The sequence below is a fragment of the Haemaphysalis longicornis genome, unplaced genomic scaffold, assembly GCF_048455015.1.
Source record: "Haemaphysalis longicornis isolate Haplotype H1 unplaced genomic scaffold, Haemaphysalis longicornis Haplotype H1 scaffold_10, whole genome shotgun sequence".
NCBI classification, from domain to species: Eukaryota; Metazoa; Arthropoda; class Arachnida; order Ixodida; family Ixodidae; genus Haemaphysalis; species Haemaphysalis longicornis.
This window is the reverse complement of record NW_027526204.1, coordinates 43,576,085-43,647,919: the sequence shown is the minus strand read 5'-3', so window position 1 is coordinate 43,647,919 and position 71,835 is coordinate 43,576,085. Positions and strand designations below refer to the sequence as shown.

The 71,835-nt window shown below is 46.9% G+C and overlaps 2 protein-coding genes across 2 annotated transcripts; one reads left to right on the top strand and one right to left on the bottom strand.

Moving 5' to 3' along the window:
• Positions 1-13,095: 13,095 nt before the first annotated feature.
• On the bottom strand, positions 13,096-55,631 carry LOC144158413 (putative lysosomal cobalamin transporter). Its single transcript, XM_077689286.1, has 13 exons — positions 55,384-55,631; positions 51,544-51,784; positions 49,571-49,671; positions 47,239-47,306; positions 40,422-40,510; positions 39,309-39,382; positions 35,390-35,671; positions 27,335-27,399; positions 22,970-23,183; positions 19,875-20,018; positions 17,427-17,475; positions 16,702-16,805; positions 13,096-15,026 (listed from the first exon to the last, which is right to left on the bottom strand). The coding sequence occupies exons 1-13, from the start codon at positions 55,441-55,443 to the stop codon at positions 14,913-14,915; spliced, it is 1,605 nt and encodes a 534-aa protein (XP_077545412.1). The 5' UTR covers positions 55,444-55,631; the 3' UTR covers positions 13,096-14,912.
• Positions 55,632-55,895: 264 nt separating this feature from the next.
• Positions 55,896-67,005, top strand: Fkbp12 (peptidyl-prolyl cis-trans isomerase Fkbp12). The gene is made up of 5 exons (XM_077689287.1): positions 55,896-56,055; positions 61,516-61,563; positions 63,860-63,972; positions 64,870-64,944; positions 66,249-67,005. Exons 1-5 carry the CDS (start codon positions 56,019-56,021, stop codon positions 66,300-66,302), a joined length of 327 nt encoding a protein of 108 aa, XP_077545413.1. The 5' UTR covers positions 55,896-56,018; the 3' UTR covers positions 66,303-67,005.
• Positions 67,006-71,835: the final 4,830 nt, after the last annotated feature.

The following is a 71,835-nucleotide window of genomic DNA, read 5'->3' as shown; positions in this document are numbered from 1 at the left end:
TAGGCAAACGTCAAGGCTGTCATGGGGCGAATTTAACAAAAAGAAATGGTGAAAAAGATCCCAATTTCAAACTACATTGATGTTATATGTACATGCACTATAAACACAGTCATCAGTACGTTAACTGTACGTAAACACTCAAGTGATATGATCAAACGGAACCAGAGGCCCCACTGCAATCGCCCAGTTATGTTTCTTTGCAGTGGAATAGGTCGGTATCTGTTAGTCGCAAAAATAAGGTTCTGTGACGGCATGGAGAAATAGCTGGGAAGTGGCTATGGAGCTCCGGCTGCTTTACACATTTTCTGTAATACCAATTATTTGTTTGCAGTTTGCAATAAAATTGATGTCATTTGTTAGTCTTTTTAATGAACGAAACTTTTCGTGGCCACAAAACAGTGGTCGATAAACAAATGCTCACTTTCTTTGGTGGCTTGTAACGATTCACTAGAATTTCCCATGGCCAACCCAAGGAATCCATGGCTCGTACACTGCAAGGTAGTGCTAGTCTCCAAAAACATTTGACAGGACGACTGGAAACTAGCGCGGCCCACACGCTCCATAGGTGGAAACCAGTAGTCCACCCACACACTGCTATAAAACAGCTAATGAATGGAGTGAGTCTCTGCTAAATATTAAGCAGGTTCAAAGGGTAGGTTCGCATTGATAGATTTTATGCCATGGTTCACTGTGCATAGATTAGCTATTTAATGGGCACAGTAGTCATTTTTGTTATTTCGGACAGTTCTTGAAAGGTTGCCTAAATGTTCTTTAACAAAACAAAAAGTGAAAGCTCTCAGTTAGGGATATTAAAAACATTGTTTAGCCTCTCCAGCAATTCTCCAAGCCTGAAGGAACTCGGCTGACAGTTGGTGCCGACTGTCATCCTCGCTTGCTAGCTGCCTGACCAAGCACATGAATGCAGTGACTAAGAAAGATGGTGACCAAAGTGAGAAGAGAAGGTGGATCCCGTACAACAGCCCTTGATCATCTAAACACCAGAAAAAAGCGCCGACGACTCACAGGCCACGACTAGGGCATTAAAATACTTTTTGACATACATTTACAGGGCATTTACAACCTTTTATCAAGAAAATCTTATGATTACACACAGTCCCTCCATGGAAGGGGTTTGTTTCTGACAAGGTCATTGAAATTTGTTATTAGTAACAACATAAACTCATCATTGGTCCCTTTCATTCAGCACACTTACGGGCTTCGTTTTAAAAACCCTGCTGTTTCTATTTCACGTATAAATGAACTGCTTATGCAATATTCTCTTATTTACCTATGTTCGAAGTAAATTGTGTTATACCATGAAATGTGATGTGCCGAGTGAATGAAGGTATGACATTCTTCAATGGGACATGCAGAACATGAAGCTCAGTGCTGATAAACTTAAATCAGGGAAAATAAAGCTTCCCATGTTGCTTCTTTATTTTTGTAACTATTCTCTCTACCAAATACCTTGGTGGTAACTCAACTAAGCTCACCTTTTCCCTAGGCCTTTATAATTGTTTTGCTCTGCAATTATACATTCTCAGCTGGAGCATGCCTGCTGAATTCAGGCCCGAACCACGCTTTGCTATTTCACAATTGCAGCTGTATGAAATGTTGCTCTTTAGGTTTTGCCAATGATTTCCAACAGGCCACTTAACTAGTGTCAAAACCATTTTATACCTTTAAGTGCTATTTATAGCAAACAGTATTATATCATTTTTCATCACATTTTGTTGTAACCTCACTCAATGATTTTGTTACCCCGCCAACCTGGTTCATAAATCTTTGCGTGAACATAAATGCCTTATTGCAATACATTCACATGCCCGTCTTGCAGCAAATCTGCAGTAACGGACACCACACATTTTGGCTTTCCAGCGTAGCATTGGTGTCCGCAAAAAGGAACCTTTATCTTGGCTTCTCTGCAGCGCTTTGTAGAAAAAGATCACTTGCTGGTTTGGCTTTCCCGCAGGACTCTAGTGTAGTGCAAGAAAGTATCACTTGCGTATTCCTTTTTTGTTGAGGTTTTAATGCTGTGCATCTTCCAGAAGAACCCCGGTATTTTGTTTAGAAATGGAGCTTCACAGCACAAACAGTGCACAGAAAGTAGAGCTACTCACTTTTTGCATAGACACGGAAGTTTGGCAGATCACTTGTCATTGACCAGCAAGTGTTTGGTTTCTGGCTTAAGGTGCAACGCTGGGATAGTTTACTAGTGGGGAAAAAATACAGCGCTGATAAACGGTACTGAAGTACTAGGAAAGGTGCCGTGATCAACACGGTTTACATGTATTGGCAGCTTTTTTGTCCAGTGTTTTTCATGAATATTTGCCAGGGGGCCTTAACATGACCTGCTTTTGTGTAGCAAAAATGTCAACAGAGAAGCACTTATCAATGCTCACATGCTGCTCATTGATACCAGAGCAAAAGTACGTTCAGCAGTCATTTTATTGTTAAAGCCACCCATGATCCATACACATTCCAGCTGTACCGCAACTTTCACAAACACCGACAGACATTCACATCCACGCACGTGGCCTTGGCTCCAGTTCTTGCACAAGGTACTATTAAGAAGTACTCTCGGGAATGGGCAATGTCACGCTCGACACCAACCATTACCCCGAAGTTGTACTTGATAAACTATTTTTTAAACCTGTTGGCTTAAAGGATTGTTTAAGTGCCCATTTTGTGGAAGAAAAAGAAACAGCTAATGGGCACACAACACACAACCCGTGAATGTGTTTTCTAGCAGCTGGCTTCTGACGAGACTTGCATCATTGTGAACGAAATGTGGGACATTTTATAATGCCCCTTACCACTAAGAAAATTCGCTTGAGCACTTTTCCAAAACAGTTTACCCAGTGCGGAGTTAAAAAGCAATAGAATGTGAAACGTCCCCTCACAATTGGAAACTCTTCCTGTTCACTACCCCAAAGGCTTGAACAGTAGACGCTTAATTTTAAGCACGCTTTACCAGTTGCGAATACAAGCATTAGTGTCAAGTTGAACTCCGCACAGTGCTTGGGATGGGCATATAGATGTCACAGCCACTTGGAATTTGTGCATAGACTGCAAGCCTCTGAGATAAGCTCTCATAAGAGCTTGAACACAACCATGGTTATGTTCAATTCCAACCAAGCCAAACACAAGAGTAAAGAAGGAACGAGCCTATCAAAATACATACTCAAAGCAGATGCAGGAGGAAGTTTTGTTGGGCTTCACCCACGGAAGTGCAGCTGCGCTCCCTGCACGGATTTTGCAGCGCCGCGTGCACAGATCGTTTCGGCGGAATAGTCAGAATACATTTCTCGGCGATAGTACTACTGCCCCGGGGGAAAATTGCAGAAGCTACATGCGAGGTCTGATTGCGTTCGATGATGCCGTGCGCTACCTGACGACACTCGATTCGTGCACACGCTGACACTACGTCGCTCGCGTTGGCATGTCATCAAAGATAGCTACCTCGTTAGCCACGGCGCGACGCGATGGAAAATACTGATCCCCACGTTTTATAATTGAGCCACCACTCCAGAATCAGAACACAAGGCTTGGCATGGAAGAAGCGAGGCACAAGTAGACAACAAATGCAGGCGCGTAAAGCCGATAGCACGCGAACTGCAAGACAGCGTGAAGCTCACAAAACATTAAATGACAACACTACAGTTCTAGGAGCATGTAAAAAGCGGGGCGAAGCAGCGTGCAGAAAACAATGCGTTAGGCTTACCAAGACGTGCAACAGCAAGTTCACAAAAAACACCGAATCTAAATAATTACAAGCACACCTCCCAACAAAAAAAAAAGCTCCGCGAGGCAGCTGCTGTACAGGTAGATAAGGACGTAGCGATTAAAGGTAGCGCAAACCATTGTACAAAAAGGAGAGGAGAATCTCCTCTCCGCCGTTTACGTCTCTCCTCACCCCGTCGCCTTTTTCTGTTCCCCTGTTGGAGCAAGCTCGACACGTGACCAATGACCTCCGACGACCCTCCGCGAGTTTCCCTTTCATCGGGTAGGGACGCCATTAGGGAGCGTAGGACGACGGGCGCGCATGTGAGCTGCACGTGAGGACGGACACAGGTACATCTTTCTCAAGGCAGTCTCGCTGCATCGCGATACCGATTTGCTGTGTCCTTGGCCGCTCCGTAGCATTGCAAAAAGCCATCAGCTGTTGTTCCAGGAGAGAAAAATTACAGTAACCGGCGAGCGATATGGCTGCGCTACACCGGGAGAAAAAGCTTTGATTGTCACCGAGGAAGGATTCCCGAGTTAAGCAACCACTACTAAACTCCTTCATGTATACTTGCCTCTGGAAGTTTTTTAGACGAATGTGAGGCTGATACTTACTTTCGGGTTAAATGAACCGAGCAAAAAAAGGACAGCGTAACGTTTCCATTGACGCTTTCTCACACTATTTAGTAACAATGACAGCACGATCGTGTCTAACTCGCTCGCATTTTGTCATGTGCTCGAAAATGCCCACGCTAATTAATGCAAAATCTTTCACACTCGCGATTTTTTCCAGTTTCAAAAATTTGCAGCGGAAGAAAATATGTTTCACCAGTCAGCTCCTTTATAATATATTCTATTCGCTTCAACTCTGTAGGGGTCGCGGTCTTTGTGTTGTGAGATTGTATTTTAATTTACCCCACTTTTGTGCACTTTCATGACGAATGTGGTGCATACGTGTGTACTTATTATAAAAGAGTGTAATGTTTCATAGTTGTTTATTTGTGGGGTGCTTGCTGTAAACGTACATGTCAGTGGTGAACACTGGAGTGGGGGGTTCATTGACGAGTTTACCATAAGACATTATTGTAAAGATAACGTTTCAACCGTTCCTTTCGAAACAGGGTCCTCAGTAGACGTGAGCGATGCAGCATACAAAATAGCTGTGATCCAAAAAATAATTCCGAGGCATTGATAACAGGGAATACCACCGGCATAGAAAATATTAGCCATTGAGCAATGATAAAGTCCCTGTGTATGCTCTGCCGGGAACAAAATGCCCTATTTTTACAAGAATGACAGCATTATTTGCCATAAAATAAGTACGTTGGATAAGTCGTCAGCAAAAGCGCGATGCAGAATGCGCGCACACACGGGAACAAAAACATTTTTTTAAAACTGAATGGGAAATGGGACCACGCCGGTGCATTTTGTGACTTTAAAAAAATAAAGCTGGGCGTATGTAGGCAACAAAATTTCCTGCCGTGTAGTGGGCATAGATTGATGCAGTTTTTTTTTTCTTTTCAAAATACGTCCACTAAACAGAATACCTTGCTTTTTAATATACGCGGGGCAGTAACAAAAACTGTTAGGAGTGCGTTTGTTACAGCTCTACGCGGTGCCGATTCTGCTTAGAATGGAACATTTGCGTATGCAATAAAAGTACCACGGCCGCTGGATGAAAGGCGCACCTTGCGTGCGCTCTCATCCAGCGGCCGTGAAAGTACTTTCATCTCACTGAACGGTTTCAGTATTTTTTTAGCAAATTGTACACACACGACCAGGGCCGTAGCCAGGAATTTTTTCTGGAGGGTTTAAAGGGTATTGGAAGGGAGGAGTTTTGACGAAAGGAGCACTAGGTCTTGTTTACGCGCTGCCTGGAAAAAATTTCGGAGCAAGTCCTAACCCCCCCTCCCTCCTCCTGGCTACGTCCCTGCACACAACCCATTCTGAAAGTAGGCGTGCATGTTCCAACTTTTTGTACGGTTCTGGGGTTAAACTCTGCTGGCGCTCATTTTAACTTTTTGACGTTCCCTTCCGCACATATGTGAACTGAACAAAAATGTATAAATTCCAGGTTTTTGGTCTCCTAAAACGGTCCCAGATCAAATCTCCCGTGAGATACCAGGAAAGGAGATTGAAATAGGCCGGCACGAGCGCGCAGTTTGTTACCCTCAAAAGGCGGGATAATAGCTAAGACACTGACCAATCACAAACTGTTCTTCCTACACATTATCTACGAACACCGTTGTGAGTTTACGTGCGCGTTTTAAGCAAGCACTTCAACGCGCCGCGCATACGAAACGAAACGGTCCGGCGGCGCGCTCTGTGGGAGTCGCTCACTAATGGCGGTCGAGAGAGACGGCCGAGGAGAAAACGGCGCGGGGAAGAGAGTTTGCGCTACCTTTGAAAAATACAGGGATCTTAGTAGCGATGCGTCAGGTCTGCCATTCGAACCACGGGCGGAGAACATCGGGACACAAGACGTGAACACCCTGCTGCCGTCGTCGCTAACACAAAAAAGCGACATGATCAAATGACGTAAATATGACGTTTGTTTTGTGACGTCACAGGAAGTCACGTGATTACTTTAGTTTGACGTCACTTCTGCGTGGCAGCAGCCGTTGCGGGGGGGGGGGGGGGGGGGGGCGTGGCTCGTGCCACGCGCGTGGCAGGAGACATACCCTAATAAAAACTCCACCGACCACCGAATGGCCCCCGAGTGACGCAAAATGCAATGTTTTCATTACGCAACGCGCCGGAACGAGTTTATTGCTGCGAGGTGAGAACAGGAAAACCAGTAAGTGGGCGCTGCTGTCACAGTGTGGGGCATCAAGACGCGGCTGCCGAGCGCGTTTTTTTTCATATGTCTTGTGAGTACATTCTGTGCATTTAGTGAGAGTTTCTTCCCCACCAATAATGAACTCACGCTTGCCGATATCGCTAATATCATCAAGTCCGCGGCAATAACGTAGCCATGTCCGCTTTGAAAGAGGAGGAAACTAAGGTAAGCACGACCATCGTCATCAAACGTGACACACACACGGCATATGGCTGCGGCAAGTTCAGGGTGCGATCATTGCGCGGGAAATAAAAAAAGTCGTATTTTGACGACGAACTTCAGGGGTGGTGCAATCATTACGCGAGTGCGATCATTATGCGAGTAAATACGGTAACTGAATAAACTTTATTGAAGGAAGGACTAGGGAAAGGGGCGGGGGAGAAAAAGATGGGAGAGCCACAGTTGGAACCCTTTGTCCAGTGCTCCAGCGGCTTCTGCTCCCGTCTTCACCCGGCAGATTAGGTCCTTTTGGATCTCTACTACCGGTGCTACACGGTAAGGCCGTTGAACCTATTGTCTAGTGCCCCATTGTAAATACATAGGGAGAAGTTGTGATACATAGGGAGCAGTTGTGATGGAAAGTCCAATTGTCAATTGCAAGTTATCTCATTTTTCTTGTGAAGTGAGTGGCGGTTGATTTTGATGTTCCGTTCGGCCACTGCCCAGAAATGGGGTCAAGCCCACGTGGCGTGGAAGGGTATCGGTCCCTACTTCAATTCAATTCAGTTCAGTTTATTCAGCATTATTTTTACATTCATAAAAACAATGCCAGGACAGAAACAAAAAGCCACAAAAAGTAGCTTGACGGGGTTTCTGCCCCACAATTGTCATCGGAAACAACGAGAGGAAAACTCATCATACACTTTCATAACATACGCTTAACAAAGATTTAAAACATGATACATTTTGGTTTGTCCTAAAACACACTTGATGTGCGGGTATGCAAGAACAAGAATACAATCGAAAATAAAACGGTGGATACATACAAACACATCTGCGACAACAATGAGCAAAATGAACAGTACATACACGTCGGCATATTAAAAATGTACGAGTGTCGGCAATTTAGGACACAGTCAATGGGAAGTTGATAAAATATTCTTTCCACTTACGCTTAGAACGAGTATTTATATTAACGTTCGTGTTTTCTAGGTAGTTTAAAAAACTAGGCATGCATACTCTATTCGGTGCATGCCGTGGTTTGTTCTGCAAAAGGGTACAGGCCAATTCTCTTTTTGTCTTATATCATAACGGACTTGTGCGGGTGTCCGGAGATTGCATAATTTGAAGAAGCAATTGTTGTTAAGATTTAGGTATTTGTTGTATTTTGTAATTAACTGGTACTTATAGACTGCATGCAGACTTCTGCATACTCTCAAGGTGACGTTTGTCAAAAATCTTCGCCCAGCGAGATTTATTGGTCCGCAAGTTTTGCGCTATCTCTGGGCGGGTCACTGCTGTGGAGCCCGTCTCGTGCGGCACTCGGCCTCCATCCTCATGCTTCCGCTGCAGCATCTTCCCTCGAGGGGACGCCGCCGTGCCTTATTGTACGAACCGACAGCTGGCACTGGATGCGTTCTACGCAAGATGACGCAATTACATCAAACTACAAAGGGATATCTTACGCGCAGCCTACCGAGGGTAGCCGAGATATTCTGCACCGCCAGAACTCCATCTGTTAAGGAAATGGCACCATATCCAAACGCCCCCGTATTGCCATTACTGCCGTCATAACGTATCACGGAACTCCGATCACCACGTCACGTGGCTGTGCAATGATTTTGCGCTCCGACAGGAAATGTTCCATCAAGTGCCTCCAAATACCGGCCTTCTACACCCTGCAATTCAAGACATTGATTTTCTGGAAGCACTGGCAAATTATAGTATATGGAGTGGCCTTGCGAGGTTATTAGTGCCGTCCGGGGGTGAGTACCCATTCCGAGAACAGCCTTAACAGCATAGACATGACGAAAAAAGAGTGCTCACACACACATTCAGCTGTTTGACGAAGAATTCAGACTAATTAGAGTGCCCGGAGTACAACCATCAAGGGAACCACCTCGCAAAGAAGATCGAGTGCCTCAACAACGGACTTTTATCATTGAAAGCTCTTCTTGGACCATGGTCATATGCATCATTCCAGCGAAAAGTGTTAGATGCACTGTTTGATTATTTACACGACATCGGCGTCGCAGAAACAATGTACAACTACATGCGTCGTCATCCTGTGAGACCACCTGGACTTTTACATGACCCACGGAACACTCCATGTTACATTATTTTTTACCTCTTCCTTTTTTCCCTCTCTTTCGCCCTGCTTCCTTTAGGGCCTTTACTCCCTCCACCCGCAGAGTAGCATGAAGGCGAATACATGCCTGCACACCTCTCTGATTTCTTCTTATAAAGAGCCCCCCCCTTTCTCTCTCTCTCTCCATCCCTTTTCATTTCAGTACCCATGTACAACTTACGGGCCTCCCCCCTTTCCCCCTCCGCCAATAACTCGGTTCCCGCAACGGCGCATATGTGCAGCAGCTCGACACGGGCGCCATCTTGAAAGTCGGTTTACAGTGGACAGCTGGGGATGAGGAATATGAGGGACAAGGGACAGCCTCCGCGGTCCTCGCGAGCCCGCGCCATTGTCGAGTGCCTGGTCAACCAGCTCTTCTTGAAGCCCCGGCACCTAGCTGGTCAACGCTGGCTACCTTTGCTCAGTGGCAATTTTTTTTCATAGCGATCTGCGCATGCGCGGGCTGCCAGTGCGCCATTCTTGGCAGGCGCCTCCAGCAAAATAAACAAAAGGCGCCCCTCAGCTTCCTGCTTGGGGAGCGGCTATGCTTTCTAGCACTGAACATTTTCATTTTTTCTCTTTGGACAGCTAGTGGTGGGTTCGTACGTGCACACAAAAGAGGGGTTTCTAAGGAAAGGGGCAAAGACGTTTGAGGCTGACCACGCTGCGAGCACATGGCTGGCAGCCAGTGAGGGAGTAACGAAAATGGGGAAAAAAAAATAATCCCGGGCCATCTCTACTAACGTGAAACCTGGGGAGGGGGGGGGGGGGCGAAGCATGCAGTGTATAAGAGTATTGAACAATTGTCTGTCTTGCCACACGCCGGACGCTGATTGGGCACCAGAGAAGCGCCGCCGGTGCGACCCGCCGGTGACTCAGCGGCTAAGTTGTGCTGCTGAGCACGAGGACGCGGGTTCGATTTCCGGCCGCGGCGGACGGTTTTCTGATGGAGGCGAAAAGCAAAAACACCCGTGTGTACGAGATTTCGGCGCACATTAAAGATCTCCAGGTGCTCAAAATTAATCCGGAGCCCTCCACTACGGCGCGCCTCAACGCTTGCGTCGGCGTGTTCAACCTTACAATCAATCAATCAATCAATCAATCAATCAATCAATCAATCAATCAATCAATCAATCAATCAATCAATCAATCAATCAAATCGCCGGTGGGGGGAGCAATCGCGTGCTTTCCGAGGCGTTGACGCCCTCCCCGTAAGTTGTCTTCGTGTCTCACGCCGCAGCATGCTGAGAAGTATGCTTTACAGAAGAAAACCTGGCGTTTGAATTCAAGTTCAAGACGGAATTTAACAAATTTATTTTATTAATGCAATTAAATCCTGGCTATTCCCGTATTTTAAGTTAGTTTATATCATGTTAGTTTATTTTTAACTGGTTTTATTCTTTAGAACCTTGTTTTTTGATCATCGTTTGACAACTTGATTTACCGTGACGAAAGGAGACGACTACAACAGGAGACAGTACGAGCCCCTGAGGTGCTTCGCCCCTAAAAAAGTAAAGAAAACGGGTGCTTCGACCACTGCAGTTCATTAATTAGTCATGGGAACGCGCGCCTGCTACCGTGGCATTCACGCAAAAGGTACGGGTGACGGGTGGGTGCGGGAGGGACTGCAGGAACAGGATAGTTTGGGCACGAGTCCTCCGAAAACGGGACTTTTTCGGGGGCATTTCTTTTGTAGTTTGCCGTGACCGCCGTAGGAGGACCTGTGTTGTAAAAAAGTTCATTGGAGGGAAGATGTATGGGGAAGCAGAGATGGAGAGAGAATGAGAGAAAGATGCGGAAGAATAGTGCTACATACCGATATGTGCCGGGCTCAGTGGACGCGCGCTCACGTAGCCCGGGGTTCACGCACTCACGGCCCTGGTGTGAGAGCGGGCTACTTGTTCCGACGCCATGTTTTATCCGCAGCCAGCGGCTGGACTCTGGCTCGCTTCCGAAACAAACGGCATTGAGACAGTTGACAAATATGAATAAACGAGGGAAGTGGGGGACAGGGCAGAGAAGCACGAAGTGGAAACAAGAGAATAGGGCCAGAGAGGAGGGCTAACATCTGATAGGAGTCAAAGAAGATGAAAATGCGGGAGGGAAGTGGAGGAGCGCACGGGTAGAACTTATTTTCAGGGGTCGAAAAGAGCACGAGGGGAGGTGAGTGGGAGGCGAAGGATACAATGGTTCACAGGGGCGTCCCGGGGTAGGTGCGGCCCAAACGCTGCCAAGCAAGCAGGTATGCATGCCAATTATACGTGTTCAGGAAAAACCTCACCCAACTGACATTCCTATCTTGCAATGCCTGCACTTTAAATGAGGCCCGTTTGGTTCCACTGAAGCTTCAGCCAACCAAAAATACTTCTGATATTCCCAACCCCCAACCAAGAGAAGAATGAACCACTCCATGCAGAAGTAAAATGTTTTCTGCCAAAAATAATAGGATATGGAGGACAAAATGAGTCTTAAAACAACAACTTTGTTTTCGAGCAATCTCTATGAAACTTATTGGTCTTGCCATGTTGTCCTGCTGGTTTCAAATGTGCCGTTATTTTTGGAGTCAGCCAATTAGTTCCCAAGATAATTGGAGATAATAAGCCATATTTGGACTAACAATAGACAAAGCAGTGTTAGTCACAAAACTGTAATCTTTATATTTTTCCAATATTATGAACCCTGGTGAGCGCAATAAAAGAATTGGTTTTTTGGTGCACCGCTTGGAGCTAATTTTACAGCTCTTTAAACCTTAGTGGCACCAGTGGCAAGGAACCATTTCAAATGCCAATTTCAAACAGAAAAGTTTAATGAGCTGTAAAATTACTTCCAAGCGATCCATAAAAAAACCGCTTCTCTTATAGCTTTTATTATTCTCTTATTGGCAGGGTTCATAGTATTGGAAAATATAAAGGTTACAGTTTTGTCAGTAACACTGTTATGTCAGTTGCTTGCCCAAACATGGCTAATTACCTTAAACTAATTGATCAACTAAAAAATTAATGACATATTTGAGATCAGTGGGGAAAAAGCAGCAAGACCGACAAGTTTCACAGAGTTTATGTAACGATTAAAAAAAATTGTTTTGAGATTCATTTAAGGAAGCACTTAAACTTGAGCTTTTTTTTCTGACCGGGACTAATTAACAGCCTTGGTTTTAGTGCTGTGGAAAGCACCATTCAGCATTGCTTACCTTTACAGTGTTGCCGTTGCTTCACTGAAGTCCGCGAAGGCACAGCGCTGCCCACGTTAGTGAAAGAACGAACATTTGTTTGATCTGATGAGGTTACGGGGCTTGACACACCGAAGCTGCAACTGGGCGATGAGGCGCGCCGTAGTGGAGGGCTCCGGATTAAGTTTAACCACCTTGGGAACTTCAACGTGTGCTGGAATGCTGACACACGGGTATTTTCCCCATTCGCCTCTATCAGAAAACCAGCTATCGTGGTCGGGATAAAACTGCACAATGCCTTCGCCATGGCCACGGCAGTGGGTCACTTTATTTTTCTATGCCAATGCAACTAAATGCCTTGTGGTGGATAGAACTCGACCCTTAGTAGTGCCCAATTAGTGGGGATGTATGGGTAAATTATCGCAATTTTTTTTATATGATCAGCAAAGCAGGATCAGTATATCCGGTTTTCTATTAGGTTCCATCAGTGCTCTTACTGTGCGACATGCTGCGAAATGAAAGCATGGCTGCAGTGATACTAGTTAGGTTACGTCACAAACTGGTCGCTTCCTACAGCATTTACTCATTATATGCCATGCGACTTTTATAACCGCTCCGGATAGACAGTGTTAGCAAGCACCAAAGGCCACACGACTCAACACCTCGCTTTACGGCACTTGTTGGGAGCACATCAGGAGATCACGTGGCCAATGCTCCTTCCTCAGCTGCGTTTCTTTCACAGGTGCAAGAAAGAAAGATGTCCACACTCTCCGGCTTTGGCGCTGACTGTTTCATTGCAGGAGGACGGTATATTCGCGGCTGACGTAGCAAACGTGGCATGAAATACAAGCTGGGATGTCTACCATGCCAAATTCTATGCTACTAGTTTTGCAAAGAGGGCACGTTTTCTTTCTGGCTAAAGATGAAAGCAAAAAAACAAACAAGGACAGCAAAAATGAACAGCAAAAAATTCAGCACCTTTTGACACCTGCATTTAAGAGCAGGTGAATACAAATAGTGTACTAAGCACGACACCACAAATAACTGCACACAAGGCCACACAGCACAGGGATCCACACTTGATAAACTTTTTTATTACCTGTACACAACACTTACAGCAATGAACGAAAGAGAGAAAACAAAAATAATTAGCGAAAAAAACCATTGGTTGATTGTTAGGAATGCATTAGGAGTGCATTTCTATCGCTCTAAAATTTCAAGATTCACTCACCGCGCATGTTTTGCACCGACCTTAGTGGCAGCTGATGCCACCTCAGCTCGACGTCACCCTTGTCCGCACATGGCTGATTGGGGGTCTGTCAGTGTTCTTAGATTAAGGCCGAAAATTTCTGCTCAAATGGCCTACCTATACTTATAACGCTATAAGAGAGAAGTTTTTCATAGTCGAGTTTACGGTTCATCTGCTGCTGTTTGTAAAAAAGTTCCCACCTACATTACAAGCACGGATTGCACTACAGAAATTTTAAATCACCGCAGCCTCTCAATGCATCCTTGTTTTTCAAGCAACTACACACGAGTCCGTGCAACTATCACAGCAAAATCTCAACCACAATACACACCACACAAGCACCCTAAAAAAAATGCAGCTAGGCCCGAACAAAAGGCCGGGGATGCAGAAAATATGAAGAACACACAAGCTTTGAAGTGTTCCAGACACCTTTGGTAAATAGACTCCGAAACGACCCTTGGAACATGCGGCGAGGGATTACAAAAATTTGCCCATCTGAAAAGCTCATTCAGATAAACCACAACCACAACTCAGCCTAAGTTCTGCAAGTGAACACTACAACATTTGAATGCACTCAATGTACATCAGAAGATGTCGATATATATTTGTTTTGTGCTTGGTCTAAGAAGATACTTTATTGACGAAGGACTAACCGACATCTTGAAGGCTTTTCAAGGAGGATGAAACCACAGGCAAGAGGGAGTACTACACTAGATGATTCGGTGCCACAACAAACTTGCACTGGTGTAACTACACTTTGCAAACAAAATCCAGCGCAGAGAGCCAACACCAACGCACCTGCCAAGCCTATTTACAGTGAGAGAAGGTCTGTAGACCCAGTGAGGTGCCAGTGAATAGTCTTAGCAAGTCTGGTTGGCAACCGTGCATGTAACAACACATCGCACACCGATGAGTCCTTCAAGCAAGGGCTCACAAAATAATTTCACGCTTTGAGTGTGCACTAGGTTGGTGTCAACCGAGACACCGAATAAAAAGTCAGGAGGCAAGAGATCACGGTGTCTAGGAGCACTACTGCTACCTGAAACGTCGACACGAGACCTACAGCACTTGATAGACAGATCTGAACGAGAGATGTGCGGAATACTAAACAGATATCCAAATTTATCGCTTCAGTGTTCCACCACATTCAAAGCCTCAGAAACAATTCTTATTAAGTTATTAGTCAATAGTTTGGCTTCTCATATTGCACTTTTGGCCTCCTTTTCAAGATTGGCTTCTTTGTCGACTAGCCAGGGGCAAGTCTAGCCTCTGTACAAATAGAAATGTTCTGTCTCTTTTTTTTTTTTCGTTTTCTCCTTGTTTTCCTTTTTCTCTTTTGTTTCTCCTCGAGGGTATGTATTTCATCACGGTGAAATAAAATCTTTGCTCGTGACAAGCACCCAGTCTTGTCAAGCACACGGGCTTGTCACACTTCCCTGCCAGGTTCGAGCGTTTTAACGTCCAGACAGCAGAAGTTTTGGCGCTGTTAGGGCCTGAATAGTTGCAATGGAAATGACTGAACCTACATCTCTCCAGCCTGTGAATGCACTACCAGAGTTGCAAGCGGCCAGTTCGTAGGCCCACGGTGAGACAGGGGTTGCGTCTTGCGACGACTTTGGATTCGGATTGGGCTGGACAGCTCTCAGGCGCGGACCAGTGCCACATCGTCGGAGTCGTCGTCCAGGTCGTCCGAGTCCACCTCCACGGATGACTGCCGGCCGCGCATAATTATGATGAAGAGAGACAGCAACGTGCTCTGCGAAAACCACGCAGTCAGACCGTTAGGTCTCCACGAACACCGACCGGTGATGATGCAGCGGTGACGAGGTTATAATTGGAGAACAGAACAGAAAAACAATGCGAAAAACGGAGACTACTGGTTGAGAGAATATGCCTACGAGCGCTTGCAAGCAGTTGAGCGTATCTGTTGCAGTACAGAAATAAGTACGTCTTTTTCACAAACAAAAACATAAAAACCCCGAAACGTAGATAGTAAAATGGAAGCAACGACACTGCGCAGTCGCTGCGCAGTTTTGTTTTGTTTTAATTTGTGAAAAAAAAAAAAAAAAGTTCATTTGTGCGCCCCAATAAATTTGTTGAGCTGTTAGCGCTCGTATGTCTATCCTCTTAACCGGTAGCCGTCGTTTTTCACACCGTTTTCTCGTTCAGTCTGAACCAATCGGCCACACTTTAGACGATAATTCCGTGTAATTGGAGGACATTGGTAATGTGTTTCTCGAAAGGCTAAAAGAAAAGAAAAACAGTATACCACTTTGATATACAGTAGAACCTCGTTGATACGTTAAACAAAAAAAACGCAAGGGAGAAACATACAGTCCGGAAAAACATACTATGGGGAACAGTCAACAGTTAACTGTATTAACAGTGTTAAGAGTTGAGAGTGTAGTGACCGGGAAATTGTATGAACAGAGAACATATTAATGGTGTTCTACTATATATGGAATTTGCCTGAAGTCAATGAATGGGCACCGTATCACACTTTACGTGGAAGGGCTAATTAAAAAAAGAATGGAAGCATTTCACATAAATAACAAGAAATAGCCCACTTTTTAAGATTAAGCAGGCGGGCAGACAGAACTAGTTAAAATGTTCGCCAAACAGATTGTGTAAACATATCACTGGTCACCAGACGATGCTGGTATTATAATTTCCTAAGAGTGCGTCAATATTTTTTACTATCAAATACATAATCTAACCGCACTACCTAAAAACTTTGAACCCATCAAAAGTATTTTGAAGATAAAAAATGCAGACGGTCTTTTGTTTTGATGAATACAGATACAGAATGAAGATACACCGTGTTGAGAATGAAAATGCACCACTAAAAACATGAAAAATGTATTCACTAGAACGTTTTTGAACTATGGTAAACCACCGTTATAACAAAACCGCTTTACTGAAAATACTGCTTTATTTCACAGCTCCACTTCAGTGAATTCACCGCAAATCATCTCCACTTCTTTTAACGAAGTACCTTGTCATAATGAGAGTTTGGTCCTGATGAATCACACTTTGAGTACACACCGTGGCTTTTTTGAGTAACCAGCTGGCTCGACTAGATACCTAGACAAGCATGCGATTAGCCGTATATTAAAACTCCAGAGCCTTTTCATTACACAGCAAGCCAGAAGTACTGACCTGATCCTAACCCCATTTCACTTCAATACGTGGTGCGTGCATGACTGTCTGTACAAATCTGTTACAAAAATCTGTTTGCACACGTGTATGTACCGACTCGTGACCCCCAAAACATTATCATTAAATTAGCAGTCCTTGAGATTTCCTCCAAAAGGTTGGTAGCGTCATAGAAAAACTACTGAAAAAGAAGAAGGAAAAAAAAAAAAAAAAAAAAAAAAAAACAAACAGAAGCAACCAGTCTAGCTTGCCGCCAAGGCGGCCGCCCCACTCACCACAAGGAACAGCCAAGTGGCCCAGAAGTAGATGGCCCCAAAGACCCACGCCTTGAAGAAGAAGCGCGCCAGGAAGGCGCTCGCTCGGCTCATCACGCACTCGTCTGCATCAACAAGGGGGGGGGGGGACAGGTGGGGTCCCTGCGGCACCACTCTCTACCCCACAAGTACATTGAGCACTCAAGACGTTTGTTTACCCCTAAGAAGGATGCGCACCACAACTGACCTTCTTTACAGAATTAGCGCCTCCCTCTACACCCCCCAGACAAATTCTGGCCTCCTAGAGAAAACAGGAAGAAAGAAAACGAGTGTGTCTGCCGTTCTGCCCACTGCTTCAAGGATCATGCCAGTTTTCCGTACCCATCTCTAATCCCACTCTTACATAAGTGGATTTGCTCCTGCGAATTCGCTGATACAATAAATGTTGCGCGAATCGCCCAACACTGAATAGTAGGCACTGCATTTGGTCACCGCTGTGCGACTGCCAAAACTTTACCGTGCTTTCTTCCATAAACCCGAGGACTGAAAGACGCTGTTGCAAGACAAGCTGCGTTTTTTTTTTATTATTATTATTTTTTCAACCTAGTTTCCTCCTTGTAACAAAGTGAGCTCCACACTGGCAAACCTCTACGCTGGCTCCCGGTACGTGACCCTCCGAAGAAGTCCGCTACGAGGCAGGGCCTCAACGTCTGCTCAGCCACACACATTCACAGGGTACTACTCACTCTCTGGCACGTTCAAGTCCAAACTGCAGGGATGGGTGCCGTTGATATCCTGCAAAAACGACGGCGCGTCACAACGGGTGCAGCTCTACACCTGCCCCATGTGGGGGCGGGCACGAGACACACACAACAGAACACTCGCACAAAACACACACAACAGAACAGAACAGAACAGAGCAATCATCAGTACCGTCTGGTCAACAACATCTTTTGCCACAGGAGACAACAACATGCAGTCTCTGATGTACAGTGTGCAACACACTCGTCTATCCACTCAACTCTGAAAACTGCAGACACAAACTTTTTGCAAAAAACGTTGAGGACAAAAGTGGTGGGTGATACTTAATGACACTGCAGCAGTTTTCTTCAAATCCTTTATGGTCGAGGCAATATAATGTTCGAAGAATGAAAGCTGTGCTATGGACAAATGTGTTGCCCTCTGTACATCACCAGAGCGGTGTGCTAAAATTCTGACGAACTGAGTCCTTGTGAAGTCGCGACTGTGTTCTGCCACCCCAACTTGATTCCCGAGCCTCAAAGTGGGTCAGTCAGTCGCTACGGTTGTAAAACATCATTATTCAGCACAAACGAGAGTCTGGGACACAAGAGGCACACGAGAGAGGCACCAATATCCCATGCACTTCTTCTGCCCCCCTTCTCGTGTGTGCCAAGTCTTAAACTGGTCACTTTTGAGTTCTGAAAACTGCTCTGAAGCAGCTCCGTAGTATTTCTTTTCCCCGTGGAATTTCTTTTGCGGAAGCAGCTTTGGGGTGCCCAGGAACTGCTCCAGACAGGCAAGCAAAAGAGACCACAAGTCTTCCCCACCACAACTGGCTCCAGAGCATGACCACTTCACAAAGCAGAGTGCCCAAAAACGAGGACACAAGGAGAGGTAAAAATTAACACACCAATTTGTTCACCGTAATATGGAACGCACCGAATCTCTCAATGCACATGTGCTGTCTGCCATACGACAATCTATTGAAATGCACTAGCATTCTGCTTTTTTCCCCCTCTCCATGCCACTTTGTTTTGAAGGGCTCCAAACATTAAATGCTCCGTTTGGGCGAACAATATGCGGCGTCCAGCATCGACGCAACATCAAGATGGTCTGCAAGAATGGCCAACAGTGCGAACAGAGTAAAAGCACAGAAAAGAAAATTAGCTGGGTGTGAGATTCAAACCAGGGTCCTACAGGATGCAACTAACACACATTTCCTGCACCATCATTGAACTTTGGCTACAGCAAACAAAGGGTGGATCCAGTGAATGCGTTTGTGGTGTCGAGCGTAAAAACGCATGTCAGCAGCATGTACTGAGGCCTGCACGAGTTTCAAAGCACATTTACGCTAATATGATCTGATATGCATGGTTTACAAAACTGAAGAACTCTGAAGAAGAAGAACTGAAGAACCAAAGCGAAGAACACTGCCCCCTCCGTGGGTACGTGGAAATATTTTAAACGAGAAGAACACTACCAAGGAGCAAACAAAAACGACACAAGAAGAAAAAGGACATTAGCGATGGCAATGACAAGACAGAGACAGGCCACTGAGGACTGCAGGAGCATTTTGAGCCCGCTAATTACATACGTCAGAAAGAGTGTGTACGCCAACAGCCTGTATGAAGGCCTCTCAGCCACAGTAATGAGCAGAAGATGAAAATGACGCAAAGGAAAGAGGACCACAACGGTGGTAATAGGAGGACACAATCCCATCACTACATGAGTAATTTGAGCGTGCTATCTATTACAAAAGCAGCCGAGCACCTGTACCCTGATAGCGTATTTGCGCTGCTATAAAGGGTGATTGGCCAAGGCACTCATTCCCAGCAACACGGAGAGGAAGAAAATGACACTATCGCAAAAGGACAATGGCAATGGTAATAAAATTTGTGTTTGATGGTGAAAAAAACCCACCAAGCCCACGTTTCTCGTTGGACACAAGCAGCAATGGCAAGATGTTTAAATGGCAATGGCAAGACATTTTAAGATGTCTTTTTTCCCTAAGACGGTCAGTGAGTGGAACAGGTTGCCTAGTGATGTCGTATCGCTGTCTTCAAGTGATGCATTTGCTTCAGCTGTGTGATTTACGTTCTCACAGTGGGTTTTCATTTCCTTTCAGTGCTTTCCTTCTTGCACCACCAGAACCATGTTTTGCTTCACACATGTACGATTATGTTTTGCTTATCTTCTTTGTTTTCGTTGTTGCGCATACATTAACGGTTCTTGCTCTTGGTTTGTGTCAGCGATTTGTTCTGAACTGTAATTCTTATTTTCATGTGTTCAGCATGAACTGCTTTCTTTCTCTATGATACATATGTACTTCTTCCCCCCCACTGTAATGCCAAACTGGCGCTGTGGGTACCATCATAAATAAATAAATAAATAAGAGAGGGACCCCCCCCCCCCCCCCCCCCCCCCAATAACCAATCGGAGCCCCCAGTGCCCACCTGGTAGCGCTGTGAGCCGAAGGTGGCATACTGGGGGCAGGCCGAGTACAGCACCACGTTCAGGGCCAGGGCCACAAATACCAGGCCCAGGCAGAGCAGCAGCAAGGCCTGGGGCCGGGAGCGGCCCATCCGCAGGCGGTACATCTGCGTTTACACACACACACACGGACACAAGAACATCGGCTGCTTCAGTTGGGGCCGGCGACGATGCCCCACACAAACACTGATGCACTGGGGGGAAGTACTGAAAGGCAACACCTACACTTGGACGGCACTGAAATGAACTACCACGCAAAGTGGTGCATATGTCGAAATTTCTTTTCTTTTTTTGTGTGTGCTTTAACACCACCACATTCGCCACTAACTGCACTGTTACAGTGAACATTGGGCACCTTCACTCAGACACCTTCCAAACCATACTGCAGGGTACCCCGCAGGGCTCTGTTATTTCGCCCCTTCTGTTCGACACTGCAACAGAGATGAATTTGTGCCCCAAGGTCACCTCGCGTCTTATATAGTGGCTGTTGCAAGATTTTGAATTCCAGGCACGCTATAAAGGGGACCAAGTGTCCTAGTATTGCCATCGCCCCTTTTTGTACAGATGTCCTTGCGAACTGAAATCTCTTCAAGGCCAATTTCCCCTCCTCCCCTCCTGTTTTTCGCTACTTTCTTCATTCTCGCTGGGTAATATTCTTAAATTTTTTTTTCAATGCTCCTTTTACACTGAGGCAAGTGGAAGGACTCAACACTAGTTCCCCACAAAGCAAAGGGAGGGGATGTTGCAAGCAAACATTAATTTGCATTTCCAACGGAAGCAGGCCATGCATTTGCAACCTAATTGTGCTGTTGTAAAAACATTTTAAGGCACGTACTAACTAGGGTGAAAAACCTACTGGGCGCCACAAGAACTTCCGCTGGGGTTGATTTCTCATGCAGTCTTGAGTGATTGGCTGCCTGGGCTGTTTTTTTGTGACGTTTTCATGTGCCCAGCCAATCATGTGAGAGCTTACAAGAAATCAACCCCACCGGCACCCACTAGAACTTGCCCCTAGCCAAAGCTGTACCACAACTGTCCCCCCCTAAACAAAGACGAAAAGCCTGTCAATCACCAAGTCAAAAATAAAAAATGACGTTTCGGGAGTGTTTTGGCTCCCTTGTGCACAGTGAAACCACTCACTGGAAAGTGCGGATTCATGTAGCCTTCAGTAATCTTGTCAGAGATTTGGCATAGCTAGCATGCATGCAGCTGTCAGTCCTGCTGGATGGTGTGTGGCATTGTATGGATGATCAGATTGCAGATCAAGGCATGCTGATATATTGCACTCTCCGTCAACAGAATCTTGGCACTATCCCAGTTTATCTCGTGTCCCGTTTCCTTCCCGTGCCCTGCCATGGCATTGCAGACTCGGTCAGTGACCTGCGTTTCATCTTTCGCATTATGCTACCTGACCAGAAGATGGTACGCCATCCAACAACCACTGATTCCACAAGTGTCCCTGTAGAAATCAACTCACGTCTCAGTATTAGTGTCCCCCCCCCCACTACTCAATTTTTGTACTGTCGCTAATTCCATTGCATACACCAAGGGGTTCAGCTACCATAAAAAAATGCCATTAATAAAGGTGCTAGGGCTTTCATACTCTGATATCAGACTCCTTATACAGTCGAAAACTGCTACAATAAACTCCGCTTCCACAAAATATTTCCGATTCCCCATCAGCTCGCCATAGAAGTCAATGCAACAAAGTCCTCGCCACAATGAACCATTTGTCTGGCTTGTTTTCGCTTCAATGAAATTTTCACTCAGTGAAGCTGGTCTCGAGAATCTATTTTATGATGAAATAAGCACAACGCCAGCCATCTGTAACATCTGATACACCCACACCACTTAGTTCTACCGAAAACGTGCGCCCACACCACCACCCAAATTCATAGATGGACGCCATTGTTGGGTGGCGATAACGATGTGGCTGGCAGTCTTTCTGTGGGGCGCAGGCCCGGTTTTTCAAAAGCCAGAGCTGCAGCCAATCCGTATCCAGCTTAAATCCTGCAAATGTGCGCTGCTGGTGCCGCGTCGTGACGTATGCACTGGGCGCAGCTGCCATTGCAGTTTCCCTCCTACCATTCTACCTCCTCCCATTCCCTCTATTCCCTCTATCTACCATTCCCTCCTACCATTCCCTCCTACCATTCTACAGTTTCCCTCCTACCATTCCTACAAGTCAAAAGCAAAAATAATGTTTTCCCGATTAGTCTCGAACCTGCATCATTCTATCTATATTGCAAGCTTGCCTTTAAAGTTCAGGTACTGGGGTGCCCAGTTAGAAGATAATGGGCCTGACCTGCCACAAGCGGGGGTTGGGGGGGCTTTCTGCGATAAAAAGCATCTCTTACGGGAACTGACCTCAACAGGGTTTGCTGTATAGTACTCTATAAGAATACACGTGGCCGCATGAAAGTGTTTAATGGTTTTCCTTTGATATCAGACTGCTCAGACTGTCCCTGGAGAGGTGCCTTCCCAGCAACGCATGCATGTGCAGTAGTGAAGCCAACCTACAAGCTTGGAAGCTGCTGCACGTTTTTTTTAAAGCCAAAGCTTTCCTAGTGGGACCGTCGGTGTCCTGTCAAAACACTAATGCATTTCCCCACAGACCGGTTGGTGAACAGAAAAGCTCTGATAGGAGGATCTGTGGATACGGGGCATGCCAGAAACCGGCCTTCCACTGTGTCGAAACGGTTACTTGATCATCGCGAAAACGAATGGTTCTAGATAAGGCAATAAACGCACCAATCACGAAGGAGGAAGGGTACAACAGTATACCTTTATCTCGTAAGGCCCGTATTGGTGTACATTTAGATCGTTTGTAGATGGATTCAGTTAGTGCGTGAAAAATCGTCGCACGGGTTCCCTCTTTGCTTGCGATTTTGGTTTTTGAAAGTTGGACGGTTGATCAGACGCACTTCTAGCTTTTGCACTTTTCTCAACTTCCTTTAGGAAGGGATGGTGGAGTCTTTTGCATTGCTGCACTGCTGTTAGAGATGTGGAAGCAGGAGCTTTCCCATTGCCATTCCCAGTGTTCCCCTCCACGTCCTACCGGGATGAAGAGGCACCAGATGCCGATGCGCTGCAGTCCATACGCGGAGCAGGCCACCAGCTGGAGCACGAGCGCCAGAACCAGTCCAGAGTCCAGCAGGGACGCCCCCCAGCGCTGCAGGAACACCAGCGACCAGTCCAGCGGATTAGGCAGCTGGGGGTTCCGTAGCATGTAGCCCATCCGGAAGCCCATCGAGTGCATCGACTTGTCCACACTGCAGACGAGGAGGAAGGAGGGGGAGTCACGTCGGCCGCAAGAATTCGGAACTCTTTTCTGACATTGCACAATAGACCACTTTTCTTAATTAAAGGGAGACACTGGTCTTGAGGATACTTTTGTTACTTTTTCACCTATGTGCTTGAGATTTGCACATTAATCCAATTTAGCATCCTAAGCACAAATGTGCACTCAGTTTCCGTCTACGTGGTTTAAGTTCAGAGTTGTGCCACATGTTATGCTGTTCCGTTTCGGGAAATTTTTTCATTATCTACCAATGAAATAAGCGAAGACTTCTTATCCCTTTGTGCTCTAAAACCATCAGGGAGTGCAACTACACCACAGAAGTAGTTTTAGCATCGTTTCTGCAAACACTGTAAACTCATTAAATGTCAGGTCATGAATTATTAATGTTTTCGTAAAATGGACAGCATAAGATTTTGCGCTTAAAAAAAAAGTTATATTTTTGTGGTTTTGGTGCACTGTTCAGTTAGTAAGCTTTTGAACGGAGCAAAAATGATGCAAATCTGATTAGTACGTCCCGAGGCATTGTACCCGAAAGTTGACCTTATGGGAAAAAAAATTGGTTCTGAGAAAACACGACGCAAAGTTTGGAAACAGTCAAAAATGGTCATTTAGGTGACTTCAAAGGGCGACAGCTTTGTAAATACTTACGATGCAGCTATAAAATTTGGCAGCTACATTGTTTGGGACCTGTAGACTGCAAATAAAATTAATACAGAAAATGGATTTTTTGGTAAAAAAGAAAATCAGTCCTCAAGACCAGCCCCCCCCCTTAATTTGCGCCCTTTAGCCACAGGGCATTGAAGAAATGGAAACCATCATGCTCAAGATCACACTTTGGTATGAAGAAAGAGAAACAGCACTGTAGATTGTCAGCAAGGAAGCCCAACAGCTGCATGCGGAGAGGACCATTCCACCAAAGAACTTGCCCTTCATATTGGACGCCGAAAAAATGCAGTTGCAGAAAATTATTTCCCACAGCTGATTGAAGAACCAAGTTGGGAAATTGAATCAATCAATGACTGCACGTGCAATCCGACTCCAAGTGCGCATTCCTGCTAATTTGAAACCTCCCTCAACTTTTGTGGCGGCGGTTCACGAGCCTCTTGGCAAAATCTTAGTCGTGTTGACTTGTGCTGACTGATTCCGTAAAATCTGTTGGGTATAAGAGAAAGGCAGTCTAGTTTTGCTACAACTAAATTTACAGACCACGCAAAATAAAAAAAAAACAAAAAAGAAACAATGGTGGTGGAAACTTCTTGCTGAGCTGTGACTTTGGCAGGCAACAAGTAAATGTGAGACAAAATGCCAAAGCTTCACTTCCAAGTAATCCCTTCTTACAAGCTGTTCAGTCTTCTCCTATGACAGGACTGCTGTAAAAGGGGGTGCACAGTCCATGAGAACCAAAGAACCGTGAAACTAGAAGACTGCGTTTTTGTGTTGCCTATCTCTCAGAACTACATTCTTTGTATCCCCTGGGTCTTATCCATGGAGAAAGAACAAAATAGGAGGGGAAACTGAGCTTCCTGGGGCAGCCTGATAACGTCACAAGCACGTGGCGAACGTCAAGTTTCCGGCATCTGGCGGCAAGCGAAGGAAGTGCGTGGTCATCGCCACGGCCGGCGCGCGTTCTGTTCGCGCCCGCCCAGTCCAACTCGGCCGTGGTATCGCGTCGGTATTTCGCCGGACCGCCGAAACATTCCGTGGCCGAAGTGAGCGTGTGTGCGCTCTTCTGCGTTTCCGTTGGCTGATGAGCCCGCCTTTGCAATTAAATTTCTGTCGAATTAACTGGCCGGTACGAGCGAATAATAGGGGCATTTTCTTTGCGTAAGCAATCTTGCGCGAGCAGCTAGCCCAAAATACAAACCTGTAAACGCAAAAAAATGTAAACGCTGTAAATGCCAGCCTTATCTCGCATGCGATGCACTCGAAGCAAGTTGAGTGCACCGGCCAATTTATTGGACAGTGCACTGAAAAGTGCCAGCATCACCGACGTTGCGGGATGCCAACCCGTGCACGCGCGCGTGCGCTACACCCAAGATAAAAGCGCGTTCCGTCCCCGCGTGGCGCAGCAGCTTGAGCGCATAGCGATTCACGCCCTGTGGCGAATGCTGCAAACAACAGTATTGCTTTAATACATTCAACTAGGTGCCGCTGTCAAATTGTTCGCCGCCGCAGCTGCAGAGCTCCGTAGGTCACCATAGTTATCATTGTGACATTATCATTATGACATGGTCGCTCGATCGCACCAGCCGCAATGGGCGTTTCCTCTCCTATATACTCTTGCTCCGTGGTCTTATCCAGCCCACGAAAAAAAAAAAACATTTACAAACCCTTGGTGGCTTCAAAATGCAGTACCAGTGCCAAAATAGGCCACATTTTACGGCACTGCACATTGCCATATTATAAATCTCCATACAACCAGGAGCTGTCATCTGACTGATGTTCTGAACGCGAGCTCTTTCCCATTCGTGTGCGTGGTCTCAAAATACTGCCAGTGGCACAATTAGGGGGGGGAGAGTGGTCTTAACACAACTTCTTTTACTGTATTTACTCGATTATAGGGCACCCGTCGTGGTGGCTCAGTGGCTAAGGAGTTGCGCTGCTGGGCAAGAGGTCGCGGGTTCGATTCCCGGCCGCGGCGGCCACTTTTCTGATGGAGGCGAAAAGCAAAAACGCCCGTGTGTACGAGATTTCGGCACACGTTAAAGAGCCCTCCACTACAATGCGCCTCATCGCCTGCATTGCGTTGGCGCGTTAAACCCTACAATCCAATCAAAATCAATCGATTATAGGGCGGTCACGAATATAAGGCGAGGGCGCAGTTTTCAGAGTAAAAAAAATCGCCATATATATATATCCTGAGCTTCAAATATTAGGGCGAGGCATGACTTTGAGACGACGGATTTCGAGAAAAAAACCTCAACTTATATTCGAATAAGTGCGGTAATTTTCAAGTGAACTTTGCAGAACTTGTCAGCCTTGCTGCTTTTTCCCCACCGATTTCAAACACGCCATTATTTTTTCGAAAAGTCAGTTAGTTACAAAGATAATTAGAGATAATCAGTCATTTTTTTTGGTCAGACACTAGGCAAAACATTGTCGGCCCTAAACCTGCAATCTTTACTTTCTCCAATACAATCAACCCTGATAAATGCAATAAGGGAATCGGTTTTTTGGTGCATTGCTTGGAACTAACTTTACAGTTTATTAAACTTCGGTGTTTAAAAATGGGCACTCAATGGTTTGTCGCCACTGGAGCCACCAAAGTTTAATGAGCTTTGTGTAAAGTTTAACCCTTTCAGGGTCACGGACGTACATATACGTCCTCTGCAAACACCTTCAAAATGGTCAATAACGTATACGTACGTCATTGCTTGTATGTCTAAAAAGCGCGCCTTTTTTGCCAACTTCTCTCGCTTGCCATGTGCTGCCACACTGCGGAAATACGTCAAATTATTTTCTTGCGCCAATGGCTCCTTTTTAGTTTTTATTATTTACTTCAGCGGCACAACGGCTATCGCTTGCGCATCCGGTAACGAAGGGGCGCGCCGGGTATCGCCCACCTAAGGCCCCTTACGCCCACCGAGCGCCTCTCGCTTCTTGCGCCTGCCACAGACCAAGGGCGCCTGCGAAACTGATGAGGCTCTTTTCTCGTTTTTTTTTTTGTATTTTATAGGAGCGGTGCGCCGTCTATCGCTCGTGCATCCGGCCACGTGCCCGCGCGCAGCAGCTGGTTTCGGTATCATCCTCCGGGCGCTTCCCGGTTTTTGCGCCCGCGAAACTGTCTATCTGATTTCGATTCACTCAAAAGGTGCCGGCTTGTTACTCTCGTTTCATTAAGAATTTTTCTTGTGTTACTCATGAATAAACCACACGTATTTTTTTTGTCACTTTATGGTCACCCTAAAAAAATTACGATAATTTTTTCCTCGAAATAGATTCATTCGAAGAATTTAAATCAGCAATAACAAAAATCGAACCTGCGGGGTCGCATTTGGCGAAAAAATATTCGACCCTCAAAGGGTTAAACAACTTGGGAATCCTTGATTAAAACAAACGGGCATAGCTTGATTTTGGCTTGGAGAGACAAAGACAGGGTGAAAGAGAGGGAGGCAGACTCACTTGGCCAGCACCAGGGATGTCCAGAGCAGCAGGCCCAACATGGCACACACCACACCTACCAAGATCTGCACGGGGGGACATAAAAACAAGTTCGGGTCGATTCGTTCCCACGGACACCTAAGCGGGTAGGCGTGGCCACAGTCCCCACTTGAAAGAGCCCCAGAACCCGCTGGTACACAGGGAAGGACAGAGCATGAACAAAGTAGTCTGCTTCATCAAAATACAGTTGAACCTTGTTATAAGAGACATGGATGTAAGAGACAAATGGGTATAAGAGACACTATTCACCCACACGGTTGGCTGCCCTATCTTTCGCATTAAATTGACCTCTTTTATAACAGACATCGGATGTGGAAGACAGTTGGTTATAAGAGACAAGTCATCCTTGAACTATAATCAATAATCTTGCTTGTAACAGACATTTTAACTTCAGATGCAGTGCCACCAGTCACTAATTGCAGTTGCTTCCATTGTGGAAACACAGGTGGACGACAGACGCCTGCAGTCGCTATTTATTATAACTTCGGCAAACACACAGTGGTTCAGTCAGCTATGAAATGACGATGAGAATCCCTGCCAATGGAAATGCAACTGACAGAAGTGGTTGAAGCTTACTGCCATCCATTGGAGCGCGACCGCGCATGCGGGCTCTCTCACTCGCGTAGCTCCCTATCAAGAAGCATCGCAGATGTTGAGTCCTGCAAGCGTAATGAATAGCCTGAGCACACAGCGGAAGAAGCTGTGCACTCTGGCTATTCATCAGGCTTGTGAACTCAACATCAGCGGTTCATCTTCCCCGAGCAGTGAAAAGAAAGAAAGCTTGTAGGGTTGGTTATAGAAGCAGTGTAAATACAGTCATGAAGCAAACAAAGATTCAGAAATGTTTCATGAATTCTGGGGGCCAAACATAAATTATAATAAATCTTTTGCAACATGCTGTAGCATTCTTCTGAGCTTATTTTAGTCATATGGTGCCCACATTAAACTAGGGTCTGATTAGTAAATGAAAACATGGTTCCCTGCTAATAAGAGACATCTCGTATAAGAGACAGAAACTGCTCCCCGGTACGTGTCTCTTATAAAGGGGGTTCAACTGTAGATCACAAAAAACATGTTGATAAGGCACCTGGATTCATCGGACTCCGTTACAAAATTTAAAAAAATACAATCCTGGGTAAAAAGTGGTACACTGTCACACACAAATGAAAATAACTGGCAGCACGTTACACTGTTTAGTATGTTTTAACAGTAGTGATTCTTAAGATTCAAATTAACGGTTCCGGTTTACTGTACTTGATCGAAGAGAACACCCAATCGATGTCATTTGTCTAGAGAAAATACAGCTTCTGCTACTGACTGGATGGTCCATCACTGCACCAGCCCAGACCACCGCATTGCAATTCCATCTCTTCCAGTTTCTCGGATCTAAGAGAGAAACAAAACTAAGCCCAGTCGCGCTCCTGCAACGGCCGAGCAGTTGGATTCCATTCCTCTCAGTGCCGAATGCAACCAAACCAGCTCTTCGCTGCTGCATTCAATTACCGACAAATGCAACGCACAACGCTGGCTATTGGGGAGGAGATTTTAGAGTGGCGCCCCTAGTGGCGCCTACGAACAACTGAATAGAGGGGAAACAAAGCAGACGACACAGGTTTTTTCACATGGCCGAAGTCGTACCGTATGTTTCAGGAGAACGATATTTAGCCATTTATCCAATTCTAGGGAGCACTTTTGAGTATATGTTGATCTGAAAGAATTACTCAAACTGCACACATTTTCCGAAAAGATTTTGCTCGCTGTTTTACACCGTTTTGTCCGAACTAAAACCCCACTTACCTAACATTCAGCCGTCCCTCTACGAGAGCTGCCGTACTCAGTCATTCTTACCATGGCTATGAGAATCCGTACAACTGTTGCACGAGAAAAGTTACTAAAAGAAGAAACAGAGGAGCGAAGTCTCCAACGTTGTTTAGTTCTCGGCGTTCGAATGAAATTCCAGTTTGAAAAGAAACAGCATTCGCGTCGGTGTACTGGTCCCCCGACAGGTGCAAAAATTTGTCTCCCCCACTGAACACAGTCCCACACAGTAGACCCTGAAGGCGGCAGAGTTATAATACCTTCACAGGCTTTCACACACTATACATGAGCAAATACGCGCGACCCTGACCTGGTTATATTCACATGAAAAGCTCCGCTAAGTTCGCTAATCGCGCGCGGATATAAGAGCCACCGAACCGACCGAACTGCCCTAACGGCTGCCCGCGCTTTCTTCGCATGCTGTCGTTCAGGAGAGGGGAACAAAAAGAGCAGTGACCTTCCGCATTTTTGTGTGTTTGTATTGATTCCGACCACCCAATAAGCGCAGAGTGCTGGGGAAAGAATAGAGGGGGGTGGTGGAGGCGGCGGCCAGATTCCCCCTCCGTATCGTCTGCCTCAACGTCAACTTGGCTTTCTTTGTAGGCATTTATTTGCAGACAGCCACGGGTCGCGTGATTGTTTAGACCAATGAGTGTTCGTGTCGCGGCGACAGCTTCTGTTTCAAACGTACTGGTTTTCTCGACGTGCTAAGGCTGGGCGGGAAATGGTCGCTTATCGCTCGTTGAGTTAGCTCGTCTGTGTCGGTGTGCAGTGTGCCCCATGGAGTTGTGAAACTGTGTACATCTCGTGGTCTGCCTTGAATTACCTGTGCTTGTTCCATCACTGTCTGCGTGTCAGCTCGCCCGTCTTATATGCGCTGCCGGCTCTCCGTGCGACGACGTCTAATGACCATTGGATACCGACTCACACAACAGTGTGTGGTACGTGTAGCGCTGCCTATTTTGTGCGGATTACGGATTACGGGTCGTCCGCGCAAGGAGCGTGTTTTGTGTTGCTACCTGTATGTACCGCGGTCCTGACTCTTGCGCAACAAGTGCAAAATTGAAAAGAAATCGTTCTGTGTTATTGTGCTGTGCTCGTTTTTTTTTTTTCTTTTTCGTTCGCCGAGCCGTATCCTGGCATTTCTTCATCAGCGCTTTCACCTTGGAAACATCAGCTTGTTTTAACGGTGGCCTGCGGCATGAGCGTTGCAGGCGACCGGCGCTGATGTTACTTGTACGCGTGTTTAATAAAATGAACGCGTTTTTAGACCACTCTCGCGGGCCTTGTTTTGAAGTGAAAGTTGCTAGCAAAAATAAAATATTATTAGAGCAGCGTTTGGCGTGTTCAAGTTTCATTTCGCCGTAGCGTGGAGTGTGGGGTATCAATCGTCTTCGCAAGCGGGGCCTTATAAATTGCCGCTCTGACTCGCGACTCAATTCGTAGGTATGGAACTTACTACGAACACACAGGGTTCATCAAAAGTGACCTAAATCCAAACTTCTTTTGTGCCCGGTAAGGCGGAGCGTTCAATGGGAATTATTGAAAAACTTGAAACTTTCGGCGGCTTGTCGTGTTCACCACGGGTAAATTGTCCAACGGAACAGCTGTTCTTTAAAAAAGCCACTGTCTTCTCACTGCCGCGAATGATTTCAAAGCCTTTTGGGTCGACTTTTCGTGTCTGTGGTGATTTCTGCACTTGTTATTTTCATTTCCGTCTGAGATGTGCCTGAAACACTTTGTACTGAAGTTTACTACAGACCAAGACCAACGTTCCTTCAAAATTTCAGCTTTGATATCGAGAGCTTGCGTTGGGTTTCCGCCTGCGGAAAGCATTGCAGGCTAATGCCTGATGTGCATTTCGTAGATTTCAACTGCCCCACTGCGCATAATTTATCCCGTACATTAAAGGAATCTTGTTTGACCGACCAGTGCCCTATAGAAACCTACGTATTTTTGTCGTTTGTTTCCCCTCTATAGAAATTTGACCGTGGCGCCCCCTAACTTAAGCAGCGCCACCTATAGGGCGATCTCCTGGCCAATAGAAAATGTGCCGGGAGCTCCAAAACTACCCCCAGTGCACCACTCGCGTTGGCAACAAACCTTATGCAGGAAGAGGGGGGTCCCAGTGGCTAGCTTTCATGGCAGCAGCAAGCTTCCAAACAAGCAACAGGCAAGGGCGGGGTGAGCAGTCAGCGCTTTGCCTGTCCTTTGTCCTTTATGCAAGCGTGCATTCTTTGGGAAAATTACGCACCAACATGTTTGCACCTTGAAAGCTTTTCCAAAGTTGCTGGCAGGCACCCATGATAGTGATTGATTGATTGATTGATTGATTGTAGGGTTTAACGTGCCGACGCAACGCAGGCGATCAGGCGCGCCATAGTGGAGGGCTCCGGATTAATTTTGACCACCTGGGGATCTTTAACGTGCGCCGAAATGTCGTACACACGGGCGTTTTTTGCTTTTCGCCTCCATCAGAAAAACGGCCGCCGCGTCCGGGAATCGAACCCGCGTCCTCGCGCTCAGCAGCGCAACACCTTAGCCACTGAGCCACTGCGGCGGGTCACCCATGATAGTGGCTGGGGGGCAGTTTACAATGGGAAAATAAGCATTCCTGGGTGTGGCAGCTGAGCCCGTGCACATCAGGACCCGATTGTTTTGTGTACAGAACCTCTAAGCGGGCACATGGGTCTTTGGGATTGATTGCTCAAAAAAGCATTGTTTAAGTATCTCTTTTCTTCAGTTTCCATAGTTTTTCTTTCTTTTCGAAAAATAGGTACTTGAGCGATACGGGGTTCTCATAAAAGCCATACAGAGAGAGAACTCTTTAAAGGGGCCCTGAAAGGCATTTTGAGCACACTAAATAAACTTGCGCAACCGTTAGATTGGGTCGTCAACGTCCTCTGTGCCAAGTATTACTCTTTTACGCGCAGCGGAAAGCTCACACTTTTGTTGCAAAGTTTGTCGTTTTTTTCTCACCCTTTCCTTCGTGTTTTTGGACGCCGCCATCTTCACATGTCTACATCATCAATTCCCAGATGTTCGTCATGAGCTAGACATCCTGCTATTGGGCGGCTTTTTCACGCACTTCCGGCAAAGAGATAAGTCGTCTGCTCAGCGTCGGCTCGCCGGCTGATCTGCCAGCGGAGTGCCGGAGTGCTTGGGCATTTTACGACAAACGAAACAAGTGTAAAACAAACGCTTAACCATTTTTATTGAATGCAACACGGCCATAACACGACATGGATATTCTCTTACCTGAGTACGTTCCATAAAGAAAGCGTTCAAGCCCCGTGGCACTTCTTTCGTGCAATCGCAGAGAACGCCCTGAGCAGAATGCCCGGGTTTGACGCATACATTTTATTCAGCTTCAAAACAATCCAGAGATGCGTTTCTAACGAATACAACGTCACAACATGCGTTGAAAGTCTGAACCACGACTGACAGAGGATGGGTTGCCTCCTGCCCGTCGTAAATTCGGTACTCACCTCGCGCGCGGTTTGCGGGGACGAACAGCAAGTCACTTAACTCTGGCGCACAAGCCGATGGCTTTTAGCCACGCACACTGCACATACCCCATGCGAGGTTGAGTCGTACGTCGCTCGAGAAAGATTATCCAGACCATGGGAAGAACTATCCACCCGCAGAAGCACAACGTCGCATTTCATCGCGAAACAAAGGCGTCCACAACACACACACCATCGCCTCCTGTAATGCCAAACGCATCTCGCACTTCCCAATAGGAGTGGGTGGTACGTCTGCAGTACCCACATGTCGCGAGATGGGGCCCCAAGCTGAACCGGGATCACGCAACCGTAACTGACTTCTAGAGCGCTTTGTGCCTTGTTTCTAGGGCAACCGATGTTTGATATTGTCAAAGAAATGGTGCTCGCTCCAGCGCTATAGAAAGCTCAGAGCCGCGGAGGAGCATGTTTTGCCAACGTTGCCGCTCTCCACCACGCGTCGCCCCAAGCTGAACTGGCGTTTTGTGCACGGGTTCTGTATAGGTTTAAAATGTCTTTTTCACATGCCGCCGGCAGGAATTACCACCGCCACAAAATAAGACCCGGCACCAGCAGGGCCACATCTGATACGGCGCTTTTTGGATAAACAGTGCGCTGTGCATCCAAGGGAGCGAGCGCAGGATCCTCCCCGTGTGGCTGCGAGTTCGCCGCCGATAAAGAGTCGCGTGCCGCCGATAGCAAAGTTCTGCAGCAACGTACACCGCGAAAGGGCAAGTCCAGGCCGCCGCACATATGCGGCCAGATTTTTCGTTCGCTTTTCCAGCCTTGAGCGGAGTGCGTGCGGGATTCATGGTGTCAACAAAGCTTGCCCGTAGCAGACGACAGTCTGAGCAGCGCAATAGCGGAAGTACGTCACCGCTGCGGAGCGCAGCATCATGGGAGGCAAGGCTCGCGCGCCGTCAACAGCGGAGAGTAAGTCGAAAGGAGGAGGAAACTCGGAGCGACGATAATGCGCGGTTTTTGATTTACGATTTCTCAGCTAATACTCATCGCTTTAACAAAATTCTTGCGGGAGGAGATTGCAAATACATTGCTTTATTTGGGTGCATGTACATCCATGCATCGGCGGAAGGTATTTCAGGAAACCATTTAATGTGGGCTGGAGAGGTCAGCTCTGCTAGCGGCAGTGCTTGCGACGCCAGATGGAGGTGATTGCAATGCAGTGATGTGAATGTGAGAGATTGGGAAGGCAACGAATATAGAGAAAACAAAAGTTAAATAAAAAATGGCACACAATGAAATGCAAGGAAAAAAAAACTTCAAATAAAGATAAGTAAAAAAAAAAAAAAGCGAGTGGAGCCCAGGAAGCGGGCAGCACCTAAAAACAAAAAGGAGTCAAAGTGTACATGACGACCCAAACACGTACAAATGTAGCTATGCGCACAATGGAAGAATTACAAAGCTTTGTCTAGTCCAGAATACCGCAAAAAACGCAGCAGAATTTTTGTTCCTAAAGATGAGTCATTGTTGTTGGCCCAGGGTCCAAGAAAGCGACACAACTGAAGGCTTGCTCCACGTCGTACACGAGACAGGCGGCTAGCCGCTGTTACTCGCGCAGCGGCAAATCGCGGGCATATACACAACAAGGGCTCGGTAGTCTCGCGCACAGCGCACGTGGGGCACAGTGGTGAATCCTCTCACCCTATTTTGAACTTGAAGCTTCGGGTGTAAGCTACAGGCTCGACTTTGACAAAATACCAACATGGTTTTCGCAGAGGGTATTCTTGTGACACACAGCTCGCCGGTTTCATTCATGACGTCCATTCATCTCTTGACGGTGGATCCCAAGTCAACGCTATTTTTCTCGATTTTTCGAAAGCTTGATGCACTGCTTGGAAGTAATTTTACAGATCAATAAACTTGGGTGTTCGAAATGGGCCTTAAAAATGGTTCCCTGCCGCTGGTGCCACCCAAGTTTAATGAGCTGTAAAATTACTTCTAAGCACTGCATCAAAAAACAGATTCTCTTATTGCATTCACCGAGTTGATAGTATTGGGAAATATAAAGATTACAGTTTTGCGACCGACACTGTTCTATCTAATGTTCGTCCAAAAATGAATAATTATCTCTAATCATCTTGGGAACTAATTGACGAACTCAAAAAATAACGGCACATCTGAAACCAGTGCAGAAAACCCACAAAGACTGACAACATTCACAGAGTTTACCTAAAAACTGAAAGGAGCTGTTTTAAGAGCAGTGTGTCTCAATTACAACTGACGTAAAACTGTACAGAGTGACCCACTGCAATCCAAATTTCACCTCCGAGCGCGTGTGCCCTAGCATCACTAAACAAAGGCTTTCAGAGTATTGGCACTCTGTTTCTCGCATTCTTATGTGCCATTTTGTTTCTGGTTCTCTCTCTCTCTCTCTCTCTCTCTCTCTCTCTCTCTCTCTCTCTCTCTCTCTCTCTCTCTCTCTCTCTCTCTCTCTCTCTCTCTCTCTCTCTCTCTCCCTCCCTCCCTCCCTCCCTCCCTCCCTCCCTCCCTCTCCCTCTCCCTCTGATGTTAGTTAGAGTCCGTGTCACAACAGGCGTTGGTTTCGTTGGGAGAGATGGCAACACTGCAACAAGCCAGAAACAAAATGGCCCCCAGACGCTTCCAGGTGCACGAAGTGGCGGTACTCTCAAGCGTAGCTCGTTCAGTGGCGGTAGCGTGCCCTGCTGCCCCTCACCTGCAGGGGCCGGTAGAGGCATCGCATCTTGTACAGGCAGCTTTCCCGGAACTGGTCCAGGCGACGCTGCCGCTCCTCCAGGGCCCGCAGCTGCTCTTCGAGGGCGGCCCCGTCCAGGCCAGCCGTCTGCTGGCGCGGCCCCCCGCCGGAGGAGCCGTGCCGTGCCAGGGCCTCCAGCTGCGTGCGCACCGCCTGCCGCTGGTGGCCCACGTCCGCCGCCTCCTTGGCCGCACTCCGCTCGCCCATGATCAGCCGCAGGGGCAGCGCCGACAGGCCGAAGCCCTGGCCGAGGACAGGAGCACTCAGAACCGAGCCACCCGTTTCGTATCCGCAAATTATACCACGCATTTTAGTGCAACACGGACAACGGAAACACTGGAATGGGAAGTCACACAAAGCTGCCGTAGGAAACTTTGCTTGAAGTTTTATCGACTGATTGATTGTAGGGTCTAACATACTGATGCAACTCAGGCGATGAGGCGCGCCGCAGTGGAGGGCTCCGGATTAATGTTGACCACCTGGGGATCTTTAACGTGTGCCGAAATCTCGTACACACGGGCGTTCTTGCTTTTCGCCTCCATCAGAAAAGCGGCCGCCGCGGCCGGGAATCGAACCCGCAACCTCGTGCTCAGCAGCGCAACGCCTTAGCCACTGAGCCACCGCGGCAGGTAAATGCAAATGCAAAGTCAGTCATTGACAAGATGGTTTTACGTTATGCGAGGGCAAATTGGTGCATGCGATAATGTGAAACCGCCAGATTTCTTCCATGGAACCACCCCAAATTGCACATTTTGAATTGGAGGTTGGGCTTCACTGCATAACACCAGCACCGCGCGTGCTAGCATTTTTTTTTTATATCTGAAAAACTGTTCCGCGCACGTTGACATTTTTTTAGGGCGTGTTTTTGAAGAGTTTCCCTACAAAATGTATATTCTAATTTGTTTCTACTACTGGTGGTTTGTTATACATAACTCCTTTTCTATCATTTTTTTTCGACATTTTGACAAAAATTTTGATTTTGATATTTTTTTTCACAATTATGATATATGAAAACATTTAAAAAACTGGTGTTATTGGAACGGCCGTTAAATAATATGCATTTTGTGTTCCTGTAATTGGTGCCGAACCAATTTTTTTTTATCAGAAAAAAAAATGTTTTCTTGGACCCCTAAAAATCGGTCAATTTTCTTGCGGTAATAATAATAATAATAATAATAATAATGTTTATTCAAGCTCTTTTACACGCTAATATCCAGCCCGCATAAGCCCGAGTGGCTTGTGTGCGGGGCTGGGCAGTCTCGGCTAATACAAAGAGCCGAAAGAGAAACACCTTGGTGAATAAAACAATTCTATAAAAAAAAAAAAAAGGCACGCAAAAAAAAGAACATGACTGTAAGAAAAAAAACGAAAGAGTTAAAGGGACAGACAACCGATTTTCGTCGAGTATATATTCTCTATCCCAAATGAAAGGGCATCACTTAAAGCACCTTGACGAGAAACGGCTTTGCTGATAACGCCCTAGAACTTTTTAAATCGAAATTTTTAGATCTGCGAGCCGTATGTGTCCCTCCCAAAACTAATGCTGGCAACCATGACATAGAGTAGCTCGGCAACAGACTTTTGTCTGTATGCGAAATGAAAAACGATATTTAAAAACTTGTCCCCAGCCAAAAAAAGTTTGAATCGCAGGCCTTCCTGTTCAGTTATGTGTTTTTTAATGCAACGGTCTATTTTGCACGAATGCGCCATCTGTTGGGATAGACGATAGGTAGAATCTGGCTTCACGTTGTAGAGGTGGGAAGTTCGATTCTCCCCGGGCGCACTGTATGTTTAGAAATACATATACAATTTAACCTTGTACAAATACTTGTGTTGAAAGGTTTTCAATGCGTACATAAACGTTTCACCAGTTACAGTAGCTGCTAGGTTTGCAGGTCACGTGACAGAGACACATATTGTAGTGCCAAGTTGCGACACTACGAACTGCCACCCTTCCGATTTCAGGAAGTTTGCTGTCAAATTAAAATTATTTCCGCCGATTTGTTTAGAAATTGCTTGTGGTTACCGGGCTATATAAAACGCTGGCTTTCATGTGAGCTAGAGAACATATACGCGACAAAAATCGGTTGTCTGTCCCTTTAGCACTCACAATACCTTACACCATATTACACACAAGAGCACAAGTTTACAGAACACGAAAGCTGCAATTTTGAGTTATTTCTCTGCCGCACGGCAGCCCGAAGCACCATGTGTGGTAGTTTTCATTAGTTCAGTACTTATACGACACCTCACATGCATTCGACAGTTTGTTGGGCCGCTATGGCCGGTATTCAATGGCGTGGAATGCATGCAGGCAACCATGCGAGTGCGCCGCCACATCTGTGGCCAAGCGTCTGTTGCTAGGCGATGTTGTGCGCACGGCCCCAAGATCAGGCACCCCTCTTCTCCTCTATGCAACCGTGTTATTGTTACGTCGAGCTCCGTGGGATGGCGGTACTTGTCCATGTCCGTGGCGCATCGGCCATGTCTGTGGCCGTTTCCAGTGTTGCCAAGCGAAGAAATTGACCGCTAAACTTTTCAACGAATACCATCTATAGAAAGGGAAATAACCTAATATTGCCATTTCCCTGGTCCGTAAACTGTTAATCATGGCTGTAGATGATACTAATGCCACCCCCATTGTATTGTACAGCTATACGTAATAGCCAAACATGTCAAAAAAATTACGAATAGTCACCATTTTGACCGAATAACAAATAAACAAAAAATAAACAGGAAAAAATAAAATACATAGTAGGCAAATATCTAAAAAAATAACTAATAATTACCATTTTGACTGCAATAATAAGTAAAGAAAAAAAATAAAGAGGTGCCCACATATCTCGCACATTTCATAAAGTGCAAGCAAACACCCATACACACAGATGCACACCTATTGACACAATGTGAAACTTGTAGGCTGCTCAACACCAGGGTGCAAGGACCGCTTTCCGTCACTCCCCCCCAAGTGACCAGAGCTGATCCAGAGCAGTGCCCTCTAAGCGAGGTACGAGATGCCACCCACACTGTGCAGCTCAATCGCCCTTCCTTCTTTTCTCCGTGCGCCCAAACCATGCCTCAAAGAAGGTGCACAGTCCTGTGAACGGCATTCCCAAAGCAGCTGCCATGGTATAAGGAGCGGGAAGTCTGAACCCGTGCCCTTGTTAAGGCCCACAGGTCCCTGACCTAACACCCATGGCTTGTTCACAAGACCAGCCCACTTCTCAACCACATGCAGCCAGACAATGCGGCCACCAAAACTCCACACAACCAGCATTTCTACCACTCGTTGACACAAACTTCTGTCAGCTTCTGCATAAATTATCCTAATGATCACTGTAATCACCACTCAGCGCTGTAATACTCTTCACAGCTGGTTACCGGTTACGGCACCTCCACTGCGTGACAGTGCGCACCAGAGAGATTCTGAGGTACATTATCTGCCACTGTCTGGCAAAGCTCGTCAACAGGAGAAGCTGGACTTCACTCGCATGCTCAAATGTACTTGGTGTCGAGGTCAAGGAAGAAAAACAAACCCGCGGGATGTTTTTTGATGCGCTTGACACGATTCTGTTGTTCTTAGGCGCACACAGACTCTAGCAATGAAGCATTTCTTGTAGTGTGAGAGCTGAGCGGTGAAGTTACAGCGGAGTAATGTGTCCGACTTTCGGAAATCAATTTCCGGTTTGTGGCCAACTTTCCTCTCCTTTATGTTTCACTCTCGCAGCAACGAAATGCCTGCAAAAGCGAATTCTTTGGCTTTCCCCGGTGTATTCGTTATTGCGTGGTTCGACTGTAGTGGCTTGTGCGTGTCCAGAGAGGAGGAATCAGCGGGAATGAGATGACCAAGTGGTGCCACCGGCCTGTAACCGGTACTCACCGTGTACACGATGACCAGAACCAGGCCAACCAGCACAAAGAGGGAGAGCAGGAAGCTCAGCGAGTCCTCACCACCTGCACGTGAGTCACCACAGGAACGGCATCAGTGGTGATGACTGACAGCAAGAACACAGAACACTGCATACTGACACGCTTTCTGCACAAGAGATGCTCTTCAATCTCGACACGGCTGCCCCTCTGTAAACCCCAAACTTCCTGTCAAAGTGGTTAATAGGAATGGCCAAAGGCAGGAATGCAGCTTTGGGGAACAATTATTGGTCGAAGATGTGCGTTGGGCGACATTAAAAGGACAGCCGAACCTGCTTCACAGGTCTTCATTTGCAAGGGCAATGCAAAGCTTGGAAGAAACCATGGAAAAGCCATGCGAGCATGGAAGAAATCCAGCGTTCCCATCCACTAAGTCGACGGTCCCACATATAGCGATTGTTCCGACCAAATCGGGAAGACAGAGAGCTTGAGAAAACCGCACAGTAGTGAAGTTCGTGTTGAGTCTTTGCCTTTGCCACTCTGCCTCCCCTTCCTGAATCAGTTTGCTAATTTCAGTGCACTGCCTTTATTGCAAGTGCAAGGAAAGCAAGGAACGTGTCCTTCACTTGCGCAGTGAATTGATGACAAAGCAGCGCATTCTGCCCTCTTTACTTGTTAACTGAAGAAGCAACCACTGCACTGCCTCAACGAGACCTACTCGGTGCAGCGTATGTTTACAACGCAACTGTCAATGGAAGACTCCTGCCTGGTTTTAACCGTTGGCAATATGACCTGCTCCATCATTAAGGCAACAAGGAGAGCTCATGTGACAACAGCAGGAAAGCCGTGGCAATACGGACTGGCTCCCTTGCCAGGCTCACCTCACCAGTTTTACTAAGGACCAATCTCTCCTCCACAGCACTCAATCACAATGTCTCCCACAGCCCAGGGGCTGCTTCAATACACAAAACGTCCCCTTCAACACCTGCAGGCTCTGAAGTTCACTGACGCATTCCAATAGCGGCCTTGGTAATGTGCTGCCCCATACGCAGCCTGATAATCCAAACGCATTTGTGTTTGTGCCGGCAGAAAGCTAAGGAGGACCAGCAAGGGCAGCAAAACTCACGGCTGGCGGCCAGTTCGTCGACCAGGAATTTGATCTTGTCCCACTCGGTGCTGTTGCTCGCCGGAAGCTGACGCAAGGGAATCACTGCCCTGCACGGGGAAGACGACGACGCCAGGGTGGTCAGCCACGTTCTCTCACGCACTTCGCCTCTCTTCGTTTCCTTAAAAGCAGGCTAGTGGAGTTCTCAGGGCACTCTGCTAGCTAGTACCACCAATTAGGCATCAAAGTTGTTCGTGTTTCGCATCTGTGGACACATTCAGCACGGCTGAGAAAAAAACAAAACAAAGTCCCTTCCACCTACCGTATTTATTCGAATCTAGGCCGGCCCCGATTCTAAGCCGACCCCCGAAAGTCCGAAGGCGCGAAAAAAAAAAAACTTACCTCGAATGTAGGCCGAACAAAAAGGCGAGGTCAGCGTTCACAAAAAGAAAACACGTTTATTGAACATGAAGATGCGGTGCTGGAACTCAATCAGTTTCTCTTCAAAATCACCGGGCAACTTCTGGACGATTGAGGTTCGACGACGGAGGCTAAAGCCGAAGTGCTTCATGAATTTCTGTAGCCAGCCCCGACTGGCTTTGAAGTGTGCCCGCGATAAGCCTCGTTCCCTTAAAAGCTCCCTTGCTTTTGCCTGGAGCACTTCCGTCGTTACTGGAAGGGCAGCTGCTCGCTGCGTCTGAACGAAGTCAGCCATTGCTATCTCCATTTCATGGTGACGGCGTTCTCGTGGTCCGGTGATTGCCAACCTCGTTGCGGCGCACGCAAATATCCTCTCCCGTTGCGTCCTCCAACCACGGACATTTTTTTCATCCACGCCGAAGTCCCACCCGGCTTGAACGTTTGACGACAACTCCGCAGCTAAAACAACTTTTCTTTTAAAAGCGGCACTATAATGGCACCGCTTCTTTTTGCGCTGTCAAACCCAAACGCCACACCGCACGCAGGCCACTGTCCGCACAATTAAAAATGGCGGCCTATGGCCCTTAAGTGGCTACTGGCTCGTCTAGTAATGGCTACAATACTTTCTTTTCTGGGTGGCGCTAGCTGCGCGCCACTTCCCTAGCTCCCTTGGCGCTAGCTGCGCGCCACTTCACTTGGAAATTGGCGCGTATTTTAAAATCCTCGAATCCAAGCCGACCCTGGAGTTTCATATATCAGTATTTCAAAAAAAACTATCGGCTTAGATTCGAATAAATACGGTAATAATGACAATGGTTGAAGAGCGAAGCTTTCTTACAAGCCAACATCAAATGGCGTAAAAACAAAGTCCCTTCCGCCTAACAATGACAATGGTTGAAGCGCGAAGCTTTCTTACAAGCCAACATCAAATGGCGTAGTGCCAAAATCAAAGCCGCTGCAACCAAAGTCTAAGCATCAACGATCAAAGTGCAAACTGCCTGCAAGTCAAAGTACAAACTTTGATGACAGCAAACGAATCCCTCACAAGAAAGCTGAGCTCCCCCTCCCCCTCACCTGTTCTTGGCGGCAGATCATTATGACCTTACAAAATCCAAACTGCCCCAGTCCAAGGCTAAAGCCCATGCAACGAACCCAAAGGAAATTCTGAGCGACCCAGATGCAAGGATGTCGCAATCAGATGGACATTGTCTTCAAAACACAATCAATCAATCAGGGTTTTCCGTTAGTATAAATTGCAACTCTTGCGTACAGGCCAATAGCTTGACAGGCAGGCATTAAGGGTTCTCTGGTGCCTCGAAGAATAAGCCACCTCAGGCCTACATCCCAACAAATGGTGTTGGCCAACCATAAACACATCATGTGCTCCAAAAGCCAGTTTACTTGTTAGCTTTCTCCTAGAGCTGCTGAATATCAAACTTGGGATTGCGAATTGAATACGAATAGCACAAACTGACTGCAAATCAAATACATTATTTTAGAATACGAATATTTTCGCTTTACTGTGTATTCTGTGCTTGAAACCTAAATGCACAACTGGGTGTTAAGTTAGGAATTAGGAAAATAATGCAGAAATAACAAGTAAAAGATTAGGACAAGATGGCAAAGCGGTGGAACATAAATCGCGCATACAGTGCCATGAAGAAATGAGGGTTCCTTAACATGTTGTAATCACGCGAAGCATATCTTACTGGCTGTAGTTCCTCAAGTCTGTATATACAAAGAAGGTCCTTGACAGGTAACCACTCATGCCACTCTGTTGACCAGAAACTTCACCTTCAAGAAACCCTTATGCATGTAGAGTCCCACGCCAGCAAACATGCCACACAGTTAGTGTACCCTTCTTACGCACAAGGCTTACACACATTTGGCTTTTTTGCACAGCGTCGGTGCCGTGCAGTGAAGCTTGCAAGTAAGTGTGTCACGAGGCAGAGAAAGCATTTATTGTTCTGTTAGTCATACATTTCGAACATTCCAAAACTTTGAATGGCAAAAGTTTGCCATGAATAGAATCACGTTTTTCATAAATTAATAAATTCGAAATCATTGAATGGCAAAACTGCGCTCCAAATTAAATCAAAATATTTGCAAATTTTGAATATCCGAAAACTTTAAACGGCAAAAGTGTGCTGCAAATCGAATGGAAAAAGTGTTCACAGTTTTGAACATTTTCACACCTCTTGCACTCTCACTTCTTTGCCCCCCTCATTCACAGCCTCCCCTTCACATTTTGTACATGCACAAGACTTTTTCCAGACACAACTCAACTGCCACTTTTTATTAAACCTTCCAAACCCTGCAAACGCAAAAGAAATCCAGGCGTGTGGCACCATAGCCGCTCATATTGGTGATCATCTTTCAATATACTTATTCATGAATAATTTAACGCCAAAGACAAAGTACAACAAGCAGTTGCTACCTAAACGTGCCAGGAATATTAATGAATATACGCTACAAAACTTTAAGAGCAAACTTGAGCAAGTCGCTTGGGACGACATATATGCACAGTTAAACCCAGATGAGTCATATGCAGCCTTTTTTGAGACATTTGAAAAAATATACAAAGAGTGCTTCCCTTAGAGAAAAGAAAGCAACCATCTAAGGCTCGGAAACTATGGATATCGAAAGAATGCTTAAAAGCAATAAGAGCTAAAGACATAATGTATAAAAAATTTCTAAAAACTAGAAAATCAGATTACCTCAGGAAATTTAAAGCTTGCAGGAACAAGGCTAATTCGGTAACTCGCAGCGCTAAGAGAATGTACATGCACACCTTGTTCAATGAAGAAGTAATTAAAAAAACAGACGTTGTCTGAAAACGCTTAAACAATTTAATAAACCCCAACCATAACCCTAATTGCGATAAGGATAGTGTAAATGGCACCATTATAGAAAGTACAGAATTAGCGGACACTTTCAATGACTTCTTTGTGTCTGCTCCAAGCATTCCTCATTCTCACAGCTGTACGGATTATATGGGACGGGAAGTCGTTAATAACGCATTTTTAAGACCTGTGACAAGCGAGGAAGTGCAGAAAATGCTCCAACTACTTAACAACAGCAAAAGCTGTGATATTGATGGGCTGCAAATACAACCTGTGAAGCATGTATCCGGCATAATTGCCTCTCCGTTGGAATATATCATAAACCTAATATTTTCATGTGGTATATTTCCAAAAAAGCTTCAGATTGCTAAAGTCACCACTATCTTTAAAGGCGGCGATAAAAATAAATTATCTAACTACAGGCCTATATCTATAATTCCAATTTTTTTCAAATGTATCGAAAAGCTATTACATAACAGGATGACTAGTTTCTTGAAAAAACATGATATAATAACACCTTTCCAGTTCGGTTTCATGAAAGGGAAGTCTACAGAATCGGCACTGTTAACTCAAAAAGAGATAATTTTAAACTCCTTTGAGCAACGTTGTTACACACTCGGAATATTTATAGATTATTCAAAAGCGTTCGACTGCATTAATCATGAAACTTTATGCTTAAAGCTGGAGTATTACGGATTTCGGGGATGCTTCTTGAAACTTCTAAAGTCATATTTAGAGCACCGGCAACAACAGGTTGTAGTTAACGGCTACCATTCCGAAACAAAGCCCATTCGTTCAGGTGTGCCACAGGACAGTATACTTGGCCCATTGCTGTTCAACTTTTATGTTAACGATGTTGTCCGCATTGATGAAAACGCCAAATTTGTTATGTATGCTGACGATTTAACCCTACTTTTTTGTGGCCCAAATATTCCAGATATAACAAAAAAAAAGCCAATAGAACTCTTGCGCGATTATATTCCTGGAGCAACAACTCTTCCTTAAAAATTAATATTAATAAAACAAAGGCTGTATTTTTCAGACCCAAAAATAAAGCCTTGTGCTCATCACCCCCCCTTATGCTTGATGCAGAGAGCATTGAAGTTGTTCAATCGGTAAAGAGCCTAGGCATAATATTTCATGAAAACATGCTATGGGATTTGCATGTTGATAAAGTAAGAGGCACACTGTCTAGGATAACAGGCATGCTATCTAGGATTCGGTTTTTCGTACCACCATCAGTTAAGATGATCATTTACAGCTCTTTATTTCTATCCAACATTTCGTACGGTCACCTGGTGTGGGGTACCACTACTAACTCAAACGCATCAAAACTGATGCTATTACAAAAAAGGTAGTCCGCATAGTAGCAGATGCCCCTTACGACGCGCATACAGCCCCAATTTTCAGGTCCTTATCAATAACGCCTGTAAATGACCTCTATAGGCTGCAACTACTCCGCCGGTACAGAACATGTCTGAAAAATAAAAACACGTACCTGAACACAATAGCCAATTTAAAGGGACCCTGCAACACTCTTTGAGCAGTGCAAGTAAACCTGCGCGACGTTTAGATTACACTGCCAGGAATACCTGTGCCAAATATTACACGTGCACGTGAAGCGGTGAGCGCGCAAATCGATGTGAAAGACGCGGAAAAACCAACCGCTCTCTCTTCAGTTGTCCTCATTATGCAACCCCTGGCATGGCCTAAGGGACGTCACATAGGCCATGGCTGCCCGATCGGCTGTCACTGGTCAACTTCACGGCTAGATTCTTCCATTTCCGTCGTCGTCATCGCTGTGTACGAACCTCTTCTATGCCTGAACCTGTAGGCACAGTTTTGCCGTTTCTTTTGTGTTTTGAGTGCGCGCGGAGTTTGAGTGATGAGCTCAATACTTCCCCTTCAACGGACCACTCGACTACAAACGTTTATTGCTTCAAAAACACCCTACCAGCCCGAGCGCGCACTTGCGAGCAGGCACCCATGACTGCTTTTTTGTGGCACCAGACCGGAAATAGGCCCGTCCGCGTTGCGGAAAGAAGGAGAAAACTACCCGGCATGTGATATATCGAAGGCCGCCGAAAAGAACGCCGCGAGCCGCCCCCCTCTCCGGGACAGAGCGCGCAGCTTTCGTCGCGTTGTCCGCGGTCGAGTTGAGAGGGAACGATTATGCGCGATTTCTCATCGCGCGTAGTTTCGTTAATTGTGAATGGATTTTCATAATTCTTGCGGGAGGAGATTTCTGGGACAATAGACTTTATCCCAAAATATATTACTAGTAGTCGATGGCAAGTGTTGCAGGGTCCCTTTAAGTTTAAAAAAGATAAACTACCCTACGTGTAATACTGGTATTTGGAATGTCCCCCACAGCCGCACCAATTACGGCTTCCAGATGTTGCGTTACCAGCTTCCTCAATTACTGAACATGTCAGGTGTTCAGTAAGAAAGTTTAATAACATTTTTAAATGATTCCAGGTTCATAATCGTTTTCCTTTTTTTCGTCTTTTTTCTTTGTTTGCGCAAACCTACGCGCAGATTGAGTGTTGCTGACTGTTTATTTTTTTTTGTATAAATTAAAAGTGAATGTGCCGATGTACATCTGTATATCTACAAAGTACGCTTATTTGAACTGTTGTGGGAAATTTACTTAGTTGTGTGTAATTTGTATAGTTGTGCAAAATTTACACGCATTTATGTGACTCGTGCGTTTGCTACTTTTTACTTAGTTGTGTGTTTTTTACTTAGTTGTGTGTTTTGCCATGTATACGGGGCACTCTCCCAGTCAAGCCGAGCCACGGCTTTTTGATTGTGCCCCCAGCATCGAGAACTCTTGTAGTTGTTGATGTCGAAATAAAGATGATGATGATGATGATAAATTGGTAGACTGACTCCTGGTCCACTGTCTTCAATTGTTTGGGGTCGCAGAAGCACACAAATATGTCCAGCTCATTTACCGTCCTCATTCGCACTGTGCTGCTACACCTCAAAAAGAGGGTCCATTCCATTTACCACTTCAGCGCACGATGCAGCTGAATCTCTATTCAGCCATCCAAAAGTCAATGTCACCTGGAAATGTGGCGGGGAGTGTGAACTTGCCACGTGCAACAAACAGTGATGCATCCAAACCCCTCCCTCAGTTCTAGCCAGAGTTCTTCGATATACACCATCTACGAAACTCCGCTTCAAAATGCAGGCCATGCAAGCGGCTCTGCGTCATTGTAGCTGAGAAGCACGGTACCCACAGGGACAAAAACTGAGACTTGCTAAACATTTGCTTAGTAACACAACTGAATAAAACAAAGCTTGCCCTACAAATTGAGAAACAAAAAATTACATGTTTACTAATGTTTTCACACTTTTTCTTCCAAGCCTAACGGCAGCAGCCGCAAGCACTTGAGCACTACTTCAACCTCCTGTCGACAGATGGCAGGCTAGTCAACCTACCCTTGTTTGCCGCCAGAACAGGGGTGGGGGCAACGGCAGACCGGCTTTTGATACATGGGGAGTTTTGCAACTGGTCTACACTGAGTAACTCTGGTTCCATCTACTTCCCTCACACAACACACACTCACCCAATTGTCAGCAGCACACCGGCCACCAAGAGAAAGAGGATGGTGTACTTGAGCGCCGACACCGCCCGCTGCACAAAGAACACGACACCGGAGTGTACCAATCGACATTTACATAATGCACAGCATCCAAATTCCCTCTAATGCTACGTGTGGTGGTGGTTGGGTTAACTTGATGCTACGTCACGACGTGTGGGTCTTGTGAAACTAACATAACAACAACACTCGCAATCAAGAGGCACACACCACAACAGCGGGTAGAACTAGTTAGGAACGGGAACAGCCACAAACTTATGCCTGAACTCTTAATCACAAAATGTACTTGTAATTAAACACACACTTCGAAGGTACCTGCCTGCATGGGCTAGCAATAATCATTCATTTCATTCATTCCATCTTAAAGGCCCAAAGGCATTACAAGGTATTATCTACAGCTCAACAAAACTCAAACACCACAAAAAAGAAAAAGAGAAAAAGAAAGGTACAAATAAACCTTGCCAAGACAACGACGGCGAAAAGCAGGGCTCGAAAGAGTAATCTAAATTGGCGTAGGTCTATTGCCTGCAGTGAGATTGTGACATGCGATTGTTTAGGTGACATCAGAAAGTTTACATTGTGCCTGCCGCTGAAATCTCTTGAACACCTTTGTACAACTGCCACATTCCTCCTCATATGAAGCCACTGTAAGATGACTGACGCCCTAAGCTGTTCTTGAATCTGTGTGAATGACTTTTGTGATCTCGCTAGTGACCTGGTCCCCACAAATAGTGAGATCTCCAGTGGCACCTACAACAGACCTACAAATAGAACAGTGTGCGAGGCAAAACATGTGCAGAGCACAGCCTGCCAACTTTGAACAGAAGAGTAAAAATCTTGACACATGGGCGTTTTCGCTTTTCCCTCTCTCTGAAAAGCAGCTGCCGTGGCTGGGAATCAAACCCGCATCTTTTGGCCCAGCAGCAGAGTTCTTTTTCTCTCTTATCCTGTTTGTGGATGGTGGGGGGTACCATATCTAAGCAAGCAGCCTGACAAGATCATACAAGTGAAGGCATTGCGCTGCTGAGCACAAGGTCGCGGGTTTGATTCCTGGCTGTGGTGACCACTTTTCTGATGGAGGCGAAAAGCAAAAACGCCCGTGTGCACGACATTTCGGCGCACGTCAAAGATCCCCAGGAGGTCAAAATTAATCCGGAGCCCTCCACTACCTCATCGCCTGCATTGTGTCACTGCGTTAAACCCCACAATCAATCAAGATCATACAAGTGCACATTTTCTTAACAGGGCATCTGTTGGGGCTAGTTAGTTGTTAGTTTGCGCTTCGTCTTGTGTTGCAGTTTTTCTCGTCCTTGTTTATTAGTCAAAGTTTAAGCGCTTTCCATTCAAGCTAAGCACATTTTCTATTAGGAGTTCTCTTAAAAGTCAGTGTCTGTGCCAATATCTTTGGCATTTTCGTTTTGCCTTTCCTTTACCTTCCTTCCTTCCTTTCTCTTCCTTTGTGGTATACATGTTAACCCAACGACCAGCCTATTCTTCCCACAAGGCTTGCCCCCAGCAAAGAGTAGATGTAACAAATGGAACACAAAAATTTAAAGCTTGGCCCAGTTTTAGGGCAAGGTGCTTTCCGATTTTCCACACAAAAGATAAAACAAAAAGAAACCCATAAAGAAAACTAGCAGTAGTTAGTTAGTAAGTAGTGTTAAAACCAGCTTATATAACACTTCCCCATGCTTCATTCAAACCCGCTTGCAAAGAGACTGTGTATTCACTCCTCTGAACCATTAGGAAAAGCACGTGTTCAGTAGTGAACCTGAACCTCCACCCAATCTTGTCTTTCACTTGGGCCTTGAAGCCAAGCTGGCATTTTCTGAGCTGTAAGCTATTTTTGAAGCTTTTAGCAGGCTCTTAACAAAATGCCAATTGTCTCCAGAAGCTGTCACTCACTTTCAGTTCAGTGTCCTTTTGAATATGAAGGATGTCATTTGAAATTTAATTGCTGGTGAAACGAACACGCTTGCCTGGCAACAACTTCAGAATTTCTTTTTCAAGACTAGCGCGCTGATGCCCGCACACAGCCGCATTTGTTTCAACAGAGCAGTTTTGCCCGGCGGCGCCTTCTCAGACACTCAATAACCTTTCATGAAAAGCAGCTCCCTCTGAACTGCGATCCTTGAAGGAAATAAGCCGCCCGCTGCGTGAAACCGTTTTTGAAAATTCACGTTAGACCTCGCAAGCTACCTGAAGTTTACCCTGAATTTTGCCCCGAAATTGCACTTACAGTTATTTGGCTAAGCATTACATACATTCCTTGCCCAAAGTCCCCCCTCGGAGAACCCACCCTGCAGGCTCCCGTCTCGAGCGTGTCGTCCTTCTCCTCGGAGTAGAAGTAGGCGAAGGGCAGCACCACGAAGGCCAGGAGCACCAGGGCGCCGTACAGCGCTGCAAACACAAACACGCTTTCAAAACACACAAGCAGGAGGCCCCAGTTCCAAATCATAGCTGAGCAACAGTGGCAACATGCGAGTATTAAGTGTACCTTGACTACGGCAGAGGGAGACTGCGCTTGGACTTAATTACGAGCTCAGGTAACTGCTGCAGACGACTGTCTACCTGCTTGGTTGTTCAGGCCCCGACTGCAGACCACATGAAGTGCTGGAACAGCCTGATCATAGCAAAATGACTGCCTTGTCTTTTTGTGCGGCCATGAGGATCAGCGCAGGGTTTTCACCACAAGCCAGCCCGTAAGGTCAGCAACAAGCAGAGTATGAACCTGGTTTGCTATTCCAGCATTCGAATGGAAATCTGTGACACGATTCCCGTTTAACTGTACGCAGCAATCACTCCACTTTGGTACTCTAATTATTGGGTGCCGTATTATCCGCCACGCAATGAAAATCCCAAAGTTAAAATTTTGTGTCGGTGCCCTGTTAGCTCCAACGGAGCATACTTCCGAGCCTATTACCTGAATGACACTTAGAAGGACTGCAGTTTTATTCTAGCAAACAAACAAACTTGGCGCTGCCCATTTCCCTCCCGCGTCATAGGCACCACACTGTCTGTGTAGTACACCAACCAAAACTACTCGGTTAAGGAGAATGGCAGTCAGGTCGCATCAGGTCGCGAGACGTCCACGTCGAAATCTCCCTGGTTGCGTGTGCTTGCCCCTACTCCACCCTCTGCCACCCACCCATGCATGCATAAAGGGGCGACCAGTGACGTGCGCATGCTCAGGCAGGAACGACAGCAGCCAAAACATCACTCTGAAAGCCCTGCAAGAAGGCAACGCAAAACACTCGTTCCAGAGATGAAGCATTCCGTTCCTACGGCGATTTGCCCGCACACGCTGCAATATATATGAAAACCGAGACATTAACAGCTTTGCTTAAAGGGGCCATGCAGACAAAATAAGAGTTCGTTTTACTCGAAAGATTTCGTGTTTTCCAGTGCCCCCAGCGCTTGTCTGGCGGCAAATGAGGTCGTCTTCACTAAGAAATTAATCAATTTAGGTTAAAATCTTAATTCTCTCGCCAAATCATGTCTTTTCACAACAAGCGATGAAGACATAAGTGTGTGTATTCACACGAACTTCCAGTGAGTCATTCGGCTCTGCGGCCTTGCTTGCCGTCAGTCCTCCCAGATGGCACTACCATACTCACCCGAGGACCGTTGTCCGCCGTTGCTTTGTTTTTGACTGTGTTTGCACCTGGCTTGTTTTTGCCACTGTAGAAAGTGATCGTTTTGTGAAACATGAGGTATCCTCGACAAACAGGGTCACGTAAGACACCGATGCTTACGCCAATCGGCCAGCGTTGTGTAAGACAGCTCCAAACAGGCGGACTGCTGTGCAGCTAAAACAAGCAAAGTGCGCCAAGTACCAAAAGCAGTGCGCATCAGTAGTTCTATGCTTACATGTATTTTCGCAACTTTCATTGTTTACCACACCATTTTTACTGCTGTAAAATGAATATGCTAAACATTTAAGCGCAAATAGCTTGTTCGGAAAGCTTATAAGCCCTGCCTAATTTGCATATGCTTTTTCCAGCCTCAGCCTATCACACAGCTATACGACATCATTGGTTCTAGTATGGGAAATGAGCTAGTGGGTGGGTTGCATGGCCATTCCCTTTTTTCCTACTTATGTAACTTATTTGAGTGAAGTTTACGCTAAGAATAGTGTCGGTATGATTCTAACAACGCAATCTTTTGAATAAATAAAACTTGTGTTTTGTCTGCATGGCCCCTTTTAAAAAAGAAAAAGAAATCGCAGGTGTTCCACACGGAAGCCCTCGGAGGCAGAGGTGTCGGACTGACCGTAGTAGGCGAGCTGAACCTCCCACTGGAGGGCGGTGCGGTCGGAAGCGTTGGTGGCCCAGGGCAGGAAGGTGCCGTTGGGGTCCTTCATGGCCGACGCCAGGGAGACGTCGGCCGGCAGGAGAGCGGCCGCGGCCAGGCTGGCCGCCAGCGACAGCGTGCCGCAGGCCAGGGCCAGGGGCTCCCGCTCCCGCCACAGGCTCAGCCGCCACAGGTACACCCACGACACACAAACGCACAGCTGCAGTGGGGAGGGAGGGGGGAGGGCACAGAAAGATGCGACAGGCCGGCCTGAAAACACACCTTGAAGTGCGGCTCTCCTCAAAAGAGGAGGACACTGATATACATCCTTCACCCATAGATGTATTCTATGTCCTTATGAATTCATTCGATTCATAAAAAAAAAAAAAAAAAAAAAAAGATGGAAATTTTCAAATTTTGGGGGTTTAACGTGCCACAGCTATACCTGGGCAATGAAGCGTACCATAGCGGAGGGCTCCAGATTAGTTACGACCATGTGGCCATCCTTCATCATCAGCCTATTTACGCACGCTGCAGGGCAAAGGCCTTTCCCATAGATCTCCAATTATTTTGGTCTTGTGCTAAATGCGACCAATTCTTGCCCGCAAACTTCTTGATCTCATCTGCCCAGCTAACTTTCTGCCGCCCCCTGGCATCCACTCTGTCACCCTCAATGACCAACGGTTACCGTGCCTTCACATTAAATGCCCTACCCATGCCCATTTCTTCTTCTTAATTTCTACTAATATGTCTTAACACGCGTTTGTTCGCTGACCCAATCCGCTCTCTTCTTGTTCCTCAAGGTTACACCTATCATCTCCCATTCCTTTGCTCGCTGAGTCGGCCTCAATTTAAGTTGAACCCTTTTAGTGAGCCTCCATGTTTCTGCCCCGTAGGTGAGTACCGGCAAGCTCACACACACACACACACACACACACACACACACACACACACACACACACACACACACACACACACACACACTCACACACGGTAAGGTAGGTGAGTACCTGGACTATGTACAGAGGTCAAAACTGTTAAAAAAACAACGCGCGAACGTGTGGCCGTCACTGCAAGCAGCACAGGCTGCTGGTAGCCCTCGGCATGGCCAGCGCGATTAGGGCACGGTGCTTTGGCAGCTAGGCGTGCGAGAACTACTGCGGATGCTTCCACGCTTTGGGGGGCAAAGTTCGACATAAACAGTCCCTCACAGCGACAGTGCCCAATGCCTGTTATAGAAATCATCCTCGGCTGATATCCAGAGAAGGTTTACCTTGCCTTCGGCATGGTACTTTGGCGCAGACATTTCATTTATTACCAGTGCCCTGAAAGGGGCCATGCAGACAAAACACAAGTTTGGTTCATTCGAAAGATTGCTTTGTTAGAATCACACTGATGCCACTTTTAACGTAAAGTTCGCTCAAATAAGCTCTATAATTAGGAAAAAAGGGAATGGCCATGCAACCCACTAGCCCATTCCCCGCAATAGAGCCTAGGATGTCGTGTGCCAGCTGTACGATTGGCCAAGGCCGGCAAAAGCAAACGCAAATTACGCAGTGCTTATAAGCTTGCCAATTGAGCTACTTGCGCTTACATTAAGGCACATTCTTTTTATAACAGTAACAATGGTGAGATAAATAATGGAAGTTACGAAAGTACACGTAAGCATAGAAGCACTGATGCATACTGCTGTTGGTACTGCCTGCACTATGCTTGTTTTAGCTGCACAGCACTGCAGCGCTTTGGGGTTGTCTCAGATGACACTGGCCGATTAACATAAGGTGTCTTATGTGACCCTATTTGTCGAGCGAACACCATGTTTCACGAACCGATTAGTTTCTACCTCAACAAAAACAAGCCAGGTACAAATACGGTCAAAAATAAATCAAAATCAAAGGCAGAAGACGGTCTGCCGCAGTATGGTGGCGCCACCTAGGTTGGTTAACGATAAACAAAGCTCCCAGCAGCAGCTTGAAGACCTGTATTTGTGATGTCATTGCAGTCATAAAAACACACGATTTGGCGGGACAACCAAATTTTAACTGAAATTGATAATTTCCCAGCGAATAAAGCATCGTTTACCTCCACACAAGCACTGGGGGTAGTCTAAAACATGAAATTTTTCAAATAAAACAAACTTGCATTTTGTCTGCATGGTGCCTTGAAGATTTAGTGTGCACTCTCAAGTGGCGAGGATTGGCGTGTGGCCTCACGCTTTGCGCTCCATCCACTTTTAAAGAGTTATTACCAGAGATGTCATTTACGTGTTAGTGTCGTTTATTTTCAAATCCAGAAACACAATCAAGACGCAAGCTGCCTGCAAAGAAAAAAAGTAAAAGAAACGATATCCCTAATCTTGCTGGTCACGCGGGGGGCTACCACCAGGTTGTGCTGCCTGTATCGATGGCCACGCATTCGCGCATTGTTGTTAACAGTTTTGAACTCTGAACAAATGCACTAGGTAAACAAAGATTCTTGCTCCCCTTTCACCCATGCTGTGACAATCTACCCCCATAAACTCATCCCCAACGTGCCGGTCTCGCCCCAGTACAAGGCCAGTACGATGTTCAGCCATCAAAACTGTTAACAACAACAAAAAACGAGGTGCCAGCGTATGCACAGAGCGGCAGCTTACGATAGCGCTCGAGCAGCTAAGCCAGGCTGTGCGCATGTGCTGAAGCACCCGGGTGCAGTAGGGCAGCATCGTTAGTGCCGATAACCAGGCGCCAAAGATGCGGCTGTAGCTATCGTGAGCTGCCACCCTGTGCGTGGGCAGGCACCTCGTGTTTTGTTGCTGTTAACAGTTTTGACGACTGTTCCTCTAACCAAATCAAACCAAATTGAATGCAAGGGCGGCATCATATGCCAGCACATCAAATTTCAGCTTCGAGCAAAAACTATATTTCCAATCTACCCACCCTAACTCCCCTCCAATGCATGACCATAGGTGTCGCCGTTACTGAATTTTGCCAAGTAGGCACTAATTTCATTTCCGCTAAAGCAAAGGGAAACACTTTCTAGAAATAAGCAGTACTACGAAAGTACTAGTACTAGGGAAGATATGTAACCAAACTGCCACAGAACAGCGGCGACGGAGAATGTTGTAAGTAGTGCGTCCTAGTAATCTTACAGTGGTGTTAATTCCTTGGTCCCGTTTGGACGAAACACCCGAGCGTGAAGGTTGGAGTTCCGGACGTACGATATACTGTAGACAAACGCTGTTTTTTTTTTTTTTTATCCCAGATAGCTGTGCCCCACGTACTCGCATTTTTGAATGACTACATGACCCCTTGAACCTTGTGCAATGGTTAAGGCTTGGGCGAGTTGGTGCATAATTACAAAGATGGGAATAGCGCAACACAGACGAAACGCATGAAGGCAGTGACAACCACGAGCGCTGTTTGTGGTTGTCACTTTCGTCATGAGTTTCGTCTGTGTTGCGCTGTTCCCATTTTTGTAATTGAACCTTGTGCATGTTCTAAAAGGATGTTATGCGAATAACACCGTAAACCGCTGCCGCAGAAATGTTTTTCTTTGGAACAATAAAGCATCTATTGCTTTTGTGAATTTTCACAAACACAGTGACACTGGCGGCTTGGATCAGTTATTATGTGTTTGTGAACTCTCGCTGACACTGATATCTTTGACGAGTTATCGGGCCCAAAGGTAACAGCACAGCCACCGTCATGTAATCTCCCGGGATGAAAACGGTTCGCCAACGACAGTGGTGGCAGCTACCGTTGTGACAAGAGAGAAAAAAACCGCTGCTCTCGCTGGTTTGGCGTTAGACGACGCACTACTGATACGCAGATCGCTCACCAGACAGGCGGCACCGAACGGCGCCCACCCCGCCAGCAGGACATCGTCAGGCACTGCCATTGCAGTCCACGGCGGAGACCAAACGTCGCTTCCTTGCGCTTTTAGCTTATTTGGGGCTTAAAATCGATTACAGACGGTTAGACGCTAGACATGCCATATACTTCTGGTTTCACTGGTTTCATGACGATCCCCCTGACAACAAAAAGTGGCAGGGAATCACGTGGTTCTTATGTTTTCACTTCCGCATGGAGGGATGACTGGACGCTGGCACACAGCTACGGGGCTACGGGAGGGTAAGTGTGACCACTTGTGCTACAATAATTAGGCATAATACTTCTATACAAGCAAGGCGATAACTGCGTTATTTGAACTGCATGCCTGCAGGATAGTAAAAAAATTAAACGAGAAATAAACAGTAAAACAGCTACATCATTATGGCCTATGGATGAATGAAGTTGGCAAATCTGTAGGGTAAGTTAGTGCCACCTGGTGACGGCTGTCAAACGATCGCTGCGCCGCCGCCGCATATTTCCCGTGAACGCCATAGTTGACGGCTCGCAGCCACCGGCGTCCGTTCGCTGCCATATTCGGTGTCCGTTCAGTCCGAACGCCAGGGAGGACTATTTCTCATCAGCATGGGCGTCGAGGTGCAGACCATTAGTGCCGGAGATGGTAAGTTCTCGCCGCAGCCGGCTGCCGCTGCGGCAATATGGCGCATGCGGCGGGAAGGAACTTCAGGAACACGAGGCCTGACCCACCTGCACTACCGCTATGCAGAAACTTGAGGCCCGCCCAACGGATCCGCCGCCGCCGCCAAGTCGTTATTAATCAACCAGTTTTGTTGCTAAATGTTTCTGCGACTTCGCGGTATCAAACGTTGTACTGTACAAGATACCCAGACTGCGGAGCTGGCAGCGATCGACTGCGGCGATTCCAGGCCCGCGCGTTGGCTGTGCCGCTAGCACAATAACTCGGCCTGAAACTGCGGCATATGAAAGACGAGACGGGGAAAGTGCTCGCAAAACTCTGTTTAGATTGATTGGGTGAAAGTAACCTTCCATGTGGTGCGCTTACTGCAGGCACGGCGACGTAACGCGATATGCCAGCAATGGCATGTGGACGCATACCGGCTAGCGGAGGAGGAAAATCATCCGAAAGCTGCTAGGCGGGGTCGTCGTTTTTGTTTCTGCGCTGGTTGTGTTGAAGGAAGAAGTAAACCCTTCCGATTTTAGTATTCGAATGGGGTAACACGCTTTGCATTTAGACAGGCGTGTTTCGACCACGACCGGTGGTTTGACAGGCCCGGTACTGAGCCCTGCACCGGTTTTAGTAGCTGTAGAAGACGTGCAGTTTTGAGACACCTGTAGCTCTCGGGATGAATGTACTTCCGTACTTTACGTGATTTATGCACCCATTTATGACTAATGTACTTCCGGACTTGTCATTTCCGGCGAGAAGTGCTCTGGTGTAGCGATTCTTCTGTTTCGAAAGCCTAAGCCCCGAGTACTTTGACGTCACCCGTGTTTGTGCCAGCCAGCTTAGGTAGCGACCTTGCGCCAGGCTTTCCTGAACGCTTGCGTCGTCGCGTACGGCGAATTTGCTGCGTTTACGAAACGCGTTTTGCGAGCTTCTACCGCCTGAGAAAGTAGCTAAAGAAACACCAAGGAAATCGTAATGTTAGTGATGCGTTGTTGGCGTTCTTGATTTTGGAAGCGTCATGACTACAATAAAAAAAAAAACCTAATTAGGTGGCTCAGTCTAGGGTGGCACACCGCAATACGCGTGCGATACGGCTGGGTGGTTTTGGTGTCAAGGTCTTTTTGTGCCGCGTCTGTGAGCTTTCGATGCGTAAAGCCGTATGCATCGTTTGGCGTCGCGTTCGTTATTTGTGTAAACCAGCTCATCGTGCAAATGCCGGTTAATACGCGTACTGGTTTATGGGTTTAGCCAGGTGGCGCGCGGGCGGTATAGTATTGCTAGCTCGCCACATTTCAAGATGTTTTAAAATCTGCCCATTTTATTGAGAAGTATTATTAAACGGGACACGGGCGGCACGTATTGAGGAAAGACTCGCACAGGAGGCAAATTAGCTAAAAGGTTTGGGAGTAGTGCTAGAGCTATGTCAGGCAGACGATGGAAGAAGGGGGGGGGGGACCACTTAAATTCGGTGGAGAGGTGAGATGAAAATTTAAGGCTACAAGTCAGTTTGGGTGGTGCCATGCAGCCAAGAGCTTCAGGGAGTCGGTGGGAAAGGTGGTGTTTGGCCTATTGGCCTACTGATGGTACCAACTTGATTAAATGGTTGCAATTATAGTGCTCTGTGAAAAGCTGTTTATTGCTGAGTTCAGGATAACAGGATTTACACAATCCAGTCTTGCCCCACCCCGACACGTGATGGCCAGGTAACGGGTTACTACAATCCGAAGCACCTGACAGCAGTCTGGTAAAGGTAACGATGAGTAAGCACTTGCACCATAAAGTAGCTGCTGCCCTGTCTTGCGTAAAAGACATCTTTTTGGTTTTATTGCAGACTGTCAAACTTGCCATTGTGCCAATGCAAAGCAAATATTTTTTTTTTTTTTTTTACGGTGCCTTGTGAGTATGTGCGATGGTGCCATCTCCACACAGCTTGTGGGTGGGAGGTGTGCACGGGGGCAAACCTGAACTGCTGTGCCCATTTTATGGTGACGCTGTCTTGCTAGAAAAACGTATTAGTGCAGGCTTGTTGGTACATACTGATGTTTTTTTGTTACATTAGTCTTGCACTATGCTCTGTCCTCTTGCGTCTGCCAAATCGGGTCTACTAAGGACCGTTCACACTTGCGACAAGAGCGAGTGATGCGACTGGATCAGTCGCCACATTCGGGGTTCACACTTGCAAGCAACACAAGCGACGGCAAGGTTCGCACAGGTCCTTGAAAACCCTTGAATTTAGAAGTGTACATTGCAAGGCCTGGAAAGTCCTGGAATTTTTAAAGGGTGCTTGAAAACCCTTGATTTTTCCGGAGAGTCAGTGGCCCTGTCTTTTCACAAGAATATTAAGTGTTTGTCGTGGATTTTAGGCGTTAAGAAATGTAAACAAACATTGTAACAATCAAGTTTCAGTGTATTGCATGAAATTACAAGTTTGGTGGATTTTCATTATTACAAGGCAACATTGGGAGCAGCACTGCTCAATAGAATTCATATCACGATACAAACCCGTGGAAGCCGGCTTCTGTTCTCTATCTTGCATGTTCCATCTAGTCTGTGGACGGCCTTTCCCTTTCATTGCATGTTTGCTGTGCCTCATACGCTCCATCTGCGTTTGCTTTTACGTGCAAATGGTGGATGTGTACATAGTTCATCCTGCCTTGCAGCAACACTTGCTGAGTTAATTTCAGCTGATACTCTTGCTGACAAAGCAGGAGATGCAGGCAACATTAACTAAGTTTTGAAATCAAACAGCCTCAGCGAAACACCAAGAAAAAAGAAAAAACCTCTAAATATAAACTATAATAAACCTGGGGAAGCATTCATGAACCCATAGCGCCTATTTAAATGTGCAATAATGTTCTTAGGTATTAGGCAATAACAAAATTGTGCATTGTGCTGAAAAAGTTATAAATAATCCCAGATAAAACTTAAGATAGGTACCTTGAAATTGTGTTTTCTGGTCCTTGAAAACCCTTGAATTTTTGCTTTTGAAGCTGGTATGAACCCTGGATGGTGACGACGTTTTCTCACTCAAAATGAGACTTCATTGGAGTTTCGGTTTCACCTTAGTGCCGTTTGTTGAGACAGCATGAGAGGGCTCTGGCAGGATCAGGAAATCTCACCCTCTGCGTCAAAAGCGATGGTGGCGACAAAACTTGGTCGATACAATCGGTCTCGTCGCACGACGAAAGCGATGCCAGGCGACAAAAGCGACAGAAATCTCGTCGCAAGTGTGAATGGGCCTTAAGAATCAAACTTGCTCGTTCCACAGCCAGGTCTCAAAGTAGATATCTTGGGAACAGGGTTCGCACAGACCCTTGAAATCCTTGAATATCCTTGAATTTGATAACATTAATTCAAGGGCCCTTGAAACTCCTTAAATATAAATGAGCTCCTTGTAATCCTTGAAAATTTAGTGGACTTTATTTCAATAAAGCAAATGAACGCTGTATTTCCGTAAGTCGCACTGATTTCAAAAACGCGTTTACTGAGGAATGACCGCGAAAACAAGTAGCTTTGAGAGAAGAGCAATAGCAGGAAGTTTCGGTTTCGAAACCGGCAGCGCCTGCGTTGTCTGGCAACAAATGCGAGCCAGAAATCCAATCCAATCCAACGCAAGTTATATCAACGGTCGGTCGGTATTCGGTCCGTGCGTCGGTCTCGCGCGTCATTTCTCAGCGAAAGTTCGCGTTTGTGCTGTGTGCAATGCCTGCAACTTTACTTTGACAAGATGCCAGGCGGAAAGTGCAAGTTTCAGTCTGCGTGGCTGGAGCACAGCGAATATCGTCACTGGGTGAGGCCGGAGACAAGCGACCCGTATTGAACGAAGTGCGCAGTATGTCAGAGGTCGGTCAACATTGCAACAATGGGGGAGTCGGCGTTGAAGAGCCATCAGAAAAGTGCCAAGCCCCGATCCAAAGTTGCGGCAGGTGAGGGCTGCTCTTCCGTCACAAGTGTTTTGCAAGCGGCAAACGTCACAGAAACGACTTCTCAGCGGGAAAACACGGAAACATCCTCTCGAGCTGCGACCCTTGACAAAGACTGCAGAAGGCATGACTCCGTGATTGAAGCCGAAATTTTGTGGACGATGAAAGTTGTGTCTTCACACTACTCGACAGCTCCAGTGGATCAGCTTCCGAGCTGTTCCGAAAGATGTTTCCGGATTGCGATATCGCGAGAAGCTTCACTTGTTCAGAAGAAGCTGAAGCGTAAAACGACCTCACCAACTTAGACAAGGCAAAAACCTTCCTTCGAACTGCTAAAGAAAAGGAGCTGGAGATAGCTTCTGTGGAAAAAGAAATCCATGCGAAAACTGTGCTGCTTTCATAAGTCTTGTAAGCAAGCAAAATTTTGCTAACACTCCTTGAATTTTGCCCATTTTCATCCTTGAAATCCTTGAAAAGTCCTTGAATTTTCAGTCAAATATTCTGTACGAACCCTGCTTGGGAAGAATCGTACTGAAATTGGCTGCTCAGACGACTCTGCCACTCTGCTGAATTTCATTTACCGTATTTACTCGCGTAATGATCGCACCCCTGAAGTTTGTCGTCAAAATTCGATTTTTTTTTTAAATTTTCCGCGCAGTGAACGCACCCTGAACTTGCCGCAGCAGTATGTCATGGGTGCCAAGTCTAGCTGATGGCGATCGTGCTTACCTCTGTTTCTTTCCCTTTCAAGGCGGACATGGCTAGGTAATTGGCGCAGACTTGCCGATATTAGCGATATCAGCAAGCATGCGTCCAATATTGATGAGGAAAACTCTCACCCAATGCGCATAATGTACTCGCAAGACAAAGAGAAAAATGCACTCAGCCTGCTGCATAGGCCTCCATGTCTGTTTTGATGTCCCGCACATCACAGCAAACTTGTTTCGACGCATTCCGGAATTCATGAAAGCGCTGCATTTTGCGTCACTTATTTTTATTATGTTCGTGAAACCTATCGTAAAATTTTTGACCCGCAACTTGCTTGCCTTTTCTGTGCTCAGAAGTTTTTCACGAAAAATTTACCCCGCGTAATAAACGCACCCCTCAATTTGCATCAATTTTTTTGGAAAAAAAAGTGTGAACATTACGCGAGTAAATACGGTACTTGACGTCATTAGCTCGCGGTGAAGTTGTGAAGGGTACAGAATTCCTGTCTGCCATCAACACACGGCCGTGTACGGAAGGAGCATATGGCTGCAGAAAACGGCTGTAACTCTTGCTTTATCGAAACCATCCTGAAAAAAGCTGCGAATTAATTTAGATTTAATTCTAGGGAAGTTATGTGTACGTGTCTTTATTCAATCAATTTTGTAGGTCATGATACATAACTCACTCCAGTTATCCACTACCTTCACAGTAATGGAAGGGCTCTGATTCTTTTTTTTTTTTTCTCTCTCTCTCTGCCTCTCCAACCTATTGTGACGAGAGTTGCCTGCCCTCTTTCTTGCAGGCCAGACGTTTCCCAAGACGGGACAGACGGTCGTCGTGCACTACACAGGTATGCAACACCTCCAGGCATATGTTGGTGCTTCCGAAGCTCTCCCGCGACAGCACAGCCCCTGCTCACACAGCTGGCATTGGCTGATTGTAGGGTTTAACCCCATTGCGATGGCCCAGTGGCTAAGGCGTTGCGTTGCTGAGCACGAGGTCGCCGGTTCGATTCTCGGCTGCGGCGGCCGCTTTTCTTACAGAGGCAGAAAGCGAAAACGCCCGTGTGTACGACATTTCGGCGCACGTTAAAGATTATCCCCAGGTGGTCAAAAAAAAATTCACCCGCATTTCCCCGAAGGGGAGCATGGGGAAGTGCGAATGCACGGCTGATGCTGTGAGGGGGAGTTATGTTGAACTGTGTTGGCATTCGCCCGTTAGTTGCATTTAACACCCCCGCGTGATCAAGTGGGGATTCACACACCCCGTTAGTCGTTCTCTGGAAATCTTGGTGAATTAAAGTGTATGTTCGAGGAGATCACACACACATGCAAGTAAAGTGAAACGACAGTATACTTTATTCAGCACTTGTAGGTGTTGTCGTTGTAGTTGACGGTCATTATGACCGCCTTGTGGTCACTGAAATGTACGGTCAAGAGTTGTTGCAAGACCGCGCGTATCAGACAGTTCCTCGCAAAGGCCAGGTCGATGTAGCTGCCGTTGATGGTGGTGGGAGCTTGTAGCGGTAGGCATGTCATGGAGTGGTTGGCGAGCATGTATTCCATCAACCACTCGCCGCCCTTTCGCACGTCTACGTTAAAGTCCCCAACAACCACGACCGGGTCCGAGGGCTTTACACGCCTGGCCACACTCTCCATCGCCGCGTCCACGTATTCGACGACGACGTCGTCGCGCGAGATGTTTGGCGCGAGGCAGAGGGTGACGACCACGATTCCGTCGCCCGAGTACGCGTCGGTGTAGACGGCACTGTACGGCGACTCGTCCCTGACCGGCGAGGTGGACACGGCGTGCGACACGAGGTTCGCGTAGACGTGACTGACGAGGTAGACGCCGCAGTACTCGCCCCGACTTCCGCTCCTGGCGAAGCAGCAGTCGTCGATGGGGAAGTGGGAATGCACGGGTGATGCGAAAAAATTCTTCTTGGCTAATCGCCCTAAGTGGGTATGTGCTAAAGAAATTGGGAACTCTTCTTGGCCAATCGCCCTAAGTGGGTATGTGGTGCGGATAGACGGACGGCGGTGGACGCGTGATTCAGGGTCGCTTAAGAAGTGCATTCGCACTTAAAATTAATCCTGAGGCCTCCACTACGGTGCGCCTCATCGCCTGCGTTGCGTCGGTGCGTTAAACCATACAATCGATCAATCAATTGTAGGGTTTAACACTCCACCTGGGCCAATCACATCAGTGAAGACAGGATGGGCATGAATCCTCAACTGCTCTGTAGCAACCTAAGCATTTGAGAGTTTGTGCCTCTCGTGTCTCTTTCACGTTCTTGCGTTATAATGTACTGTAAGCCAGCTAACCTAGCGAGGTGTCTGAATGATTACTCTGTATGCTCATTCAAGTGCTACCAAGTTTGGTGAGCCATCATACTTGTCTTGAAAGTTTGGCTCTAGGTGGTCTCTGCGTAGCATAGGATTAGCTTAAAACTGGTGGCACAGAAAGTGATGCCATTTGGAACTGCTTGGCATTTAGGACAGAGGTTGTTTACGCACAGCAATGCTTGAGCGTCTGAATACATTTGGCACGTGCGGTATGTGCACGACAGCGCTGCTGTTCGAAACAGGCAGTGGAATGCGTAGCACCTGATGACTGGACATACCACAGCTAAGGCATCCTGCTGCTACCGTGGAGTAAGAACAAAGCGGGAGGGGAAACACCGCTTGCTAGGGTGTCCAGATGACATCACAGACACTTGGCCTAAGGTCAGTTCGTGGTATCCGGCGCGGGAAAAGAAATTGCATAGCCGCCACGCTCGGATTTCACTGCACCATCCTGGAATGAATTGTAGCCACTAACCTCTCCTTCACTGCTGCAGCTGTGAAGCTTCATAGTCTTTGTTGGTTTTCTGGTTTTCATTGTGACATCTGGTCATTGCCCGCGCTTGCCGCAATGGGCTGTTCCCTCTCCTATATATACGTTCTTGCCCCGTGGCTGCTACAAAGGCTGGGGCACCTGTCTGCCTCCCTCCCTCTCTGACGCATGTCAAAGATCCACAGGTGGTCCGTATGAACCTGCATTCCTCTCTATGGATATCTACAGCCAGGTGCAGCTGCGATGCGTGGAACTTGAATGGGAATGTGCCGTTTTGTGACTGCATCCCCCTCTTCTTGCGCGCTCCGCAGGCACCCTTGCAGATGGCTCCAAGTTTGACTCGTCGCGGGATCGGGGCAAGCCCTTCAAGTTCCGCATCGGGAAGGGGGAAGTGATCCGTGGATGGGACGAGGGCGTCGCCCAGGTTGGTGTTGTCCCGCAGGGTGTGTCCTTGGCACCAGCCACTGCTGCATGTGATGATTCGTCTGGCGGGATGGCGTGCACGTTTCAAATTAGCAACTGTTTGATTTGTGGGCGTTTGTCATGTGCGGTCGTACTCGGTGGTGGTGGCGTGTCTCTAATTTAACTGTATTGCTGCCGCACCTGCTCCAAATTGATAATGTTGATCAACGATTTTAATGCCCAATTTTATGCGAGTTTTAGAACATGCAAAGCCATCTGTGGTTAGCTGAGAAAGAGTTTGGTTTTATTGATGTGACAGGGATGTGATTTTTGGCACGAATTTTCATTGCCCAAGTGTGAAATATTGGGCATGGCCGTCGCACACCACTGCTTCCGAAAAAAAATGTGCCCATGAAAAGGGCAACCCCACAGAGTGTAGGTAGGAGCATTTCTCTGCTTTCATTGTCCCATTTGCTTATATTGTCAATTTGTGACCTTCACTGGGTGTTTTCATTTGGCAAGGTTTTTTTTTTTCTATGCATTTTTTGTCGAGCTTTCTTTCAATCATAAGTACTGGAACAAATTGGGATAATTTGTAAGAGCTGCGCGTAAAAAGGACTCCGACAGGACGTAAGCAGGACATAGCGCTGTTACTTGGGCAACGTTTGGCGACATTTACATCTTGTCTGCACTTTTTTTATGCCCTTACCAGCACACCCAAGCTTACATCATGGGGTAATTTGTGCTTGCCAACCTGACACTGCATAATGTTCGGGCAATCAAGAGTTCGCTGTTTGGCCATCTCAACTTGAATGGCCTTTGGATGCACAGTGGGCTGCTGTGGCTTGTAGCCATTTTGTGTGTGCCGGTGGAATTTTTGGTTATGCTGTCTTCCCCCCCGCCCTCTCTCTCTTTGCAGATGAGCGTGGGACAGCGGGCGAAGCTGGTTTGCTCGCCTGACTTCGCGTACGGTTCGCGGGGCCACCCAGGAGTATATCCTTTGTAGTGGACAGAGATGGCAGCCGGCTTTGGCTTGGTTGGGCTTGACATGGCTTGGCTTGCAGTATGCCTTGTGTAGACCAGAGTTCTTCAATGTGCACCAGTTGCGAAACTCCACTTGAGAATCAAAATCGTGCGAGCTCCCCTGCTTCGTTGTAGCTGAAAGGGGAGTGTATTGGTGTGCCACCTAGGGGACAAAAACTCAACATTGCTAAAAATTTGCTTTTAAAAATAGGAAATTTTAAATTTGGTAATGTTTACTTATGTTACTGTAATTTTATTTTGGCTTATGGCAGCAGCCACAAAGTGCTTGAGTACCGCGTCAGCTTTCTGCCCACAAATGGCCGGCTAGTCAACTTGCCCCTGTTTGCCTCCAGCACAAGGGGTCCAATCGTGGACCGGTTTTTGATACATGGGGCCCATGGAGAGTTTGCCAGCTGGTGTAGGTTGAGCAACTCTGGTGTAGATCTGGTGCGGAGTGCTCCTGGTGGCTCAAACACAGGTTCTCTCTGCCCGAGCAGGCGCTTGCCAGGAAGAAGTCTTCTCTCAGTGCAGCTACATTTACATGGTTTGCTCTTTTCACCGGGGCTTGCATTGCGAAAGTCCTTACCCGTGACTGAGAGGCAAAACTTATTTCTCAAAGTGTAGTTACGTTACAAGCGAAAGTGGTCGTCTGGCAGCTCTGGCTGCAGGCAGCGTCGTTGGAGTTAGTGGAAGGTGAAAGGGTGGGTGTTTTCAGTCATGAGCAGCTTGCAGCATACAAGTTCAGGTACATGTTTCTGTTCCACAATCAACCTTGCCAGATCCGTGCCAAATGAAGCCTAAGGTCGCTGAAAGAAATGGCTGGCGATTCAGTATTAGGTCACCGCGAATAGCGTCAATTTTTTGTTTATAAAAATTTAACTTGCGATGGAGCGGAGCTACATATTTATCAGCAGCCATTTTTGTACGTAATTCTGTGCACATAAAAAAGTACATTGAGAATTGCAAATAATCGATGCTGTTCCAAGCAACTGTTTTATCAGCTCAGCTAGAAGATGAATAAATAGTGATTGTTGAAAGGGTTGGGCTTTTTAAAACCATTTTCAGAATATTTAAATGCTGAAAATTTGGGTGCTTTTTTGGGCGAGTTGTGACAGTCGGTGGAGACAATCGTAATTTCCAATGCTGAACCTCCAGGAACTGTCGTTCTAATCTTTGTGTGTTCAGGAAATGTCCAAATTGTGCTTTACGGACATTTTTGGGACTATGTGAAAAGGGTCATTGCGACCACACTGGTTTCCTTGACAGCACTGCACAATCCCGCCAAACGCCGTGCTAACTTTCGACGTGGAACTCATCCGGCTCGAATAGAAGGCCCCGCCCAGCACTTCTCTGAGCACCAGCAGCACCATGCCTCCCCCTACCAGTCATGGTGTTGCCACTCTCTCCCCTTTTTCTCTCTCTCTCCTTGTTTTTGTTCCCCCTTCCCACATCAGCAAGTCTTGGCGACGACACAGGCCTCAATTTGTCTAGGGCAGCTTGTTTCGACCAATGTCTCATTTCGCCCTCCATGAGGCCACCGAGGGAAATCTGCAGCACTTTGTTTGGAAGCCCAAAGTATTCTCATTGGTGGCTGGCCCGAAGATGCGCCCTGGAGCTTTCCCTATGCCCAAGAGATCTACGACCAAATTTTATTCGTGTGTGCACGTTTCCCATGAAATGTATGCCCAAATTCTCTGCGCGGGTGCACTTATATGCGGTCCCTTTTGTTGCCTGGCAGTCTGGCTGTGAAGGCTAAAGTATATTTGGTCAGAATCTAGTGCGCCCAGTTGCGCTGTATTTCGACGTGGCTGCCTAATCGACGGAGCGGAGGCCTGCTCTGCTATCTCAAAGCCTCCGCATTGGACTTTTTCCAGCGTCGCGAGGAAAGGAAGAAGCGCCGCTGTCTCCTGTGTGTGTACGCTCTCTGGTTGTTACGGGTGCGGTCGCACCCTGGAACTATGCACCCCCTTTCCCCCTGTGTGCGTGTGTGTGTATCAGTGCGTGCATGTGAGAATAGAGACCATCCAAACAACGTGCCTGGCTCGTTTCTCTTGTGGCGGGGGGTGTGTTCAACCTGTTTCAAGTGACCGCTGACTGGCTTGAGGATAGAGCCACTAAATAAGCAACGCTGAAGAGTAACGGCAGTGACGCACATCAGCAGCCATTTGGCTGCCTCGCGCCAGAGTGGCCAGCCGAATGCGACCTATTGCAACCGACATTGGCGGGCGGAATTGGTCCGGGCGCCACTTGGCAACCATGGCAGCTGTGTTTACTTTTTCAGAATTTCGAGCCAGTTTACGCTAAGCACTATACCTGCACGCCGGTGCGACAGTGTCACGTTCGGTTACGCTAGCATAGCTTTTTTAGTTGATATAGGTTTGCCAGGCCGCAGTCGTTCTTTCGCGGTGGGAAGCGAAGCAGGCGTTTTCCACTCTCCGGCCGGTTGGAACATCCCGGTTCTGAGCAGCACGCCATCGCCACTCCACCTGGGGCTTAAAAAACTCATTTCAACGTGTCGCAGAGCCACTGCGCTCCGAAAATCATGATTTATCGTGGTACGCGCGCACGCGGCAGCACAGGCACCGAAACGTCAGCGCGTGAACAAATGTCACTTGACGCGGTTCGACCAATGGCCGCTGTCGGCAGCATACGAGAAAAAGAGTGCAGATACTGTGAAACCTGGTCTTGTGGCTTAAACTAAGGGCAGATTATATGCATGAAGAAGAGTAAAGCGGGGTGCCAGTGTCTCTACGGTGGTGCAGGTTTCGCAAGGGCAGCTGCGTCGTATTTTGAAAGGAAACGAAGAGAACATTTTTGAAATTCGCACAACTCTGCGTTCCGCTCCTTATGTTTTACGGTGGCCATCTTGTGGCAAGTGGGCTGGTGCCCATCAACGTGTAAAACTAGGCGAGGAATGACTGGGTGTAGTCGCACCCGTATGCATCTTTCAGAGAGTTCCGACATAATCATAACTGCTATGCTCTGTGGGTATGGCTTGGTTTGAGCTTTTCTGACCACATCTTATGGTCCTTGCAGTGATGCTGGGTGTAGAAATTTTTAAATTGGCCAACATTTCGTATAATCCTTACGCTAAGGACATTTACTAAGTTGGTCCTCGCATGCACGTTTTGGCAGCAGAATCTTACACAATCAAAATTTCAGCTTGTGATTTTTTTTTCTGGCATTGCTAAGCGACGGAGGTAATTAATTAGGCCACATGCCATACAGTAGTACTCAGTGTAAAAGCACTTGGTAGCTGCGGTGAAGCCATTAATGCTGCTGTTGCGAAAGCCTATAACTGTCAGACAAATTCAAACCACTATGCGCTTCCATTCAGGAAGGATTGGCAGTTCATGTATGAATCTTCAGTACCTACCGGACTGCCTCGTTAGAATCTTACTGACACCACTTTTAACGTAAACTTAGTTTAAATAACCCATATAACGAAAAAAAAAATTCCCCCGCATTTCCCCGAGGGGGAGAATGTGAAAGTGCGAATGCACGGTTGTCGGCCCGCTTGCGGCGCTTGCGCTCGGCCCCCGCAGCCCACCGCCTCGCCGTCTTCTCTTCCATCTCTTCCATCGGGTTTGTAGTATCACGTGTACACCACGCAGTTATCAAGCCGCTATAACGCCGCTGAGTCGCCAACGCACGCCGGTGACGACGTAGATGATGATGATGATGAAGTGATTGTTGGGGGAGGGGGGACAGAGGCCGGTAACTGTCTGGCGTTACGCCGACACCTCAACCGGCCGGCTGACGACGTATTTTGAATGCGTTGAAGATATAACGCGCGTCACTAGCACTGATATCAGCGTCGCGTCCGTTGCTTGGTCGGTAGAGCGTCGCGCTGCGGCCGTAAAGTCCTCTGATCGAAACCTGGCGCCGGATGCTGTTTCTTTTTTAAATATAGAGGAGCACTGCGGACGCCAACGCCGCCGCCGCCGCCGCCGGCGGTGGATGGTTTGGGGTCGCTTATAAAGTGCATTCGCACTTAAAAAATGGAACGGCCATGCGACTCGCCAACCCATTTCCCGCACTAGAACCCACGACGTCATATGCACAGCTGTGCGACTAGCTGACACCGGCTAAAGCAAACACAAGTTAAGCATGCTTGCAGAAGGAGCTGTTCGCTTTTAAGTGAATGCATATTCATTTTATAGTCATGCACAGCTGTGCGACTAGCTGAGGCCGGCTAAAGCAAACGCAAGTTGGGCAGCTTGCAGAAAGCTGTTTTCGTTTTTAAGTGAATGCATATTCATTTTATAACAGTTAGAATGGTGGGGTAAACAATGGAAGTTGCGAAAGTACACGTAAACATTAACCATAAAGTTCCGTCGGAGCGCCCACCCAGACTACAGAGATGTAAAAAAATTTCCCCGCATTTCCCCGAGGGGAAGAATGTGAAAGTGCGAATGCACGAGTTGAATTTGCGCGGTTCGGTAATGTTCGCGAAAGAGAGATCACACACACACACAACTACAAAGAAAGATGCATTTATTCACAGACACCTATTTGTGTTGTCGCTGTACTTGATTGCTAGAGCGGATCTCAGCTTTGAAATTTCGGGTCAGTACTCCTTTAAGCGGGTGCATTAGCCCTTCTCACGCCCGATTCCTGGCCAATCCCCCACGTGGGTATGTTTCATGTCAGCGGCCAGGCAGCGCGCGCCCATCTCCCCCCGTTGCCAAGGAAGACGAGGAGATTCCTGGCCAATCCCCCACGTGGGTATGTGCCATGTCAGCGGCCAGGCAGCGCGCGCCCATCTCCCCCCGTTGCCAAGGGAGACGAGGAGCGCGCGCACCCGCAGCTGTTGCTATGTGGACGGACGGCGGTCGCCGGAATTCAGGGTCGCTTATAAAGTGCATTCGCACTTAAAAAATACGGGAATGGCCATCTGTGGGGTCAGGTGCGAAATGCTACGAAGAAGTGGCCGTACCACGAACCGAAAGTGCGGAGATATCAAGAAAAATACGGGATGGGCGAACTTTCAAGTGCGGAAAGAACAAAGTGATAGAATCAACACGTGAATATATGGTTCGCGTTTATTTCGTTCATATATTATTGGTGGCGGGCAATCTTTGGGGTCTTTTAGTAAATTGAATAATTCGTCCCTAAAGGGGGTGGGTGATGTTTCGGGGGAGGGCGTTCTCTTGAAACTTTACGGTAAATACCAGTACGTCTGCTTTTGGTACTGGGCGCACTAGGCTTGTTATAGCTGCACTGCGGTCTGGCATTTTGGGTTTGTCCCACACGACACTGGCTGATTGGCGTAAGCGACACTGTCTTGCGTGACCCTGTTGAGATACCCCGTTTCACGAAGCGGTTACTACATACCGTAACAAAAACAAGCCAGGTGCAAGTACGGTCAAAAAATTCACCCCACCTCTCCGAAGGGAATCGTGAGGAAATGCGAATGCATTTCTTTTGCGCGAGAGTGCGCGGAATTTATAATTAATGAGGTGACGGTGATTTGTAGCGTAACCATTTAACACCACGCGGGAGCTCCGGCGAGCTCCCGCGATGCGAGCGCCCTCACACGCCCGAGCGCGCTCCTCCTCTCCACTCACTCGCCGCTCGCTGATCCGCCCGCACCACCTGCTCCGGTTGCTAGGGGAGAGGGGGTGAGAGCGGAGAGATAACACCTGCGGGCGCGTGGACGCCGCACGGCGCCTGACATGGCTCGACTAAGAAATGCATTCGCATTTAAAACAAAGCAAAGGCAGACAGCGGTCATGTGCAGTATGGTGGCGCCATCTAGAATTGCAGAGTAAACAGTACACTAACGTTCGCGTAAAGGTCTGTCCTTGTTACGTCATCGCATACGTCACGAAACACGATTTGGCGGGAGAATCAACATTTGAACTTTCTTAATTTCTCAGTGAATTAAACATCCTTTGCTGCCGGACAAGCGCTGGAACTATAAAATACAAGTTTTCCAATATAGCAAGCTTCTGCATGGTCCCTTTAAGTGCGAACCCAATTCGCCCGACTTCAGTTAACAGCGAAGCCAGAAGACGCGGCTATCCTCTCCAAACGCCGAAGGTAGCAGGCGGCGAGGAAAAGGGTTAGCGCAGGTCACGTGACCCCTCGGCAGGCGCGGAGCGAGATGACGTCACATGGCCTTGAGCGCTTGGTGACGCGATCGGCTGGGAGCAAATTCGGCATTTTTTTAAAGTCGTCTTAGCGGCTAATTGCCATATGGCTTCTTTCCGGATAGTTCCGGTATAACAACGGTTAGCAGCCGTTTTCTGTAACCACACCCTTCCGTAGATAGCCACGTATTGGCAGCAGGCTAAATCTGTAACGTTTACAACTTCACTGCCCCAGCAACCACGGACGTCCGTCGGACGTCCGAAATACAGCCCAACATCCGATTCCCAGCTTGGACGGCCACTGTGCGCCCATGTTTGGATGTAGTTTCGGACGTTCAGCGGACATCCAGACACGGATGTACAAGTCCGAATGACATCCGCCATTGGGCGTACAAGGTTACTACGAAGCATCAAATACCGGCTTAAATTGAATATAAAAGCAAAAACGAAAAAGCTACTTTTTTATATTGAAGATATTCTGTACGTCAACACCCTGACTTGTATATTAAGTTTCTTCTGCATATTTCTAAAATTAAGACTATTTTTTTACTTTTTTGAAGCAGCTCACCGTCTCCAACGGTTATCTGTTTGGATAAGGATATATAAGACTGGAGAACCGCTCAAGAATCACGTGAAGCAAGTTCACTGTGTTCATGTATGCCTGTAGTGTGTTGGCCTCGTGCTCTGCATTATTGATTCTAGAAACTTCTCGTTATGCGATTCTGGAAATGTTTACTGAAACATCCAAAATACATCTGATTTCGGAC

Excerpts from the sequence above, each read along its gene's own strand:
- LOC144158413 (XM_077689286.1), bottom strand. The coding sequence starts at position 55,443 with ATGGCAGTGCCTGACGATGTCCTGCTGGCGGGGTGGGCGCCGTTCGGT. Across the intron at positions 47,307-49,570 it reads TCGAGACGGGAGCCTGCAGG|CGGGCGGTGTCGGCGCTCAA; the intron begins GTGGGTTCTCCG and ends TTCTTTGTGCAG. Across the intron at positions 15,027-16,701 it reads CCACTTGGCTGTTCCTTGTG|AGCACGTTGCTGTCTCTCTT; the intron begins GTGAGTGGGGCG and ends TGGTTTTCGCAG.
- Fkbp12 (XM_077689287.1), top strand. The coding sequence starts at position 56,019 with ATGGGCGTCGAGGTGCAGACCATTAGTGCCGGAGATG. Across the intron at positions 56,056-61,515 it reads GACCATTAGTGCCGGAGATG|GCCAGACGTTTCCCAAGACG; the intron begins GTAAGTTCTCGC and ends TCTTTCTTGCAG. Across the intron at positions 64,945-66,248 it reads CGCGGGGCCACCCAGGAGTA|ATCCCGCCAAACGCCGTGCT; the intron begins TATCCTTTGTAG and ends CAGCACTGCACA.